The 60,948-nt window shown below is 42.6% G+C and overlaps 1 long non-coding RNA gene across 4 annotated transcripts; it reads right to left on the minus strand.

The window, feature by feature from the left end:
• Nucleotides 1-24,366: 24,366 nt before the first annotated feature.
• LOC128851665 (uncharacterized) lies at nucleotides 24,367-59,886 on the minus strand. 4 transcript variants are annotated; one of them, XR_008449083.1, is made up of 7 exons: nucleotides 59,784-59,886; nucleotides 56,978-57,109; nucleotides 41,353-41,426; nucleotides 40,088-40,241; nucleotides 38,712-38,777; nucleotides 30,733-30,893; nucleotides 24,367-30,426 (listed from the first exon to the last, which is right to left on the minus strand). It is a non-coding gene; the product is annotated as an uncharacterized LOC128851665 (long non-coding RNA). The 4 variants fall into 4 exon arrangements; XR_008449087.1 differs by lacking the exon at nucleotides 59,784-59,886 and adding an exon at nucleotides 59,255-59,559; XR_008449088.1 differs by lacking the exon at nucleotides 59,784-59,886 and adding an exon at nucleotides 57,772-59,246.
• Nucleotides 59,887-60,948: the final 1,062 nt, after the last annotated feature.

Genomic DNA, 60,948 nt, shown 5'->3' on the forward strand with positions numbered 1-60,948 from the left:
TTTTTGACACGAAAAGAAGCTGTTAAGGTCAAGCTCTCCATCAGTCAGCAGTGTGTACTTTGTGTTGTACCATGGGGTTGGGGTTTTCTGCCTATAAGGACTTGCACGCTGTTGAAAATTATATCCCACTGCTGCGTCTCAAGCTGACCCTGGCAATAGGCTGTGCACACAAGTTTTCTTCCACACCTCCACAAATCCAACCTGTGTCCCTCAAAGGTAAGCCTTGCAGGCGGTTCAGCTACCCCAGGACTTTTATGTTGTCTCTGCCATGTGGTCACCTACCCCCTGCTTCTACCTCAACCAGCACTTGCTGAGCTCATTTACATCCACTCTTATTTTCTAATGAATATATAACAGAAAGAAGAAAGTGTTCATAGATGGTCCTCTAGCTAAACTTTCATTATTGCTGCCATTCAGAAAAATCCAATTTACATCAGGAGTTCTTCATGGTTTGCTTTTGTGGGTTTTTTTGTATGCAAAATCATTAATCCAAGTCAATCCGTCCCTCTGTCCACAGGTAAAGCAGCAGACAGTGCTCCTGAGACTGCCACTCTCCACGGGGATTTTCTGTCTGAAAATGTGAGTCAAAAAAGTTTCAAATAAGAGATTGCTGCTAGGAAAGAACCAAGACAAAAAAAGGAGGACCAAAGGCAACTGGAAAGAATTACCTCAGCCTGTATCCTGCTCGTAATATCCCTCTCCACCCGTCACTCCTTGTTACAGTCTCTACACCAACCTTTTCCTCCTGCTGCCAGCACCAGTGACTGCCTCAGCCATACCATAGGCATGTAATCCACCTGCACTTAACCTTTACTTTCCACCCTGCAACCACAAACAAGGCTTTTCACTAAAAGCTGATGAGGACACAAGCTATTAGGCACATTTCTCAGCTCCCAGTGCCTTCCCAAGGCAACTACAAACACCAGCTGCCAGCTGCCCAGGTTCACAGTGACTGAAAGGATCAGAAGAGTCTAAAAGTGGTGAAGCAAGCTGGAAACCAATGAACTGGACCAGGGAGGTAAAAGATGACTCACTAGTCAAACTGGATATTACTTTCCTTGACTCAAAAAAAAAGACTAGTGGAAGTGCTGTCACGCTGACAGCCAGTCTTGAAGAAGGGCAAACATGCATTACATCAGCCATGAGATTACTTTGCTTTCAGTATCACCACCAAAAGAAGAAATAAACACACGCAATAAGGCTGTTGCAGAGAAATCATCCTCTATAAAAAGCCTATTTCATAATAGGCGACTGTGTATTATCTTTCCTGCCTTTGGGAGATGATGAAAAGGGACCCCATCACCAGCCACGCTATCTCCAGCATGACAGGCCAACATGCAGGTGATATTTCACTCTACTTATGAGCAAGCTTGGCAATTCATAATTCTATCTAACATAGGAGGACATGAAAGCACCTTCGAAAAAGTTCATGGGATGCTGGGCAAACATATCATTGCCCCAAGGGAGGGCCATTTTAAAGACTAAAAAAACCAGAGTGCTGCACTTTAAATAGGGCAAACCTTCAACATCAGATGAAGGACAAGTACAATTATGTGTGTGTGCATGTACATATGTATGTACACACATAGACTTGATGGAACAAGTATGTGAATAGCTTAATATAGTTAAGCTGTAGCACTGCATTTCTTCCAGCTTCCACTAAGATCATTTAAAGAAACAACAAATTAGCATATCATGATACCTAGTAAGCTTCGCAGGAGCAGTTTAATATGTGGCTTCATTAAATCTTTACATGTCAGGCTGTTGTATCTCTACCAACAAGCAACATTCTGCCACCGAAAAGGGCTGTCTGCATGAGACAACGCAGCAGAGCACACACAGTGTGTGGGGCAGATGCTTAAGCAGGGCTAGGACTGACCCACTGCCCATAAAAGCAGAAAATGAAAATCATAGGAAAGAAGATCACTACCTAGATGTGTCCGAGCTGTGGTGCTCACATGTTTTGTCTGAGGTGGCAAGTAGTGACACCAAACCCTTCTACTTACCTTCCCGAAGAAAGCACAGCCCACATTAGAGATCAACAGAAACAAGCTCCTGCCAGAGCCCCTCTGTGTCTGCCAAACAAGCAGAAGGCAAAGCATTACTTTAAACCAAGAGCAGCGAGGAACAGGCTGTTGTATAATAGGGCAGTTCTACCTGCAAGGAGGCTCCTCGCACCTTCACCCTCTTTCTCTCTGAGTAGGCTTCTTCTCGGGAAGAGACAAAGGGTAAGAGTCTGCCCTTTCAGAAGGTAAACACTGAAATCTGAGGTTTCTACACTGTGCAGTGGGTGCCCAGAAATTGATATATCTCTACAGAATGGTGTACTTGTTTGTCTTAGATGTGACTTCGGCAATGAGCTGAAAGCCAAAGCTTGGGCAGGTGAACCCTACCCAAGGTCCTGAGCACCAGAAGACAATCAGCAATCTTCCTTGCTTCCACAGCTTGGAAGTTCTTGTTCTTGGTCCCAAGGATGGTCCTTCTTCCTTGCCTTCTGAACACAGGGGCATCTCATTTGTGCAGGCCCATGGTTAGAAGGAAGTGTACAACCCATAACCACTGTGCCCCATTTTCGAAGGTCCAAAGGACATTTTAAGGAAGATAATGGTTGTCATACACATTAGGAAATGGTTCTTTCTAGTGTATTAGTCACAGAAAACGGTGCCATCCAATGGAGATGAGCCAGACACTAAAAAGCATCAGACCTGAACTCCATAATTAGTTTACTAAATATCAAATATCTCAATTCTACAGCCCAGTTTCTTTGTTTATAAACTGTGAATTATGACTTCAAGTGTTTAAAACGCTTTGAATACTGTTAATGAAAGGTGATGTAAGGGAAGTACTTGCCGTTCTTACATGTGAATCAATATGGGTTTTTTCCCCTGAACAGTTCTTTCAAATTAACATATTTGCTGGACTTCATTCAGTAACACTCTAGCGTGGGTTACTAAGAGAACTCATCATGAAAACTTCAATGAGAAGAAGGCAGAGAACACACTCCAATAAAACACAGCAGGAAAAAGAGGGTGCATTGGGCTTTTCTGAGTCAGTTGCTTATGAAAGAGCATGGAGTAGTTACATTCTGTCTCTTTGCGAGAGCTCTGAGGACAGAAAAAAGCCATCATGAAACAGTAATACTCTTTCTGAATAGTAGCACTATGGCACTTCATTTATTCAAAGTTGTGGGCAAATACAAATTCTGAAGAAACAGGAACCACAGAGAGCTGGTTTGGTTTTGGAAATTGTACAACTGTTGCTTGAAAATAGCTTTTTTTTTTTATTATTTGGGGTTTTTCTTTTTGGCATAAACCTGGTCTCATATTCAGTGCCACGATGGAATTAATTGCTGAAGGTTCTCAATTCCAACTCCCTGGGTTTTACACGCCTAACACCAAAGTGAGGACCTATGTACTGTGCCAAATGCCTTGTGCATGCCAGCTGACTTAGAAAGAGTGACTTGGAATTTTTCACGTTCAGTCTTTTTGTTCTTTTAGCAGTTCTCTGTTCTCATCTCCTCTCCCTCAGCGCATTTCCTGTTTCCTCATCCTGTAATAGTTATGTACACTTAAACAGTGGATCAAGCACCTTTTGAGCTGTTGTTGTCAAGTTTTATTAACATTTCTCACATCATTTCCTGTTTTCATACTGATACTCCAGCAAAGGTCTGCATGAATGAGCAATGCAGCAGGTCAATATCCACCCTGAACTGCTGGCAGATCATTATTTTCATAAAGTATCAACCATCCCAAAAGATATTAAAATGATGTTGCTGCAGCCATAAAATTAGTAGACATTACAAGAATCATTTCACTCACCGATAGAGTTCAGCCAGCTTTGAGGGAGATGCAATAAGCTTTCAATATAGCAAGTGTGGACAAGGGCCTAGGTCAGGGAGTAGCAAAGGATGTTGCACATGCCTCAAAATGCAGGGGACGTGTAGAGTCTTCTGACAGAGTCTTTTATTAGCTTGGTGTAGGTACAATGCCTCACAAAGAAATGGTAAAAAAATGCCATTTCGTTCCTGCAAGCTGCAGCACATCAATAACAAGTCCCATTCCTGATGTTACACTTCCAACAGTGCAGTGTCCCCAAGTGCACTGAAGACAGGCACTAATACATTTAGATGAAAAAAATGAAGTTTCCATCAACTTTAAAGTAGTAACTGCGTGAATAAGCCTTCTGCTTGCAAGTGTAAAGGTCTGCTAACATAATTTTTAGCATGCAAATTGCCCAGTCTATAAGTATATAATGCCATAAGAAAACTTATTGACTAAGTCAGCTCCAAGCAGTGAATTTCTGGAGGCTGCTACTTCACTTGTGCATGCAATCTCCCTGCAAAATACAGCAACATTTCTCTAAGGAAATACAAATTATGTGTCAGTAGGAGGGAACAAATTGAGTTCTTTGTGTTAGCCGGCAATATTAAAAGCAGCGGACACATCAAGGCACATTCAGAATATGTCAGACAGTGACTGAAAGCAGTAGGAAAAAAGCCTACGTTCTCCCACATCAAGCTTCAACAGAGTTTGAGGGAGAGCAGTGGAGCTTTAAATGGTTTGAGGCTTAAAAAGAAGCCAAGTCACAAGAGAAAGCGATTTCAGATCCAGTATGTCTGTGTTTCTAACCAAAAGTCTGTGTAAAAAGGGAACAGAGAAGCGTGTTTTTCACAATTTTCTCTTGTGGTGTTTTGGTAAGGCTGTTACTTCACAGGATGTTCTATTGTCTTCACTACCACGATGTGCAGAAATACCTTGCAAGGCACTGTGGGCTTTGAAACAATGCACAGCAACATGAAAGGTGTGGTTTTTGCTTTCAAGACCAACAGACTGAAAATCAATACCTGAGAGCTTTGCCACCCACACCTGGCAGGCAACCTCCCCGGTTCAATGAGAAGAAGAAAAACCATTAAGCCTGCTGCATCCAAGCAGGTGTTTGGACTCCTAAAGTCCCCCTTTTCAGATTTCAAGATGAATTTTGAGCTAGACTAGCCAGTGGAAATGAAAATTCAGCCCCAGCAATTCTCTCAATTTCTTCTCCTGTCTCAAAGATCTTAATACTCCCTCCTACTGCAGACCTCCTAACTTTGCTAGGCATGCAATCTGCCCTGAATTTAGAGTAATGCCATTCACAATCATTCAAAATTCAGAAATCAGTTCCCTAAATTTTAAGTTTTGGCTAAAGAAATCCCAAGATACAACCATAATGGTGGTCTTTCTTTGTTCTCAAGGTGCTTTCTATGAGCCTAGGGGGATGGAAGGACTGACTTACCAAGGCAACCTATTTTTCCAAAAATATCTACAGCTAGGATTGCTGTGTAGTCAAGGGCTAAGACTACAAGAGAAAGCAGCAAAACCTTTTTGAGTAAGTCATCAGCACAGACCTATGACTCCACAAAGATCAGCAGCAATCACATCTTTGCTCTGGTGGCCTGAAATGAAGATCCAGCACTAGAGAGCAGGAAGCCCAGACCTCGTACCACAGAAAACAAGATCCCTTTGTGCTTCTTAACCTGATGGGGACCTAGATTTCCCTGTTCCCCAAGATGCAAAGCCCTGAAACAGGGCTATACTGCAAGAGGAGGAACATACCTAGGGCTACACTTACCTCCATCAAGACCAATGGCCACCATCCCTCTGTATACCCATAGCAAGTACCAGCTTAGGTTAGAGTGGGAATTTCCACCTGGTTGACTTTGGGCAGGTAAGAGCAGCAAGCCCCGCTCATGATGCTATCTTTGGCTGCACCTGGGCAGCCCAGGAGGAAGTCCAGGGTCCCCCTGGGCTCCACGGAGACCTCCAGCACACAGATGACACAAGGTGAGGGGCTTCTGGGAATCCCTGGTCTGAGAGCTAGCTCAGACCTCTGCATTAGCAACAGTGCCAGCATACCTCAGCTCCACTGTGGAGAGGAGCCAGCCCACCAAGAGAAGCAAATGCTGGAGAAGGTCATCCATCACTGTCTAGACTCATCCATCACCATTATCCAAAACACATTTCTACTGATGCAAATCTATTCTGCAGTGTGCTGCTCTCACGAGCATCTCCACCAGTCTGATGACCTTTATTTCCACATCTCTGAGAACTGGGGCTTTCTCAGCTCAGGAAGACCTTCTTTGCCAGGTCTTTTCCCAGAAGCCACCTGGCTCAGCAGGTTCGTGCAGCCAAGGAGCCATCCCTCACAGGGGGCAGATCCCATGGCAGAATGTGGTTGGCAGAGGTCTCCCTCCCCAGCATCTGAAACTGGGGCAGGGTTTGCCTCAGTTCTCAAACATCTGCAATGTCAAGTGTTCTGCAGATAACTAGTGGTGGACATCCAGATGAGCTGTTGAGTTTGTGTGCTCACCCCTCTCACTGGTTGTGCTTATGTGTGCTACAGCCTGCTCCATTTCAGGACACTAAAGGTACAACAAAAACCTCAAAGAGGGGCATGACAAGACAAAGTGCTAAAATAACATCTCGATGTGCGTGAACCAGCATTTGGTTTTAATGCAGCTATCTTCTGCAAAGTGGGGGTTAAAGGTATGGAGGGAGGTTAGTCTGTGTTATAAAATGTCAGTGAGGTTTTTAAACAACCACCAGAAAAAGTCTTTTTGGGTTTTTTTTACACCTACAGAATCTTATACGTTGTCTTTTGAACGCCCTGAAAATTCCCCTTAGTACTTTTATCATACAACATCACTCCAGAGTTTAGTCAGCTAAACCATACTCTTTTCCAGTGTTAGATAAATTGCATCTTAAAAACAGCACAGACACTAATATCACATCGTCCTAGAGCAGAGCCTCATGTGAAATCTCTATCCTGTTTTTCTACAGAGATGAGTAAGATTTTCCTGTGTAATTAATATATAATCTTTTGGTGTATTTGTGTAAATATATAGCGTAAAGATACCAACATAAAGATAACAATTTGCCAAAGTGCTTTTTGCCTTCTTTCAAATGTGGTTGTTTTACTTGCAGTTTGCTGCATTTCAGTCATGTTTTGACATTTGAAGAATTTTCACTGAAAATAGACCTTGTACTAATAACAGATCCAGACATCAAACTCATAGTAGTAAGGAGTAGCAGTAAACAGCAGACTTACTATTTATCGTGCATTATCAATGTAATCGAGTATTTAAGTAAAATGGAAATAATTACAGAATTTATTTAACGAGGTTAAAAGATATAATTTACTTGCACATATTTAACAGTAATAGTAATTATCATTGCTATGTATTTTCTGATGGATTTTGCCACTTTCAGGCATCTCACCCACAACAGACCTGTTTCTATTAATATGTCCTGTATATTACGAGGAATGCTGCAACTCCTCTAATAACACAGAGATTAAGAATAATTTACAAAGACGTAAGAAGACAAAGTCCTGATTGAAAGAAGCTTATGTTCCTAAGTGTTTAGAGCCTATTTTCTATTGTCCGCTAGACCATTGTTGCTGAGAGCTGCAAAGAACTGGGAATTCTGCCAGTCTTAGATTCAGTCCTTATTTAATAATCCAATAATTAACTTAAAATAATCAAGCAGACCTAAATATTCCATTTATCCAAAGGTTTTACAGAATAAGAGTTGTCTCATGACAAGCTTAGATGTAGGATCTCATGGGACAGCATGATCTTGATGAACAGCGAGATAAAATTGTCACTGGTTTATGAGCAGCAAACAAGGGACATAGAAAGACCAGAATATGGAGAAATATGGACAACCGTATTGTTGATTTTTGACAGGAGGCACTTCTCCAGATGCATTCATTTATAGTAGGATGCTTTTTCATGTTACTTTTCTTTGGGCTTTCCTGGAAGTGTGGTACTTCCAATCTTTTGCAGTGATAGCAATTTTTTAAAGCAAGATCTGAAGCGCTGCAGCAGGGAAGGTCACGAGGAGGCTACTTGGCTTGACACAGCCAAGCCATGCTCAGCTGGTGAGATGCTCACTCAGCTCCACTGCTTTGAGCATGTTTAGCATGGGCCTTCCTCCTCTTCCTTCCCCCTTTTAGCCAGCCCTTGCGCCTCCCAGCTTGAAGTTTTTGTATTCAAAATAAGGCTGCTTGTCATTGCAGCTGCAGCCGCAGACACCATGACACTGTTCCCAGCAGTGCCGGCCCTTTGCTTTCTGCCTTTTGGGTGGCCTTCTGCAAAGCCTCACAGCCCACTTGTGCCCCTCAGTTCCTATTGCCACTCCTTGCTAATTATGGGACACATTGAGATAGTTCAACTCATTAAGTGCAGCTTTCTATTTGTTTTGATACTCTGCACAGCAACATGAAAGGTGTTTTTGCTTTCAAGACCAACAGAGTGAAAATCAATGCCTGAGAGCTTTGCCACCCACACCTGGCAGGCAACCTCCCTGGTTCAATGAGAAGAAGAAAAACCACTAAGCCTGTAGGCTTAGAATTAAATTCATTTAATTCTTCATTAACAAACACAGGCACAAAACAGTCACCACGTCCCATGAAACGCTCTGGCCCAGAGCACTCCACCAACGGCAGGTTCAGTCATGGAGCCAACTGGATCTGCTGGAAGAGTGTGATGTGGAAAAGAAAAATGGAAGTGCATCTCCTAGGAAAGGTCTGGGAGTCTGAATTTTTGCAGCTTTACTTCGAATAATGAGCACCATCAGTAGGGAGTTGTCTGGTTACACCCACTGAGGTTTTCTCCACACCTGTCAGCAGCATCCAAGATCACGATGCAAAATGCTACCTTTCCACACCTGGCATGGAGCTGCAGCCCTTCCATGATGCCAGACCCTACCCAGGGCTGGGCAAAAGCACAAGACACCCCAGGCAGGGCAGAGGGCAGAGGTTGGCCAGGGCACAGGCAGACCTGCAGCGTACCCACCATCCTCCTCCCACTCAAGCCTGTTGTAGTGCATGGCACACTTTGCCTGTACAAAAAGGTCAGAAACCTGGCCGTTAGCAAAAAAAAAAAAAAAAAAAAGGCCATTATTTCAGGAAGGCAGATTTAAATGTTCTTTTCCCCTTCGGCCCCACCTTGACACAGCCCCACCCTCAGAGCAAGGGTGAAGGGAGGGGTCTCGTACAGTGGGAGATGCTTCAAGAAGCACGGGCACAACACAAATGTCTTCTCAATGAACACCATCTGCCCTACTTGAACCGCACCAACACACAGTCAGATGTGTCTGTGTCATATGGAAACTAGGTTAAATGAAAGGGGTGTAGTTCTGTGAACCTTCATTTCAGCATTGTTTTGTACCTTCTGTGTCAAGACTTGAAGGTTTTGGTCAGTTCTGATCCAGGCAGGACTAGGTCCATAGGAGAGTTGTCTGAGTAAGAGCTAAGGCAAGAATATAGGATTCAGGCTGCTGTGAGGGAGAAAGGCATCATCCCAGAAAATAGGCATTATCAGCCTAAAAATGCTAGTTGTCACATGACGTATCAGGTTTTTAACTGCTACAGCAAAGCCAGCTTTCCCAAAACATGTGTCAGAGCCTTAAGCCATGAAAGCTACCAACACCCTACCTTTCCAGCCATTCTGAGTCTCCATTTCACAAAAGTAAATATTTCAAACAGAGCCCAAGTTAGTACATTGTGCTGGGAACAGATGATTCCCCCCATCAGTGTGGGCACGGTCACGCCCTTTGCCCCCCAGCAGCAGAGGCTCTCATATCCCCTTTCTGCCCAGTGTCTGGAACTACCTTCCCAAAAGCCACCATCAGTAAGTCCCAGGCACATGATGCACTCCAATGTTAAGAATATGGTTGTATTAAAACATGTGGGAGAGCTGTGATCAACCTGAACGGTAACTCTGGGCAGTTTATTCATGACTAACTCCTACACGGGCCAGATCTTACTCAGCAAACATGAGTCTGGGGCCAAGGCTGCACTTTCACAAGCAGTTCAGCCCAGCAAGGGTGAGAAAGGGAGCTTTATTCCTTGTGGCAATGAAACAGTAAGCAGCTTTCTCTGGTGATATCGTACCCACCGTGCTTTCAGTAATCGCCATTTACACCAGGAAAGCAGGGAGAGGGGGTTCATGCAGCTCTGGGTTTGTCTTTAAAGGGAATATTGCCCTGCAAAAAGGTCATCTAAAGTTTAACTAAACGGAATTTAATCTAAAGAAACCTTGCAGCATTCAAAGCCAGTTTGTAATTACTAACAATCGTTATCAGGATTGGTTTTGCTCTTCAGACCATCAGGAGATACTCTCCCAATGACTTTCAGGTGGTGGCTATGAGCTAGGTTAGTAAGTCGGTTTTCACTGTTTGTAAACTCAGGTTTTATTGCAGGTGAGATATTTAAATGCTCCTTGCTTATGCTGAGTGACATTGCATTGCAGTATTTGTTTTTCCATATGTATCTGCAGTGTGGCCATCAGCACTGATTTTGGTTTTCACGGTCTAGGTTACAGCTTTGCTTTGCTTTCCCCCTCCAAACTGCACTTACTGGTACTATTAGCTATTTAAAAACAAGCCCAGCAGCAGATTCTGGATATTCTCTCACCTCTGAGCCCTTCTCTTCCTTCCCAAAAGCCTGCTGCTAAAATGCTACTCTCAATACATCTGGAGAACAGGAGAAAATGTACATTGTCCATCCACATTTGAAGCTAAATACCAACCAAAAAGATTCCGCAATATTAAAAATTATGTTTACAATGTGATAACAGCATTTTCCCGGTGTGAATGGTAATAGTAATCATAAAAGCAAACACCTTAGGCCATCTCTATTGAGCACAGCTTACAGTATTGGTCCCAGGGGAGTGTGACTCCTCCAGCGCTCAGCGGAGGAGCTCTGGTATAACATATCCACTGACCTGCACTTGAACCTACCACTTGCTGTTTTCCTCTTATAATCTAAATCTGGAAATGTGCTGTCTGGTCAGTAGCGTACTACCAAATCCTTTCACTGAAATGCTCTAGATGCCATAAAAGCGTGCCTGTGCTTGCAGCGCCATAGAAAATGAACTTGTAAAATATAGCCTGAGCGTGGTTCACAGCCACCGGTATCGCAGCCGGCCCATGTGCTGCTGTAGAGGCACCTCTGTAATGCAGCCAGGCAACAGCTGTGTGCATTGCAGACATTGTGGGTGGGTGGCTGTCTGTGCGCTCAACAGCTGTCCCCGCCACTGTGACGAGCCAGCGCCCGGCCATCCCAGAGAGCACCCTGTTTTGCTCAGCCAGAGCCAATTTCAGAGCACCCCGTGAGAGCAGTGCTGCTGCTCACACCCGACCTTCTCAGTGGGGTTTTGTGGGATGTGGATGCCACTGCTAGCCTGAGTCAGAGGGAGGGCATGGACAGCCTGCGTGCAGCGTTCATCTCTGGGTAACTTGATCAGCTGCCACGGTCGGCTTTGCGAAAAATGACTGCAGACACCACTAATTTTGTGGACATACTTCTGTTAAAAAATACCAGGCAGTAAACTGCAGCCTTGGAATTTTGCCCTTTTTATTCTCCAGCCCTGAAGTTTAGTCGAATTCATCCACTTTGCCGTGCCCACATTTGCTGCCCTTCAGCAAATCCTGTGTGTTGACCTTAGTTGCACTGAAGTCATGCATATTTACAACTTCATCATTTGTAAAGCTTACCATAAACCTTCTTACCTTACGCCATTGGCTAAGAAAAACAGCCTTTATTTTTTGTTACAAAAAAAAAAGTCAAAAGCCTCCATTTCAAGGTCTACTTGGTCAGCCATCAGTGGAGGGATCGTTTTGGCCACATTTGTAGAAGCCCCCAGCTCGCAATATGAGGGGGCTGGGGTGGGCCACTGTCTAAGAAACATGAACTCTCAGAACTGCATCTTCTCAGAATTCAGAAACTGCTATAGAGGCCACCAAAGGCTTTGACAGCAGTGAACAGTGAGGACACTGGCAATCAGAGGGAGCAAAGTCCGTGACATCACCTAAAACCGCCTGAAATCACTTTACATCTTTCTATTGACTTCAGCGATCTTTGCCTCATTCCCCAAATGAGTAACAAGGATCCCCACAGATTAGGCAAGTAAGATGCATGCACGGACAGCTGTAACAGTTATAAAAGCGCTTACTTGGGTGTAGGTACTTTTAACTTTCTAGAAGAGCTTGATATTCTACATGAGTCGTCACGGGTTTGCTTTCTGAGGTGTTTTCCAGTCTTACAGGAGAATCCCCATCAGCCATTTCAATCTTATTTTTCAATGTGAAGTGTTTTTTTCTGGCTGTGTATTGCATCGACTCTTGAATAACATTAAGCAAAACGTTGACTCTTTCTAAGCTATTATGTGCCATTTAGAAAGTTTTTAAGCTGGACCATACAGTTTCCTCATTCTGGTTAAAATACTGGATTTTTTAAAGGTGCACAGTATGCAGAAAAGCACCAACTGCTAAAGTCAAACGTTCTCTTTCCTTCCTTCAGTAACTGGATGAGCTCTACTGAATTTTCCATTCTGGTGCTGTGGCCTGGCTGCAGAGGCAGGGCTGTGACTCTTTTGGGCACAGGGGGTGGCAGGGCTGGGCAGACAGAGATCCGAATCTTCAGCAGTATTTTGGAAGTATGCAAAACATGAATGGAGAGCCTGATTTTTAAAATAGCATCTTCTTTACAACTGTCAACACCGAAACTCCAGCTCAAGATACAAGGGTTGCAAGGAAGTGCAATGAAGTGAAGGTTAAGCAGCTCCAGGACGGACTAGAAAAGCATAGCTCTACACTATTCAGCAACATCTGACTAAAAAGAGAACAGGACTTCTTACTGGCTTAATATCATACTTAAGGAGATTTTTCTAGGCTTGGAAGAGCAAGGGAAGATGGAAAAATGAAGAGCATCTCCGAAAATCCTTGTTTGATGTTTGGGGTATTTTTTCACTTCACCTGTGGGAACAAATTTGCCCTTTTTCTTTCCTTCCATCTGGCTAAGCAGCTTGCGTCAGAAGTCCCAAAGAGAGACAGGCATGGGTTAGGTATCAGGGTCAGTCGCTCAAGCCCTCCTCATCACCTGGCTGATGTCTTTTCTCAGCTGTGAGGACACTCTAACTTATGTAGAAATGCCTTTCAAAAGCAAATTGAAAAGGGGGAAGGAAAACTGAGTTACATGAGGGATTTCTATCCCAATTGCTCCCTTTGACCAGAGAGAAGAGATAGGTAAAAGAGGAAACAAGTCTCGGAGGAACTTCTGCAGATGTTTCTGCTGTCTCAAAACCCCCTTGGTATTTCCTGGTGCACTGGAGATATCTCAGAGTTCATCTCCACTGGCAGCACAAACACCATGTGTCTCAGTGAGCCTGACACCCATCCACAGTTCTGTGATATTGGAGTTGCTCCATTTAGACAACAGAGAACAAGCAGCAACAGTCCCCATGCTTCTCAGCAGGCCTTCAAGGCTTGGTATGGGGGACACGGGATCTCTTTGAGAACCTCTTTATTCTTTGAAGAAACCAACTAAGAAGCCAAAGGTGATAGGTGGAGCTGCTGTTTCCAGTGAGTCTGTGGGCCAATGCTAGAAGTAAATCTAAATGATAAATTACATACTGTACAAAATTATTAAATCCTACACTGTATGAAGAGGTGTCCAGAAACAGCTATTTTCATTACCCACTGAGGACCATCTATCTAGTAACTGATAGACTTTGGAAGTCGTTTCATCAGCACTTGCCAGACACCCACTTTTCTTATCAGACCTTTGCTCCTAGGGAGCGCAGAGCTGGGAGACCACTCCTATGCTCATGACTTCTTCTTGGATCACAATGAATTCTTTATATTTACAAAATCTTTACTAGTCTCTGGAGGCCCCAGATAAAGACAAAAGACCATAAAAACATCCATAGGAGGTCAGACCAAAGGTCCCTCTAGCTCAATATCCCATCTCTAATGCTGGCAATAGCAGACACTTAGGGAAGAGTACAAGACCAGAGCAAGCCAATAATAAAACTACCATGATATACTCCATCAACCTCCAGTGATTTGGAGGTCAGAGACCTCCTGACCCAGATAAAGTATGTTTGTGTTTGAAGGCAGAGAAGGATTTAAATCTCTATTCCAAGCATTTGAATGCTTAACCCAGCTGGTGAGAGAAATAAATGTTCACTATAAATACAAAACTGGTGGAACCAGACCAAAAGTGCATTTCCAAGCCCAAAAAATTACCTCTAAGAAACTACTCAGCTTTCTGAGGCCAAGAAGCATCTTTTAGCCTGAGAGGCTCCAGCTGCTTGGCATTCCCAGAGCAGTGCTCACCCACACCCCTTCTTCCTTCTAGTTGATCACCCAAGACAAAACATCCACACGATGAAGAGCTCTCAACAATATGTAGGATCAGGGCACTCAAAGTCTTCCCACTCATTAATTCAAACAGAAGCTAAAGGTTCTTCTCAGAAGAAACAGCAGGTTGGGTAGGTGTTTCCTTCAGGTGTCAGACCGAAACGGTATCTCATACTGGAACATGGTGGGCAAGAAAGTTGTTCACTGGCCAGAGCAGAGCTAGGCCAGCTGTAGTAAATGCAACAGAGTAGTTCTGATGTTGAAGTCAAAGGGTTATCACGGTGGCCCGAATGCAGGCCAGATCACTGGGCAAGCATGTGCCAATAGTGCCCTGGGGCCACGCAGCCCCAGCAAGATGCTGCTTCACTCCAGGTCACAAGGACAGCCACAAGAATGTCTTTGTAGTGGCAACACCAAAAACAAGCACAGGTCCCCCTGCCACATGAAAAACTGCGTGAACATTCATTCCCTTGCAAAATTTCTGCACAGCCCTCACATGAAAAAACAACTGCACTTTAGACCTACTCCAATTTTCTCTGTCAGCCACAACATCCCCTATTGAAACCATTTCCTGTTTTATTTTTAAGATTACTGCTGTCATAAACTGTTGCTGGGGTGGGGGGTGGGGATGGGAAGGTGGTGTCTGCCCAGCAAGCACAACAGCCAGATGGATGAGGGCTCGAGTTGGAGGCTGCTCCATGAGATGGAGTGGCAGCAGAGACAAAACTCTAAGGAGCAAGGGAAGGGTGATGTTCATTGCTTAGTAGCATCCCTCCTGGGAAACAGAGGAAAACAGGCTTGATATGGTACAGAGAAAGAGTCTCATCCAATGTTTTGACTACAGAGCTGATGTTTCAAATATTTGTGGTGCAAAAGAAAAAAAAAGCTGCAAGGGTACCTGTTTGAGGATAAGTCTCTAAGCAGAACAGAGATACAAGATACAAATTCAAATTCTAGCAGCAAGAGTCATAGCCAGCATAGCTGTCTTCTCTCCTTAAGGTAGGCATAGCAGAAAAAGCCAAAAAAGGGAACCTCAAGCTGAAAATGGTGCTAAATTATACAGTTTATCTCCAACAGCTGCATTAATGCTATTACTACCTTTGCCTCTGGGCCTCAAGTTCATGGTGACTTTACCTTGGGACAAATCTGTTGGGCCATCATACCCTGTTATGTTTTTTTTTTCATTTGCCTTAAAAATATACAAAGTGAGTGTCATAGTTGGGCTGAGGTGAGGGTCAGATAGGAAGGCAGAACTGAAATTAGTAACAGCCCAGCTGCTGCAAATTATTTCACAGACTCTGGAACAAACTGCCCTGTTTCACTAGGGGCCACTGTGCAGCACAGGATAGTGCCTTTCCACAGGGCTGGTGAGAAGGACCAGTGTTACATCATGGGCACAACTGGGGAGGAGGGAGATATCTTTTGGTGCAACAAATTGATTTGGGAAAAGCCAAGATTTTTGCTCAAAGGAACTTTTAAAAAATTCACCAGCGATCCCTTTCTGAAGCCAGATTAACTGCAAAATTCAGGTTTGGTTTTGTTTTTATTTTATGCCAGAACTCATGTAATTTTCATGGCTGTGAATCAGAACATCTCCATTCTTGTGGCATGTTTTTCACTTTTATGAACACTAATTTCACTACATTTTCAGAGTGGTGACTTTAGCCACAGCGTGGCTGCTGCTAAGTTCCCACGGCTACCAGTAGGACTTTTATGTGGGAAATCTGTGGGCAGCAGGGAGCCTCCCTGTTTGTATCAATATGAACTTCCCAAGCACATCACACTGACATTTTCTCAGCCTGAGAGTTGGAGCACACATGCTCTCACTTAAAGCTCTCTTTTGCTAAGCTGAAGGACATGTGTGATCATTTTAGTTTCGACAGTTGTCTAGTAGGCCTTTTGCACACAGAGAAATCCTGGGCAAATGAGGTTTTTTTCTCTCCAGTCAGCAGAAGCCCAATCCTACAAACTGCTGAGTGCCATTTATAAGGCGCTAAGGGTCTCAAGCAAACATCAGGAGATGTAGAGAGCATCCTTCCAGCTTGTGTGCTACTATGCATATCACAGACCCTCAGCAGAGAGGAATCCGGCTTTCCTCTCCATCATCAGAGCTTGGGCTGCTGGTGTGGGCAGGTCAGCATTGGTAAAACCGTGCTGTGAGAGTTTCCCAGCCTTTCACTCAGTCACTACACATTCCAGAGATGACCAGACACATAAAACACATCTCCTGTACTTGCATCCTGAAGCACTTTCTGCAGCTGGCTAATGAGTCGAAGAGCACATTAAAAGCATTTATATTTTCTCTCTCACTTGAAAAAAAGAAAGGCGATTTTTTGTTCTCAGAACACAGAAATGCAGTGGGAGGGCAATGGGTGAATTGTATGGCTTCAGCTTTACTGGAGGTAATGTATTGCAGGGGAAAGTCAGCTGTGGTGGGACACTGTGTTTAGTCAATACTTGAACACCACACAACCCACAGACACGACAGGACCACGCTCAGTGATCATATCTCATTATCACTTCCTATTGGCAACCACAGTAATTGTGGAAAGGTTTCAGGTCCACAGTCACTAACAATTGACATCCACACTCAGGAACACAAGGCACTGGGAAGCAGGGAAGCAGAAACTCTCAATCATTTGTAAATTCAGCTAAAAAAGGCTGATTTCTTCATCGGTGAGTGATGCTCCAGCTTTTCATGAAACTGAAGCCAAAAGAAATCTTTAAGCCCTGATCCTTCAAAATGCTCACAGCTCCCCAGTTTCAATCCAGTGTTCAACTCCTTTATGAACCCATCCTTTGACAACTGCTCTTGTTTTCAGTCCTCACACTTGGCTCCAGGTGAAGTCAACATTACACTCCTCAGGGCATACAATCATAGAATCATAGAATAGTTAGGGTTGGAAGGGACCTTAAAGATCATCTAGTTCCAACCCCCCTGCCATATTCCTCAATGTTGTGCCATGTGTCCCACGTGAAGACAGGAATATCGTGAGATATACTGCTTTTCAGCTAGCAGTGAGAATGTCAACATATAATTTAGAGTGCCTGAAATGGAAAAGAAAATAAGAAGCTGAAGGTACTTTTACTGTTGTTGCAGCCAGGATAGTCTAGTGCTGTAAGTGCAGTGAGGTTCGTGGAAAAAGGTAATATCAACAGCAGATATATTTGGAGGAAAAATAAGATAACCTTCCTCCAGCTCAAAATTATCACTGCTAATCTTTGAAGTTCTCAGGTCAGACAGCTAAAACCTGGAAACTATTTCCCCAAGAAGGATAAGAGCACAACACCCTGACAGTTGAGCTCATCACAGGCTTGCAGCAGAAAAGGGAGCACGTGCTCAACTGCTGAGCAAAGCAGGGGCCGCGCTCCCCCTTTGTGATCAGAGGGAGCCCTGAGCATGTTGAATGCCCTCAACCTGGGGTGGCAGTGGGGAGAGGTACAGCCCCCGCAGCCACTGACTAAATGGTGACTTCAGATATGCTATGTTTTGGCAGTGCTTTATTTAAAAGGCCCAGGCAAATAAGATTTTTTTTTAGGAGCAAAAGCATTGGAGAGTGTGCAGCAAAATTCAGAAGCTGTGAGGTGCACCAGGAAGATTTATCATAGAGAGTTTTGTGTACTTCTCTGACATCAGGATAATTTTTTTTTTTAATATATCTGTTAAAAGATGTATTGAACCATTTGCAACCTCCCTTATTCTCATAATTTCAGGTAGTGAGACCAGCAGCACACCCCCAGGCCTGTTCCAGTCATCTTTCAGTGTAAGTCAGAAAACGAAGCATAAGAGACATCATAGCTGGGACAAAATTCCCAGTGAAAATCCCCAGCAATGGCTAATGTAGCCAATAGTGCCAGAACATCAGAAAGATTTCTCTGTTGTCTATAACTTAGCCCTGTCCTGTAAGGCAGTTCCAGTGTCTGTGTGTGCACATCTCTACCTTTGAAAAGCAGATGAACTCCTTATCCAAAGGATATAAATGCGAAAAGATCTCAAAGTTACTAGCATTTATAAAAGCCACACAATAATAGTTGGCCAAATAGAAGAGAGGAGACCCATGTACCTCTACAAGCACTCGGAATTAAAGTGGGGCTGTGGTTTGAACGTCTATGTTATTATGTCCCCTGGCACCCACTTTAGGGGGAAGAAGCTGTAACACCTCAACAGGGAGAGAACACCAGTTTCTGCTCACTCATTATACAAATCCACTGGGCTTCAGTAGTCACAGTGTTCCAGTGATTCCTTACTGACATTAAGAGCATGCTCATTTTCAGGGTATGGGGATGGAGATGGGGTTTTGTTGGGGACCTCAAGGCATCACCCCATTGAGTCAGTCGCCACCTAACCACTCCCTTCTGACTCCCTAGCCTCAAATGACATCAATCCTACCAGTTATCTGCAGGCGGTAGGCATGTGTGGAGGTGATCCAAGTGTCAGCCTGGTGACAAGGGCCAAAAAATGAGAAATGTGCAGAAGAAAAAGCAGGAAGAAAAAAAAAAAAAACCAGCAAAAACAGGGTAGAAGAGAAGATGGAGGTACACAGGAGGTCAGTGCTTTTGTCTCGCTCTCCAAGACATTTTGGTGTCAAGTCATATGACGGGAAAGTGGGTAGCTCTAGAGACTCAGTAAAAATGAGATTAACTCACCTACCAAATTCTCAGTCATCCTCCTTTTATAACCACTGCCAGGAAGTATGAATAACTAATCTAAATTTAAACAGAATGAAAAAGAAAATACTATAGAGTGTGACTAGTCCATGAAGAAACCATGATTTTGCTTTTTTAATAATTAAAATTGACCCAGCAAGTTTTCCAGAGCAATCATCTCTTGTTCATGGAATAAAAGGCTATCTTCACTGCCCACGTATGCAGTGTGCTGCATTATCTGCCCAGATAATTCCATTATTTTGCTCATTTGGATGAAATGGCTTTTTGTGAGAGTGACAAAGTAATTCCTCAAATGCCAGTTATTTTTCTGCTTAAAGAATACCATGCAAAATTATTCCATTCATGGAAGAATCAAAATGCTTTAATTACCTACTTGCTCATATTTTGTAAATTATGGAAGAAGAAACCGCTCATTGCCACTGCCAGCATGAGACGAATATTTCACTGCATATGAGCAGGGCTGACAAAATTTTTACCCCAAGCCCATTTGAGTTCAGCTTGGGACATGCCTCATAGACTTGTGTTTTTCCTTTTTGCTGTGCAGAACCAGTACACTGCCAGAGCTCAGCTACTGCTGTTTGTGCTTCGACCTTCAAATCCAGATTTCTAGATATCTTCACCCTTGCATATTTTTAAGGCATTTACTTCACTGACTATGAGAAATATCATCAATATCTGTGTCTCAAGAGTTCGCTGCCAAATAATGTTTGAAATGTAGCTCTCTAGGAGCTATTTGGAGAAAGACTTCACCACTCTTAATCCCTTGCAGTACTGCTTCTTCACGCAAGTCAGTGAGAGTAAATGCTATGCAAAATGAATAAAAGTGGCAGGAGTGAGTCTGTAGGCAAAAAACTTCCATGAGTCAAACTCTCCCCCAGCTACCACATTAAATCGTGCTGATAGAGGTGGGATGGCGAGAATGCCATGAAGAGGGCTTTGGCTCATTAACATCTGAGAGAGTTTTTCTCAGACATGAGTGTGGTCTCAGATCTGAAGTCCATTAAATCTTTTCAGTAACTTTGGATTTGGCTTTAAGAAAGAAGGGCAGTTTCTGATGTTTGAGTTAGACTGTGTGTATTGAAGCAGCCCTCATCGTTGAAATGTCAGCACGGCTCTGATGGAAACGAAGAAGGAAGCAGAGCTGGAGAGATTTCTGAGAAATATCTGTTGTGGTTTCTGGGATTCTGGGCTAAATTGTGACAATGTCGCAAACCAGTTAATCAGACAGGAATTGAACAAACTATCAAGTCATATGGAAAGAGGCTGGTTCCTAGAGATATGCCATGTATAGCCATTTGGTTCGTGCAGCATCTTTCAGTGCTCCAGTAATCAGATCCATACATAAGGATTATGCTATCAGACAAGAAAAAAATATATCCTTTAAGAATGCCCATAAATGAAAGGCATAATTTAAATAAAAAATTGCTGCTTTTTTTGTTACTGTACCACTATACACAACAGCTGTCGACTAAAAATGAATAATGTATTGCTTACTATGCCTATATATACCTAATCTTAACAAGTCTAATTTCATGTTAAAATCACTGGCCTTCGCCTTTCATCAGATAGAGAAAAGCGAAATTAGCACTCTCTTTTTCGTGTTTCAGAACAAAACTATAGGCTTTGAATTTCTGTATTTGTGAAAGAAACCATCGTGACCTGTTAAAACAAGCTTTTGGTACTGAAAAGGTTAACTAATTTGGTTTTCCTGATAAGTTTATCTATGATCAGAACTGAGTCATACAGAAAATACTCCTACAAGATTTGACCTTTTACTTGTATCCCACACTGAGATAATATTATACTTAAAATGGATATCAATAAGAACTTTGTTTTAAAAGTATATTTAAAATAAATTACTTTTAAATAACAGAAACTGTTTTCAATTAGCCCTGTTAAAGGAAATCAACTAGAAAGTTATGTATGCTTTTTTATTTTCTTTATATAAATTATACCCAGGAGTCCTATGATAGCAGCACTGTACAAACTATGCACTACCTTTATATTTATTTCTTATCAAAATAAACTTAACAAATTAGATTTGTTTTTACAGCACTTTATATCCAATAATGACAATGTTGTATTGGTCCCAGGATAAAAACAATGAAAGTAGCAGCTGAATGGTATTTTTATTAAGAGTTAACAAAAATGTCTTGTGAAAACAGAGTATATAAAGAAAATTAATTCCATAATTCCTCATGATGAAGGTGTCTTTCTCTTTTTTTCTCACAATATCAATCTCATTTGGAAAGATCATTTTAAGGGGAAAAGCTTTAAGTTTTAGCATGACTTACTCAGCAAAATGCTATGGCTGAACTTAAACATTGCTGACTGCTAGGATTTAATATTAGGACCTGGCAAATGTTTTGATAACTTAATACTTTTTAAAAGAAAACTTGTTTGTTACTGAAGATTTTGGAAGTCCAGGAGAAATATAATCTAAAAAAAATAACAGAGCTAAAGATCTGAAGAAATGTTTCTTCTTTTTCCCGTTTTTCCATTTCCTCTACCTTGAAATGGTTCCTCAATGCAAGCATTTTAGAGGCCTTTTTATTGGTGACAGATTCAAATATCTCCGAGATATTCACCGTACAACTCAGCAAGGGTCCACGTTTTCTTCCAGCAGTGGAAAAATGGCAGAGCTAAAAGTCTGGGGTGTGTTACTAAAAATGAGTCCTTATACCAAAAAAAAAAAAAAACATTAAAACCTTGTTTAGAACATGTGGTTTGCTGCTGTTAAGTTAACAGTGGAAAATCTCATTACTTTTAAAGTTAATTTTATTTTGTGGTGGGATTGTTCTCTAGGCTGAAGCAGATTTTCTCTTAAGTAGAGCCTCTAAACCTACCTTACAGTCTTCTGTTCAGCGAGTCACTCTTTGCATTGTTTGGTGAGATGCATGTTTTAAGTCAAAGTGCTGAATCAGAAAGAAAAAAATAAGAAAAAGAACTTTTTCTCACACGTGCGTCTGGGACTTCTAGCAGGCACTCGCGTGCCATCTTCTCCAGCTCATGCTCTGACTAGAGGAGTTTTCCAATAAAGATGTTGGGTTAAAGGTGCTCTTTGAGCACTGCTGACAAAGTTTCTGCCTCTAACGAAAGGTTAGATGCTGCTGAGTGCTCTGATGGGGTAAATTAGAGGTTGGAAAAATTCTGATGCCACCGCCACGCAGAAAGCGCCATGGAGAAGCAGAGGTGTAAGAAAGGTGTAACATGGTTTGATGGACCAATGGTTCAAAGTGGCCAAACAGAGAAGAAATTAGAACACTGTAAAGGTTTCTAGTTCTTTTCAAATTTTGGAACCATCAAATCTGACTTCTGACTTTTCATTCAGGCTATAATGACTTACAATAACAGAGAACCAAATATGCAATTTGAGGGGAAAATAACCCCAAGGCAGAATCCCTGCTTACAGCTTGTGTGCTACATATGCATATATATCCTACTTATAAATCACTATGACTCAGATCTGAAACTCTCATGATTTAAAATACCAAGTGAGATTCAGAGTCACATAATATTTGCATTTCTCCAACAGCCTGATGGGGTTTTTTTCAGTAACATCTGCTCACGCTAGATAAAACTCACTCTTGTGCAGAGGTGAGCCATTATATTGTAAATTCCACTCACAGTAATCCTCATGTAACTCAGCCTGTGAGCTATAGTTCAAGATACCTTTGAATCTTTGAAGTCAGCCATTCCCCCTTGCACTCTGCACTTTCCTAGGTACTGGTTCACCACGATAATTTGACATGTGAACAAGCAAAATATGTGCAGGCAAGACCACCGATTATCTGATTGGGGTTTTTGTCTGAACTTCGCTTTAGCTCTTCTCAACAAAGTTGCCGAAGTCCGAGATCTACACCTAGAAGCTGACTCACTTATCCCCTGAGGTCTTGGTTCTCCGTCAGTGATAATTTTGGAAGCTCAGGTGTTCAGCCTTTCAATATTTATTTTGAAAGAAAACAGATCCCAGCAAAGAAAAGAGCGTTGACCAGTCTGAACTCATAGACACATGGAAATGCTCTGCTAAAAGTATCTCTGTCTCAGTGCAGTTCGTCAGTTTGTTTCAATCCAGTTGCACCAAAATTTTACAAAGAGCAGAATCAGAGCAGAGGAGTGATTGTGATTTCACTGTAAATAAAAGTAACTTGGGAGGAGGGGTCTGGTCAGCACAAGATCATGCAGCTTCCCTACCAGCTGGGAAGACCAGCAGGTGCTCAGCATCTATGAAAGACCAGGCTTTGAACTCAAAACAGATGAATTCTTAGATGACCTCCCAGAGGTGACGTGAGAGCAGTGATAGGATGAGAGGTAATAATTTTAAGCTGAAAGAGGATAGATTTAGATTAGATATTAGGAAGAAATTTTTTACTGTTAGGGTGATGAGGCACTGGAACAGGTTGCCCAGAGAAGTCGTGGATGCCTCATCTCTGGAGGTGTTCTAGGCCAGGTTGGACAAGGCTATGGGCAACCTGATCTAGTGGAAGGTGTCCCTGCTTATCACAGGGTGTTTGCAACTATATGATCTTTAAGTTCCCTTCACCTGAACCATTCTATGATTCTAAGTGCCTCCTGCCATTCTGGGACTGGGTGCCATTTAGAGCATTACCAGAGATTTAGGAAATGAGTTCAGAGCTGGATACAACTATAAAAAACATACAGATTGGGATATATGTCTTACCCCAAGTCCCTTGCTTTACAGATGAACAAAAGCTAAAGGTAACTAGTCTAGGACTGAGAAAATTTTGTCTCTTGGCAGATGTTTGAAGTATCAGCTGAGACAGAAAGCGAGACCTCGCTGTGACAGAGGGTGCTGCTTCAGAGCTGTGGTGTTCATCTGTGCAATGGGGTAGTGAAACCAACTCATTTTTGACATCTCACAGATGTGCGACTGAAAAGTGAACTTGCAGAAAGGAGCGGAGTGAAACTGACTTGTTCAGTTTGCAGAGTTTTTGTGTTAACTTTCTTATGTTTTGCTTCATACAGTTCTATACTCCAGGAGTTTTGCTTTGAGTTTTAGCTTCAAACATAGCAAAACTGATTGTAAACCACTGTATTTTGACTTTTCGTGTTGAAACTATATCTTGCCCTGAAAGTTTCAAAAGCCAAAGCACAGAGTCCTGGCAGCGTGGGGTTTAGCTCAGCCTGTGTTCAAGCTGTCAGAGACAAGTTTTCCCTGCATGCAGGGATGTTGGAACATGTTTTTTTCTGTGCAGTCCCACGTCTGCATGAAACTACTCAAAACCACACATTTTTATGTAATTTCTTCCAGGAATAATAGGCGAAGCCATACCAGAGTTGTCAGATTAAACTAATATTAAGTAGTGGCAAATTAGTAATTGTTGTTTTTAATAGATTTGTTTCTAGCTAGGTCCAATAAAATTATTATAAAGGTTTGCTTAAACAGAAATCCAGAGGTACAGATAGCACTATTTACTGCTAAATGAATGCTGCTTGCTTACCTTTATCTTAACAGACATGATTTGACAAAAGAAGTATGGTAGCATTCAGAAACACCTACTTAAACATAGATTTTTCTTTTATTATATCCTCTTGCCACATTTACTTTCTTAGTAGCCCTTCAGCCCAGTAGTTAACACATTGGATTATCATTCTTAATGGCCACAGAAAATAATTTCTAATTTACAACAGCACTTATTATCATAGTCTCATAGTCATAATTTAACTTTCCACTATATTAATAACCAAGACAGATTTCACCTAGCAAGCGACCTAAACCCTCTAACTTGACAAAAATATTGCATGCTTATTTCTCTTTCTAACCATCAGAAAAAGTCACTACGATGACTCTGGGTATCAGCATTTTTCCTATATGATTCATTTACACCAAGCAAAACCTCTAGACCCAAATTCTTCCTTTTTTGAATTTCTGCTTAACCAATAGGATCAACAGGTCCCCTTCTCTGTGGGTGGTGATAATGTCAGTACACCACTGCCCAAAAAAACCTTTCTCTATAGGGAAATACTAACATTTAATTCTTCAAATTTAAACCACATGTATTTTGGTCTCATAACTGCACTCTGTATTAACTGCCTTTTGTTATTAATTTGTATCACTAAAAATCTTAATGAAAACAGCTATTTAAATTGGAAATGTTAAGGGCAGTAGACATCTAAAATTTGTGTATGAGCCATAATGCATCAAAATATTTAAATAGTAACTAAATATTTTACCTAACCGTTGTAAACACATTTTCAGAATTAATAATGACACAGTTCCGTGTATGTTCAGTGTAAAGCTGTGTGTCAGAAGAGCTGGTCTTTTTAGCCTGTTTCAGGGAACATAAGCAATGTCTTTCTTATCCCTAAACAAAAACTATCATTTAAGTGCTGTCTAGGTGAGACCAAGAGGAGCAAGTTATGTGTGGGTTGACGGCATCCAGTTTTCCTCCTGGTGCTCTCTGGAAGAGAGTATACACTGCCACTGTATACATTCTTCACACACATTGCCATGGGGTGACCACAAATACACAGCTGCCACTGGGGTAAAAATATTGGTATTTGGGATAAATACTCAAGGACTTCTTGTTTAAACAACATGAACCGCAGTTGGGAGAAAGTTTAACAGTTTCCACAAACTAAACTGCTCCTCAGTAAAATTTAACACAACGGCAAATATTAAAAAATGAATAGACAAATTAGCTCTAAAACTACAATTATAATAGAAATGGGGGGATGGGGATGACTATATAAAATTTTAAAGTGTTTTCTGTAGCCTCTACAAATGAACCAGTTTATTTACTGTTTACGCATGTGATTTAGGTAATATTTACATATTTATTACTTTTAGTCATTATTTTAGTTATGTATTTCACATTTCATCATATAGATATGTTACTTAATATATATAAAATGGTAAACTTTTATGCTGCAGATAACAGAGTTTAGATATAAGCACATTATCTTTTAAACAGCGTTTTTTAAAACATGTACCACCTCCCAGGTACAAATTCTTGCTGCCTTTTTTTTTTAAATCTGAATTCTGTAGCTAATTCCATAAACTGAATGTTTCACCACCCAGAATACACTTCAGTACCCTGGACTAACATTAATGAATGTCCTTTCCCGGTCTGGCTCAGGGAGCTTAGTGGGGCTGGTAAATTGTATCAAAAAAAACCCCAGTCATTTGAGATGGTTCCAATAACTCAAGAGATATTCTGCGGCCTTGGTAGCAAATGTCAGGGTGCTTAGGTTGTAGCTCTCCAAGGCTTCTCTTAATGTGCATTCTTTCCCATTTCACAGTCTTTCAACTTATTCACAAGCCATAAAGTTTTATCACATGCCCCAGTATTTGGTAGAAACATTAAAAATGCCATTATACCCTTCCGAAGGGAAAAGCCATTCCCCATTCTCTGTTGGAGTCTTCCTACGCCTTCATTCAGGCTCACATTCCCAGTGATCAGTGAAATGAATGACAACAAGAGGGCATCTCTTTCTCGTTTCAAACAACCATCACAGCCATGCCTTGGGAGTTCATCCCGAAAAAGATTGATAAAGACTTTAAAACAGATGAGTATACAAAAACGGTTCACCTGCTTTATTTGCAAATTATAAAATTTAAATTGTACACTACTATAACATATTTTATGATAGTTTTGAGTCACCCTATATCATAGCTTTTTCTGTAACAACTTGATTTTTCAGACTACCACAAAAATAGTCCAAATTCCTATCAATCATAATGCTAGTGACTAATTAATAAATAAAGCTCATGGGAAAGTGTTCTCTGTCTATACAAACCTAATTAATGCCTGTGGTGAATTTTATCCAGGATTTCCTACCTTCCAATAGCTTTAGATTTATTTTAAGATGAGTTATACATATACAATATATAATTTTTCTTATAATATATACATGACAAATTGTTCTTGTTATAAAAGAACTATTTGGTAATACTGAACTCCACACTGAACATTTCATATATAACTACACCAACTAATATATTCAAGCTTTTTAACTTCCCTCCTATTCAGTAGACCATCAAAAATGGACCTGATTAACATAGGTTTCTAATTGCCTATGTAATTAATGCAAGTATTTCTTGAATTCCCTCTAGCTGAATGCCCTGGTACCTGAAATTACTGCTTTCGTCAGCGAAATTAGTTTGCTGCATCAGGCCCCAAACTGAGGAATTAAGCTTACTTTTGCCAGACTCCCAACAGTTTTGAACATCAGACTGCTACATTCCTGATGCAAAGCCCCAGATTTCTGGCCAGGGCCTTTCGTGGTGCATACCCTCGGCAACAGCAGCTCCCAACTCACGCTCAGGTTCAGCTCAGCCACCATAATTCAAAACAGACTCCTGATGGCATCCCCTTAAACACAATAACTCTCCTCTTGTTAGATACAAAATTACTTTCCTGCCTCTATGTCTTGTTAAACTTAAATAAAACACCTTAGATGGAATTACCTTCGCAGCTGTGCTATCTTTATTTTTAAAACATTTAAATTTTAAAAAGTTAAACGTTTGTAGACCCATGTTATCTTTTACAGCATTTAACTAACAGAGAAATTCATATGCCTAAAAGAAGGCACTTAATGCCTGCTGAAATCCAGGCTATCTGTGCAGGGCTGGCAGATATGTAGGACCTACAGAAGAACCGCACATTTGAACTGTCAGTGAGATGCAAGGTGGCATCCCCCAAGGGCTCTAAATTGACATAGGAGGTCTATGTTTAGGTACATTAATTTCTTCTAAAAATAATAAAACACTAAAATTAAAAAAAAAATAAATAAAATTTTATCTTATTTCACTTAGCCAGAAAATGAAAAAAACCTGTCAAAACTCCAAAGAAGTAGTTTTGTCTAAATCTTGTCATTTACTGTATAAAATTTTGTCTAAATCTCCTACTTTACTGTACAAAACCTGTTGGAGATCATCACTGCTGTTTATCGAGGTCCTATGAAAACAAAGAGCATAATGAATTGGTGACATTCACAATTCTCCTATACTTCTTCTCATCTATTTTTAGACTGTCACTACATTTTCAAAGTTGATTACTGAAAAGTCAGAAAACAGTCATACAGGCTTCATGCAAAAGCAAGACTACAACTTTTAGCTATTTTAGCATGAAGTTTTCAATTCTAATTTTTTTCTGATTCAGCAACCAAGTGCTTGATATCATTCACAAGAAAAGCATTGTCAAGTCTGCAGTTAAATACCTTGTGGAAAAAGACATGGCTGCCTACAGTACAATTATTTTACATCACTTTGTTGTAATTGCAAATTCTAAAAATGTGAAATTTTTAGAAGTTGCTTCTCGCAGCCAAGCCTTGGAGCTTGTTCTCATGTCTTTCCACAAGCAAATTTCCCTTTGATTCCAGGAAGAGTTTAGGTGGAGTATCGTATCACAATAGCTAACAGTCCTTTGTAGAAGCACTTCTAGTGCTGAGGAGAAGATAAACCCAGTCAACTGGAAGATGACTGCGATGAAGACATTGGAAAGGCAGACACAGCACTAAGACATATCAGATGAAGTATTTCTAGTAGGATGTGGAAGCTGTTGCATTAGTGTTGCATGCAAGGCAGTAACGAAGGATGCACACTCCTACTTGCCTTTGTTTAAAAAAAGATCAATTTAACTTAAAGTAACTTGAGGATGAAAAACTAAGCTTCTGAAAGAAAACTGTAAATTTTATTAATTTCATCTAAGATGCGTGGGCCCAAACTTCCCAGCTGATGGAAATGGTAAGAAAAGGGATGACATGGCCTCCCACAACACCCCACCTCAGCCCGCAGCCTGCTCCCATGGAAAGTAAACGTTGGATGAGAGAAGCCATCATGTAAGATTTTGCATGGCATGTTGACCTACAGTCTAGGACCTCTGGCTTACTAAAATTGGGCCCGAAAGGGAGTTTCACGGATTTTCCTAAATACATCAGCTTGGAGAAAACCACCATAGAGGGGAAAAAACCTGTTTAATGTAAAAGGACCATATAGACACCAGGGCTCTGAATAAATTTAGGCTAAAAGATAGAGCTGTGATGGGTTAGAACAACCTTCCAGTAGGGTAGGCAAGACACCTTCTGCATGGCTTTCATGGTAAGTTTGTAATCAACAGCCAGCAGACTAGACTCAGTAGACCAGAAGTCCTCAGCAATGAACAAGGAGGGTCTTGGTTCTTTATAACTCAGCTTTCTGTGATCATGAGAAATCAAAAATAATCTCTTCATATTAAAGGAGGCTGCAGCTAATAACCAGATGAACACTTAAAGGCAAACATAAATATTATAATAGACATTTAAATTATTATGTGAATATTTTCTGTTTGAGGTTCACTTACAGAGTAGAAAGTGAAATACTACTTTTGGTTACTGCACACTAAATCCCAAGCAATTCTCTGATTTCAGTTGCTTCAATGAGATTACCTCAAGTTTTCTTTGAAATAAATGAGATCTGAATTCAACATCTTCATTCTGTGTGTCCTTTGGGGGAAACCAAAGCTCATCATAAAGATTCGTGAATATCATTGATTTTATAGTCATGGGGGGTGAGTCAGCAGTGGTAAAGATACCACAGAGAAGAGTGAAAGGCAGAAGACAGCTTTAGCTGGACATTGGTTTCCCTTACCAACCTTCTGCCCTTTGTTGGTTGTATGTCATGATTGCACGGTGCACAGAGATTATTAGAAAATATTCATAGACTGTTTCATGCAGACCAGTCAGCTGTGGCTTGGTTTTTCATCAGAATAAAGTATCCTTCAAAAGCTATATTTTAAGCAAACATCTTTTCTTCTTATTTCTTGCAGCCAAATTCTCCAGTTCAGGGATTTACAATATTTTCCTTTTTCCAGAATGACACCTGCTGGTGGGAGAAGCATGGATGAATTGCAGATACTTTATAGGATGGATTGCAGCTAATCTGACACATTCTTTGAGCATGCTCACCACCTGTGTTCAGGCAAACTGCTGAAAATCGAGATTTGGAAACTGTAAAGGTGCATAAGGAAAACATTGTCGAAAAAATACAGTTTTCCAATCAGATTTAATATTGCTCCTAATAAATCACCAAGCACCTACTACTAAGACAATGCTTCAATGGTGTTTCAGCATTGGACAGTAGTGCTATTCTGGGAAGCCCAAGGCACGGCTATGTCAAATTGAGGTGAAAGCCAAAAGGAAACCCTCCCTATCCCATGCAAAAAGCTGCTGCTCTGCTTCAAAACTTCAAGTGCAAGTAAAACCAGCTGCTACTGTAACTATTGGTGCTTAGTACCCCAAAAGTTTAAAGTGAGTGTTGTGTCCCTACCTGGTATAGGAGGACATAGCCAGGGGAGACAGAAAGCAAGTTGTACCTTTGCCAAAACTGACAGATAGTCCTTCTTACACCAGGCAGCATTAGACTCTGTAACAGGCTTCCATGTTCGCAGCACCTGAATCTATTGGCATAGCCTCCTCTCCAGCTAAACTGGAGCCAGAGCTGAGCTTTTGGTGCTTCCAAGACATTCAGACCTATATTTCTAGAAGTGATTTCCAACACTCAGAACATCCTCATTGGGAACACACAATCCACCATCCTCTATAAAGACAAACCAAAGTATAGGTGCTCGGGTCCCTGAAAGTGGACACAAAAATATCTAGAAATATGAATTATTGAAGCTATTCTGGGATATTTTTGGACATGATCTTGTAGCAATTTTAAGAAATCAGATTTTGAGAACTGTTACATTTTAAACACGACTCACAAAGAAATATTTGTGGAAAAAAATGTCCAGGTAAACAGAAAACTATTAGAAATTCAATTCAGAATTAGAATTCAAAGAATTCTTTTGAATTATTTACAAAAGCATAAGTAAGCATACACATCCAAACGTGTTCCCCTTGGATAAATTATTAATATATAGGCATTGCTATGGCATACCTCATCGTAACATCAGAAGGCAAACTTTCTTGTTGATTATAGTATTAGACTGTGTTGGGCAGCAACTTAGGACACTTGGCTTCTGTTCCTGGATTTGTCACTGCCCTCCTGAATGGTTTTGAGCAGATAACTTCACATCTCTGTTCCTTCAGTTCTCCCGTCTGTGAAAAGAAGGTGACATTGCTTTATTATGATAGTTAAATGAGTGATTTCCAAACGCTGTTTTTGTTTGGGTAAATACAAACACGTGAAAAGGGGTGCCTTGCTGTAAACTCACTGGTAAATGTAAGACATGCGAGATAGTTTCAACAGATAGTTGAGATCTGGGGAGTATTTTTAAATGTATTTCTTACAAAGCTGATGAAAACTGTAGTCCTACTTATGTTTGTACATACTTCTGTTTATAGAGTCCTTGTTTGTCATACATATGATTGTGACTGTCGAGAGCTGGAACCTTATCATGACTTCACTTTATTGTCCTTAACCTCCTTAACAAAGCAATGACTTCATGAAGAGCCTGGCTACATCCACTGCCTTCAGAGTGGGACCTCAGCCCAGGGTAAGCACTTTCCTGAGAACAGCAGCAGGCTGAACGCAGAAATACTGTCATAATCCTCAAACCTATGAGAGGCTGGCCATCCCCACAGGGTCTGAACTAGCTGAAAAACAGAGAGGAAATTGCTGAAAAGGTGCTTTTGCAAATGTATCTCTACTTTTTACTGTCGGAGCCTGAGGAGCTATACTGAATCAGGTTTTCTAGCTGCTTCCACTTAGCTCAAGGAGTGTCTCGTTGAGCACATCATTATCAACGATTGACCGTGACCATCTCAGTTCTGTGCTAGAATCCAGTAAAAAGACACTTCTCGTCCCAAAGAGATAGCAGTTTTTATAGTCAGATTAGAGGTCAGCTTGAGTTTTGAGCTCAGTTTACTGCTGACCCTTGAGCAGTCTTCCCAGTTTTTAATGCTACAAATGGAGAATGAAACAGCTTGGGATTCAAATAAGGCCCTGCACAAGGATGAGAGCTCCAAATTTGGCCAAATTAGAGTGTGAAGAGCTGTCCCTGAAGAACAGCCAAAAACAGGTTAAATACTTATGGGTGAGAATAAAAGACCAAGGCAACAAAAGGAACTTTCTGGTTGGTGTATACTACAGGCCACCTGATCAAGGGGAGCCTACAGATGAAGCCTTCTTCCTCCACCTACAGGAGGCTTCAAGCTCTGGTCCTACTGGGGGACTTCAACCACCCTGACATCTGCTGGAAAAGTAGCATGGCAAGCTGTAGGCAATCCAAGAGACTCCTAGAGTGCATCGAAGACAATTTCTTAACGCAGGTAATAGACATCTCTACCCAAGGAGATGCAATACTGGGCCTGATGGTCACCAGTGCAAGTGAGCTCATCAGTGACGTCAAGATCAAGCCCAGGCAGCCTGGGCTGCAGCAATCATGGACTGGTGGAGTTCAAGGTCCTGAGGGATATAGGACAGGCGAGAAATATAGTCAGGACCCTAAATTTCAGGAAAGCAAACTTCTAGCTCTTCAAGGAGTTACTCAGTAGGATCCCCTGGGATATGGTCCTCGGGGACAAGGGAGCAGAACAGAGCTGGCAAATATTTAAGGATGCTTTCCATGAAACACAAGAGTGCCGAGTCCCCAGATGTAGGAAATTGAGCAAGGAAAGGAAGAGACCAGCGTGGTTGAGTTGAGACCTGCTGGTTAAACTGAAGAGCAAGAGGGAACTGCACAGGTAGTGCAAGCAGGGACAGGGAACCTGGGGAGAGTACAGGGACACTGCCCAGTTATGTAGGGATGAGGTCAGGAAGGCCAAGGCACAGCTGGAGCTGAACTTGGCAAGGGAATCAAAGAATAACAAGAATGGCTTCTACCGGTACATCAACCAGAAAAGGAAGGTTAAAGAAAGTATACCCCAACTGATGGATGAAAATGGTGACCTCGTATCAACAGATGAAGAGAAGGCTGAGGTACTCACCAATTTTTTTGCCTCAGTCTTCACTGGCAACTGCTCTCCTCATCACTCCTGAGTCAATGGACAGCACGATGGAGACCAGGGGGATAAGGCCCTTCCCAGTGTAGGGGAAGATCACATTCGTGACCACCTGAGGAACCTGAACACACATAAGTCTATGGGACTTGATGAGATGCATCCCAGAGTCCTGAGGGAATGGGCAGATGTGGCTGCCAAGCCACTCTCCATGATATTTGAAAAGTCATGGCAGTCAGGAGAAGTCCCTGGTGACTGGAAGAAGGATAACATTGTGCCTATTTTTAAAAAGGGCAGAAAAGATGACCCTGGGAACTACAGACATGTCAGCCTCATCTCTGTGCCTGGGAAGATCATGGGACAGATCCTCCTAGAAGCTATGCTAAAGTATGTGGAGGACGAGGAGGTGATTAAAGGCAGCCAGAATGGCTTCATGAGGGGCAAGCCCTGTATGACCAACCATGTGGATTTCTATGATGGGGTAACCGCAGCAGTGGACATGGGAAAACCAATAGATGTGGTCTGTCTGGACTTGTGTAAAGCCTTTGACATGGTCCCCCATAACATCCTTCTCCCTAAACTGGAGAGATATGTATTTGATGGGAGGACTGCTCAGTGGATAATAAACTGGTTGGATGGTCGCATTCAGAGAGTAGTGGTCAACAGCTCAATGTTCAGATGGAGATCCGTGACAAGCGATGTCCCTCAGGGGTCTGAACTTGGAACAGTGCTGTTTAATATTTTCATTGATGATATTGACAGTGATATCAAGTAGACCCTCAGCCAGTTTGCAGATGACACCAAGCTGAGTGGTGCAGTTGTCACATCACAAGGACAGGATGTCATCCAGAGGGACCTGGACAAGCTGGAGAAGTGGGCCTGTATGAACCTCATGATGTTCAACAAGTCCAAGTGCAAGGTCCTACACCTGGGTCAAGGCAATCCGTGGTTTCAATACAGGATGGGGGATGACGTGATCAAGAGCAGTCCCATAGAGAAGGACTTGGGGATGCTGACTGGTGAGAAGCTTGACGTGAATCAGCAATGTGTGCCAGCAGCCCAGAAGGCCAACTGTATCCCGGGCTGCATCAAAAGAAACGTGGCCAGCAGGGCGAGGGAGGTGATTCACCCTCTCTACTCCGCTCTCACAAGACCCCACTTGTAGTATTGTGTCCAGTTGTGGAATCCCCAACATAAGAAGGATATGGAGCTGTTGGAATGCATCCAGAGGAGGGCTACAAGGGTGATCAAAGGGCTGGAGCACCTCCCATACAAGGACAGGCTGAGAGAGTTGGGCTTGTTCAGTCTGGAGAAGAGAAGGCTCTGGGGAGAACTTAGAGCAGCCTTACAGTACCTGAAGAGGGCCTACAAGAAAGCTGGGGAGGGACTTTTTACAAGGGCATGTAGTGATAAGATGAGGAGGAATGGCTATAAATTGGAAGGGGAAAGATTTAGATTAGGCATTAGGAAGAAACTCTTCACAATGAGGGTGATTAGACACTGGCACAGGTTGCCCAGTGAAGTTGTGGATGCCCCATCCCTGGAAGTGTTCAAGGCCAGGTTGGATGGGGCCTTGAACTGCCTGGTCTGGTGGGAGGTGTCCCTGCCCATGGGACAGGTGATCTTTAAGGTCCCTTCCAACCCAAACTATTCTATGATCCTATGATCCTAAATTTTTCTGCTCTCCCAGATCTACTTATTGAACTCACATTGCACTGGGATTACTTTTACATCCCATTCTTTTTATTTCACCTAGGACTTTTTTAACTTCAACTTTTTAAGCTTTACTCACTGAATTATGACATCTGCATGATTGCCATAGACCCAGACCACTTCTCACTAGGCAGCTACAATGTTTTTAAGTACTCTCATCACTTCTGGTAATGTTCCTGTAGAAGTCGTCCCATCCCTTCCCCCACCAAACAGTATATGCCCTACGTTGAGTCCCAGCTCATCCAAAGTCCTTTAGCGGCTAAACCACAATATGTCCAAAAAGCTGCTCCTCAAAGGCATTCTGGCTTCAGCTGATCTCCTCAGGGACAGCCACAGGCTCTGCAGAAGTGATCTCCAACATCAAAGTTAAGCATTACTTTAAAATTATCCACACAGAACAAGAAATAACCATACATCAAGCCATGGTTTAATTTTCCTACTAGTTTTGCGTGTGTAGCTTTTCCTCTGCATGACGAACATGCTTTTCTTCCTCCTGTAAGCAGCTTCCTCTAGCTTTGGTTGATTCTGTACATCAAAGAATACTTTCTTCCCCTCAAAAAATATATCCTTACCTTTCTCTCATTTGTCTAAAGCTTTCTTTTTTTTGTCTTGCCTACATAATTTCTGTATTTGTAAGGGACTTTATCAGCATGTACCTTTCTGTTGCCTCTCTCAGAGAAATTCCTCTCCTTCCAACCGCAGTCCTTCACAGACAGGTCAGAGGGAACTGCTTATCTCTAGTCACTTCTTTGGCCTGCGCAGACACCATGTAGCCACTTCTTACTGATCAAGTATTTGTCCTTCATGGATGAATACAAGGCAACTTATATTTTCTGAATGTCATTTATCCTATATCAGTTGACCCAAAGAGGTCTGGAAGGCCCAGGTTTACCACCAGGGAAATGTGCTTATTTCTTCAGAGCCTGAAGGGCCGATGAGCATTGGAAGTCCCCGGTGTGCAAGGGGAGCACATGCAGGGCCAACACTGAGAAGTGAAACACTGTGTAGGGAACCAGAGCTCCCAGAAACCTGAACCAACCCATCTGTCTATACTTCTGCTTGTAGGACGTGACCTGAACACAGCCACAACTACATGCTACCCTCACCACCCTTGAGGAAATCTCATTTGGCTCTTTCCTGGGCAAGTCTTCCTGCCCAGGCCACAGGGCAGCAGAGAGGTGTACAGGGCTCCTTCTTTCCCTTTAGGTACAGGTACTGACATACAGGAGTTTGACCCCAAAATGAGATAGAGATCCAGAACCACAACAGTGAGAAGGTTGCCGAGTGGTGCTTATTTTTGCATTTCTACTTTTTGCATTGTCTTTTTTTCCCTCCTACATTGTTTCCCTTTCTCAGAGTTGTTCGTCATTTTAGAACCTTACCCTGAACACCAGAACAATAGTTGTGGTTTTACATCTATTATAAAAATATATACTTTCAGCCAAAATGTCATATATTTAAAACTCTGGAGACAGCAAAACAAGAGAGAAACCACACCACGTGTGCCTTCCGTTTCTGCACAGGACTAAGCACTGCAGACTGCACTGTTGTAATGTCAGTCCATGGAGGAAAAAAGTGTTGACTACCTCACCCAAACTAGCAGGTAAACTTGATTAGAGAACTCCTACTTCACTCCCCTTCTCCTCCTCACATCTTCCCTACTTTCCCAGTTGTCCCCTTCTCAGAGGAGATTTCCTGAGGACATACCAAACACAGTGCTGCACCTTAGCAGATTCTTCACTGAGATCCAGAAATGTTTGGTTTTACAAGATGTCACTTTTCCAGCAAATCAAAGTACCAGATTTGCATGCCACATTCAAGGGATTGTTTTTAATTCATTATTTATTTTTTTCTATTTACTATATAGAAATTCCTTTCCTTCAAGATCTGTTTTAAAGCTTTTCATCCCTAAGATCAGATCAATAGGCCTGCTCTTGTCCACATGACTCCGTCTTCCCTTCTTACACAAATAAACTGTGTTCTTGTCATATGGTGCCCCTTTTCCTTAGAAGACATTCACACATAGGGTTTCATACACCTGTTCTGCCTGAATTCTGGAACAACAGTTATCTCACCCCCCTGACTGAAGCCCATTAGTTCTCCTAAGTTTTGTTCCCCCATTGGCTGGTTAATTGTCATTTCCATACCCTCAGTACACCTCCAGACTCTGCCCTGTTGTTAGATCATCATCAGTTTAACCAACACAGCGTATAGTTTGCCTTCAGGACAGGAGCCTTTCTCTCCCACATATTTTCTAGATGAAGAACGTTCTGCTGTTTCTCTCAAGCTCCTTTCATTTATTTTTGCTTTATTCCTACTTATTCTGCCTTCTGAGACACACCTTTCTTTGTTGATCCCTCTTTTTCCTCTGTCCTTGCATTACCTACCAACATCTTTTCTGTCATTATTACCCATCAAATTAGATGCAATGCCTTTCCTGACTACTTTTTCCTTTTGTTTGGGATATAAGCTCTAGGTAGGTTTCACATTTGTAACTTTAAAATCTCTACACCTCCTCCACATTTCAACGCCTTAGCTTCTCAATCCAGAATTTTTCAGTCATTAATTCATGTAGTTTATCAAAATTTCCCTCTTCGATACCAGGAATGTTAACTACAGTCCTGCTTCTATTTATTCTTCTATTTAGTGTAAACACAGTAGATTTGTGAGTACTTGTTTCAAAGTTTCTCTTATTTTTATTCTTCCATAGAAGCCATGGTGATCATCCAAACAAAATTTAAAATAGGATTGCTTGAGAAGCCATTTGGTGAGGAAGTATTTCATCTACCATGTTTAGAGGTGTCCTGAGAAATAGGTCCCTACTTCTGCACACCTTCCTCCAACCTATATCTAGGAAGTCTAAGTCTTCCATAAATACACCATTTCCAGTTATTATATATTTGTCTAATTATACTACAGAGATCTCTGTTCTTGTATAGATGATAAAGACCAACTAAAGGCTATAGCAGCCATCTGGAATGATCTCTACAGGTTCTCTTAACTAACATTTCCCAAAGTAATTTCAACATAGATCCATTTTGTATTAGGCCAGCAATAAATACTAACAATCACTTTTTTGCTGAGGGAGAATTTATGAGACATTGTTTTTTGAGAAAGGCAGTATAAAATATTTCTAGCTCACTCCCAAAGCAATTGCATCACTGAGCAGCACAAACCCTAGGGCTGCTGGGCTCCTGGCTGCCCTAACACTGGGATACCTCAAAAGATCAGCTGCCTGTCAATCAGGAAGCCTTGGGTCTGGGTAGCCTTAAGGGGCAGCAACCTGAGGACTCAGGAGGCTTAGGGAGACCAGAAAGGTCCTTCACCAGCGTGGCAGGAGGTGAGGGGAGGCCGCCTACTACACGGGCAAGGCAGGAGCTGGCTCTGCTGGGGCGAGGGAAAACCTAGGGGCAAGGGAAACCAGAATTTACTCCTTTCTAATTTTGGTGGTGTTGCTTTTGTCCACCTTAAAAAGTGGCTTTACCCACTTCATTATTTACTGTCACACTGGTGGTCTGATTGGCCCAGTGGAGACCCAAGGGGTGGCTGGTGGGGGCAGCGGGGATAGGGTAGCAGTCGCCCTAGCTCGGCTGTCTCTGGAGCTTCGGTGGAGTTGATGCACCACAGGGACAGTAACTTCACCCTGCACAAGTGCCATTTTCCAACTGAGCATGGTCCCATCTGAAAACTTTTGACGAGCTCTTCTGCAGTGGACTACCAGCTCCTGTTACCAACAAAATATTTCAATCTTTCACAAGCATTAAAAATGTGAAGCAAAACCAGCATTTGAGCCACCAAATGAGTAATACCTCTGAAGCAGACTCAACAAGAAGCTTGTGGGAATTTTTGTCTATCATTATTTACTACTACAAATTGCTTACCAGATCTCGCCTGCTCAGACTGCTGTGCTTGTTGCGTTAGAAGAGAAAAAAGAAATAGCTGAATTCTGTGAGGTTTTTTCAGTTGTGGTGTACTTTCACTCACTTTCACTAACATGATGTGAAAATGATGCCTGGGATTACAATAGCATGATGGAAACTTTCTACTACACTTCAGAAAACCCTAAGGGAAAACATGTACAAATGTGCTACAGATATTATGTGCATTTCCAAGAATGCTTACATGAAAAAAAAAAAAACAAGACAATTAGGAAGAAAACTGCTTCATCAACTTCTTCCATTACTCATACCACAGGGCAGATGCAAGATCAAAACCAAAAGCGTAATTTCAAAAACCTTTTGAAAATTTGGCTGGATTTCCTACCTTGTCACCTCTGTGAGCCACACAGAAAATGAGCAGTCCATGATCTTTTGAAGAGCAAAACACCACCTAAAATTGCAACGTAGTTCAGGATCAGTTCCAAACACTGAATTGTTTAATTCAAGAACAAACCACATTGTACTTTGCTTAGGCAGCTGCAAACAGAATAGGATATGATGAAACAGAAAACTCTCCTTGTGGTTTTGTGTATATCATCCTTGCCACTTTCATAATTAGAGGACATAGGCTACCATTAAAGTCAATTGCAAAGTTCCTATTGACTTCAGTAGATGTAAACCAGGCATTAATATTATGCTTTTCAGTTTTCTTGAGGTTTAAACACCTCATAAAATAAATTTACAGATGAACTAGTAAATGTACACTTACAAAGAAACCTCCTAAGGAGCCCCCGAAGCCATATTTTTAAATGCTGCTATTCATTCAGTTTGTATCGGACAGACTAAGGGACTGGCAAACAAGGGTGCACAGACCAAGAACAGCAATAAGAAATGCTGAAAAAATACTCCAGAAATATAATTGCAAAAGTATCATTTGACATATTGGACAAAAGCAGACTTAGAAGAGGTTTTTATATTATGCGACATATTTCACAAGCTCAGAAATCCCTATCTATTTATTTATCTGCCTGTCCATCTCAGTTATCTATAAATGAAAACATGTACAATATATGCAGTAAGGTTTTTTTTTTCCAGGAACCCTTTCAAAACCACTCACATAAAAATGCAAGCAAAGCTAATTGAGAAAGAGAGAAAAAGTGAAGGGGGAGAGAGAGTCTAACCAATGAGAAGTCAGAATACTACCATCCAGAGCTGACATTTTCTTCTATAGAGCTATGTGCCCATTGGGTATAATTTTTGATTTCACAGACTTTCCACATGTAAAATTCCAATTGACTTCAGCGCAAATGAATGAACTGCAGGATCTAATTAAGCCTGCTGAGGTTTGAAAAACAATCTCATATGCTGCCTGAACATTTCCATGAATTTCAGAGATTTTTGAGATAGTTTGCCTAATTCATTGCCAAATAATCATTTATAAATCATTATAATTACAATGTGTAAATATAAATAGAAAGTGAACGTTAGATGATAAACCGATATAAGGAAATACTAATTACCCAACCTGACTTGATGAAAGCTTTATTAAATGGAACGTCATACACGGCATTACAAAATAAAGAGTTGTGATTGATAGATGACATTTGCACATTCATCTTGTTCCAGATATTGCTGGCACAAGCAGAAAGGCACTTTTAGCAATTAATAACCACTCCAGAAATGTTTGCCCACTACCACACGGGAATGCAATAGAAGAGGGGTATTGTCCAGAGCAGAATTCTACTACTTTAACCCAGAGACCTTGTTTTCTTTCTCTTCCGCGACCTGCTTCATTCAGAAAATACCTTCCACCTTCTCAACAAGCGAGCTGGAGTTCTGCAGTTACCATCCACCAGTTCTCCTCAATGCTGCATCATCTCCAGAGTAGATTCGTGCCAGGTACAGGCATGAAGCCCTATGAGAAAAAAACAGTGCAATCACAAATCTAGAGTCAGTGTTCCAATGTAAATATTTTAGAAGCATACTGAGGCTGCAGAGATCATTCTGTTGTTCATAATTTTAGGATATTTGTCCATGTAGCTTGAATATTATAAATGGTTTCAAGATGAAAGAAGGTACATTTAGATTAGATATTAGGAAGACATTTTTTACTGTTAGGGTGCTGAGGCACTGGAACAGGTTGTCCAGAGAAGTCATGGATGCCCTATCCCTGGAGATGTTCAAGGCCAGGCTCGATGAGTATTCTTGTGGAAGGTGTCCCTGACCATGTCAGGAGGGTTGGAACTACATGATCTTAACATCTCTTCCAACCCAAACCTTACTATGATTCTATGATTCTGTGATTCTATGATTCTGTGATTCTGTGAAGATTATCTTAAAGAGGTGTTTTTAAAAACAAACTAACAAAGACTACTCCCATGAGATGCATCATACTCACAGAGACCCACTACTGAGAAGGTGCCTTCAGGCCCACACAGACTAATAGAGGAACAGACAGCAAAAAATCACAGAACTGTGGACCACATTGGGTTGGGAAGGACTTCAGAAGGTCATGTGGTCTCACCCCCCACTCAAAGCAGGACTAATTTCAGCATTAGATGTCATTTCTCAGGGCCTTGTTGAGCTTGTCCAACTTTCTCTGTGAATTCAGGCAAGTGGCAAAGAGAAACTATGCTGGAGGTTTGCCAACAGCACATGAACGATAAAACTGGGGAGCCCTGAGTTGCATTCCAGCTTAGGAGGGACATACTCCCTTCTCTCAGTTCCGCTCCGTAGCATTGCTGCAGCTCAAAGGAACGCCCAGGGACAACACTACAGGGGTTGCCTCTGTTTTGGCCTCTGGTGCACCCAGCTAGTGACTGCTCAGTCATTCTGTGAGGACGGTGTATGGAAAGTCTGATCACGGGAAGGAGCTGTGCAAGGCGGAGAAGATGAAATCTCTGGAAATATTTGCTGTTAGGCTTTAGTAAATCTCTACGGAATATTTGGTAACTGTGTTTTTTTCCACATTTTGAAACAGTTGACCAGATTGGAAAGGCTTTGTGAGGATGGCAAAAGGCACATACCTGATTCAAAGGCAGGGAAAGGTCTGTCTTTGCTCCAAAACCTTTTGAAATACAGGGGTCAGATATTTTTTCACCTAAGCAGAAAAACATACGTATCACTAGCCACCTTCTTCTAAATATTTCAATCACTTTCCAACTCAAAAATTTAAAATAAAAAACAAACCTAGAGACTGACATTGGATGAAAATAAATTTAGCCTAAATGCATTGTTTGGTGAAGCTCTGAAAGGAAAAAAAAAAAAAAAAAGAGATTCTTATAACAGGAAGTGTTAGGAAACCTTCATCATGGGCAGAGCTGCCTGTTCTGCCTGTAATATTGTTTGTTAAGCACTTTGGAATCCTTAGAAGTGAACAGAACCACATAACTAAAGTTGCTGGACTGCATTTCTCTGCTCCTCGTTTCTGCTGCAGTATCTTACTGTTAATTATCGTTACAAACCACAGCTGGCTGGTGGGAGCACCCATCAAGTACGTTTTCCACTGGAACTAAATTCCAGGAAAAGAAAAAATCCTGAATATGCATTGCATCAGGATTAAAGACAAATTTTGAAGTTTGCTTCCAGAGAAAATGCTGGTGCCTTCAAACCCTATTAATGTACAGGGGAGGGAGTGCCAAAGGACAAGAGCACTCCACAAATACAGCTGCAATTCCATGAAGTCAGAGCAAGCAGTTCCTTGCCCACAAGATGAGGTAAGTAAGGGACATAGTGTAGCAGCCCACATAACACAAACGGATCTTGCAGCTCTAACCATCTGGGCCATTAGATCTCAAAATGAACACTATTAAACATACCATATGCATAGCTTCTGTATTCAGGATGGATTTTATTTGTGGATTCTACTTGACAGTTCTAAATCCTGATTTTTTCAAAGTAATCTCTCTACAATCGATATTATTAAAGGTTTGCTTTTTTCTGAGCTTCCAGTATGCAACATCCCTAGCTGGTGAGGGATCATTGATGAACTCTCCATCCTGTTGTCCTCAGGAGAACGTTTGCTACTGATTTCAGAGAAGCAAGATTTCCACCCCACAGGAAATCAAGGTAAGTGGGAAATAATACTCATTTCATCCAATTAAATAGTAAAGCTCACACGTTTTCAGGATCTCAGTCCACAGACATTTCCTTTTTCTGTCAGAAAAATACAGTTGGGAGGATATGTAACATAAAGTACAAAAAAGGTGCTGTAACACAGAGTGAGACAAGGGGGCCAAAGCTGTAAATTCCTTCCATCGACATGGTAATCTGTATTTGTAAAAGGCCAATATTGAGCAGGCAGTGAAAACAGAAACGCATAACCACATCACATCATTCCACTGCCAGAAACATTCATACTAATTTCCACCATCAAACACATGGTATGATTACTTAAAGGTTTTTTTAACCAATCCTACTTGTAAAAACAAAATCCTCAAGATGGTATAACTTCACATTTTCATATTCTGTAACATGAATATACATCAAATTGGCAACAATCTGTACCTTGTGTACAAGCCTCCATCAGGGTCATTAACACAGAATCAACTCCTTGCAGTAAGTAAACACTTCTTTTTCTTGGTTTTTATGTTAAAAACAAAAATTAATCTTGCAAGTCATTTCAAACCAGCAAAACAGAGTTGACAAAGCAAGTACTGTAGTCTGATATCTTTTATTAGGCCAACTTAGAGTTCAAAAATATGCAAGCCTCCTTGACCACACACAAGTTCATGTATGCAGAACTCCAGGCTGGATCCATAAAATGTATTAAACTACTTGCTTTGTCACTACATATAAAGAGAGAGTATATATATATATAATGCATATGCATACACATTTAAAAGCCTTAAGAATAAACTGTTCATTGATACAGGTTTAAAATAACAGCTCTGAAGGACTTCTGTGGGTTGGCATGTAATCTTGCTATACATCACTGGGCTTAATAAAGAAAATTTAGCAGCACACAAAACAAACCCTGCTTCTGATTTCTAATGAGGTCAAATTCCTGACAAAAAACTCATGACTATTAGTAACAGCGTTAGCAACCATAGGCTCTTCGGTGCTAATAATAATAACAATGGGAACACACAGCAAAGATATAGCACTCTGTTTCACATCGAGTGTTTTACAGGGAACAACACAGAGGGTTGTTCACCTTGCAATAGCTATGAAACTTGGAGATGCTCTATGAAAGTAAAGCCCACTCTAAATTAATGTGTCTCTTCTGCATAGGAATTCAAGTGTTTGTAATGTTAATGTGTCCACAACACATTACGTGTGCATAACCTGCTCGCTTGTGCTTTTCCTCCCGCAAGCATGCAAACAGATCACCACCAGTTCTTCAGTGGCTCTCAGTCAACACAACAAGCGTTCCACCAAGGGAACAGAGGGGCTGGTTGTGGGAGCTACATATAAAGAACATATCAAAGAATTACAGTGATGAAAGCAATCACTTTTCTTCCTTCAAGTTCTGGCACCTGTGAAACTCTTTCTGAGTGTTTCATCAGGAGTGCAGTCACACCAGTAAATGCAAGCTATTCACTGGAAAAAAGACTCAAGAATTAGTGTCCTTCAAGCCTGTGTGCTACCAGCATGAGGAAGCTACTTCGTAATGTGAGTATCGGTGATCATGTGGTGTCCCTACAGCACTCAGCTACTGGAACTCTGCCAGCACATGCTGTGGCGGTACCCTGTGCTTTAGTCATATATGCCTTGAGATGGGTTGGTGGATCTAATTTGATAACATCAAATCTGGCTCTGATAAAGTCTACTAACTCATTTTGAATGAGTTTAAAAGTTGATGCTATATCATTTTAGATTTGATCCTGAACAGCAATGGCTGTTTGAGACTGAAGAGCATCACAGATTTGCAGGGTTAAGGCAGTTGTTCAAGAAAGATCAACGTTTTGATCCTTCTACCGGTGAGGTAGGTCATGGGAAAAAATATTGGTAAGTGGATATACTGATTAATTAGAAATATGAAACCACCTTTAGAATAAATTTAAGATGTGGCCTCAGTGTTACCCTATCCACCTGAAAATAATATGGAGGATTAGACATAAAAGCTAGAACTTTATTTATCCCTGAGCTGAGGTAATGGCTACTAAAAATGTGGATTTCATTGACAGATGATTTAGTGAACATGATGACAGACACTCGAACATTGCTCCATTAAAGATAAAAGCAACATGCTTAAATCTCATGAGGAGGGATTTTTTCTTATTGGTAGAGAATGTATGTCAAGACCTTTCGAAACCTAGGAACCGCATAATGAGAAAATAACAAAGAATCAGCACTCTCAACTGTCTGGTTGAAGTTCCCACTAAATGGGCTTTGATAGATCATTTTTTCCTGACAACAAAGACACCAGAAGGACTGGCTGGATTGTAGCTCCTCGCTGCAATCTGTGATGAAAAATATTTCCTGTAGCCAAATGGAAAGCCAGGGAAAGGACGTTCTCCCTAGAAATACGGGGAGTTTGTACTCCTAGAGTGAACCTACTCTGGAGATATCATCTGAGGACATCAACACCAACTGGGGCAGAAAAAGATGTGGCATCAGACAAAAATACTGAGACACTATGTTTCATGAAGATAACTTCTTTCAGTGACTGGGAAGACAGTGAAGACCTAAAACCTAAAATTAATTATGCTTTTTCTTCTGAGAGTTCAACCACCACTGCCTGTTACAATGCCAGCTGCAATGCACTGGCTCCGTCAGCCTCAGTATTTTGTGCCCTTTACTTGTTTGGTATCAGTGAGAGTGACTGAAAGGCTAGTGAAGAGATGTCCTCTGTGGGCCTCGGTGACAGCTGACTGCTGCAGTAGCACTGGTCTTCTGGAAACGGGGGTCTTGGGGGCAGCCTATGACAGTGGGTAGCCTCAGCCCTCTCATTGACAGGACACTAGAGGAGAGAAACAGACAATTCTAATGTGATTCTTCTCATCACAAAGGAAATATAAAAAATCCCAGCCTTCCACATTACAAAGACTTAACACTTTTGACTCCTAAATCTTCCCTGGGCATTCACCATGAACGACAAACTGCACAGTTTGAAGGAATCTGGCCTTTTTCTCAAGAGTAGAACATAGATTATGGCCACCATGTCACAGTTCCTTCCTATTTGGCTTAAAGCCTGGGAATTTCATAAAGCTGACCATTAAAAGAAATTGCACATATACTAACTACTGGGGTTTTTTTGTCAACAAATACAGAGAAATGCCTACTATAATAAAATATATAGCAACAATAAAATAAAGTAGTAACAAACTATCCCTAATTAATATATCCAAGCAAACACTATGGCTGATGTACTGCTTTGCTGAGGAACCAGAGGCAGAGATTTGCACAGTTCGGTTCACCCTTGGATGGAGTCCTATGCAGAGAAAGTATATGTTCTGTGGTTTAACAGACTCATAGAAAAACAAGCTTTTTATCATGCTTTGTAATGAGATTCCTCCATAATATTTTCATAATTAAAAACTAGGGTAGGCAGGTGAGAGGCAGAGCTGTTCCGTGTGAACAAAGAGATGAGAAAGGAAGGCATAATTGGGGCTCCTACTTCCAGTTCCTACTGCACAAGCTATAAAATTGCTATAATGTCTTTCTGAGAGAGCTTCATGATGTTATTTTCATACTGTTTTCCAAGCAAGAATAGGCCTACAGACCTCTTCTGACATGTTTACACTGAATTAACAATAACTACTGGTGAAGGGTACGATGACTGATCTGTTGAGCTGACCAAATGTCTCCATAAGAGTGAGATGAATTGTCTCTAAGCAACATTGATTGTACTGACTGGTCTGACTACAAAGGGCATTTAGACACCCAAATCACATGCAGACACCTATGTTTACCTCAAAGGTAAGCATCTAAAATCTCTCCCAGGCCTCACAACTCTCACTAGCAAACAGAGAAATATTCCAGATTAGCTTAGTAATGAACTAAATGATCTTAACAAAATGGAGGAATAGTCTGAAAACAATATGAGGCAATTCTACTGAGACAAGAATAAAGTTCTGCACTTAGGCAGCATGTGAAGGATGGGGGATGTTAGGCTAAGGAGCAGTTCTGAGAAAAACAGCCTAGGATTATAGCTGAATAAATTCAGGATTAACCAAGTGCCATTTGGTTACAAAAAAAAGCAGTCATAATATGATAAGATGTACACCTGACAAATCATATGAAGGAATCCTTCCATTCTGTTTGGCATAGGTCACATCACATCAAGTACTGGGCACTGCACATCAGGAAAAACAGAAAATAAAAGTAAAGCTGCAAGAATGGGTGGAGGTCAAGAATAATAAATTATTCTCAAGCCATTTCAAGTTCCAGAAGAGGTAGAAATGGACTTAACTTGCAACAAAAGAGAATTACAGATCAGGCTTGTGTCTATAACTTCCATGTGTCAAAAAAGAACAGTTTTCTGGAATGATTAAACACTGGCATGATCCACCTTGAGAGGTCCTGAAATCTCCATTCTTGGAGGTCTTTGAAAGCAGCTTTGTTAAATATCTGCTAAGGACAACTAGGTATATGCAGTTCTGCCCTTATCAGAAGGAAGGAATAGATAACCTTAGATCTGCTCTAGCATTGCTTTCTAAAATGCTGTAATAACAACATTTTAGAGATACAGAAGTAAAAATGTGACTTGCCTTTGACCAGAGCAGTGTGCCATATCCAGAATTAGGATATGCTGACTTACCTCATTCTTTTAAATAACACCAGCCAGTAATATTTACCTATTCCTAAGATGAAATCACTCTCCTTTAAATAGACAGATTTTTTAAATAGATCATAAAATCATAGAACAGTTGAGTTGGAAAGGACCTTTAAAGATCATCTATTCCAACTCCTCTGCCATGGGCAGGGACACCTCCCTCTAGATCAGGTTGCTCAGAGCCCTGTCCAACCTGGCCTTGGACACCTCCAGTGATGGGGCATCCACAACTTCTCTGGCCAACCTCTTCCTGTGTGTAACTACCCTCATCATAAAAAACATCTTTCTTATGTCCAATCTAAACCTACTCTCGTTCAGTTTAAAACAATTACCCATTCTCCTGTCGCTATAGGCCTTGGTTAAAAGTCTCCCTCCATCTTTCTTACAGGCCTCTTTATATACCAAAAGGCCACAAGAAGGTCTCCATGGAGCCTTCTCTTCTCCAGATTGAACAACCCCAGCTGTCTTAGCCTTCCTTCGTAGGAGAGGTGTTCCAGCTCTCTGACCATTTTTGTGGCCCTCCTCTGGACTGACACCAATAAATCAGTTGGCTTTCTAGGATGCCAGTGCATACTGCTGACTCATGTCCAGTTTTTCTCCCTCCAATATCTTGAAGTCCTTCTCGGCAGGGCTGCTCTCAATCAATTAATCCTTCATTCTGTATTAATATTGGAAATTTCCCCAATCCAGGTGCAGAAGCTTGCACCTGGCCTTGTTGAACCTCATTAGATGCGCAGGGGCCCACTCCTCAAGTCTGTCAAGGTTCCCTATGGACAGCCTCCCTTTCCTCTAGCAAATCAACTGCACTGCTCAGCTTGGTGCCATCTGCAAACTTTCTGAGGTTCACTCGATCTCCATCAAACCCACATCTCTCCAAATTAGAGGTAAAAATGTTGTAGGGAATTATATCAAAGGACTTACAAAAGTCCAGGGAGATAAAATTTGTATTCCATCCTTTGTCCACTGATGCAGTCACTCCATTGAACAAGGCCTCTAAAGTAGTCAAGCACAATTTGCCCTTGGTGAAGCCATGTCATTTCCCTCTAATCACCCTCCTGTCTTCCATATGTTTTAACATATCGTCCAGGAGGACCCGCTCCATGATCTTACTGAGCATGGACGTGAGGGTGAATGGTCAGTAGTTCCCTAGGTCTTCCTTTTTACCCCCTTTAAATAGAGCTATGATGTTTCCTTTTTTTTCCAGTCATAAGAGAGCTTTGCTGGATTGCCGTGATTTTTCATATATGATAGAGTGGCTTGGTAAACACATCAGCCAATATATGTTTAGGTTCCTCAGGAGGAGTCAAACATGAAGTTGTGGATGCCCTATCCCTGGAGGTGTTCAAGGCCAGGTTGGATAGGGCCTTGGGCAGCCTGATCTAGTGGGAAGTGTCCCTGCCCATGGCAGGGGGGTTGGAACTGGATGGTCTTTAAGGCCCCTTCCAACCGAAACCATTCTGATTCGAGGATTCTATGATTCTACGACCATCACTTACAATGGAAGGAACTTCATCCCCTCAGTCCCTGCCTTAAAGTTCAGGAGCTTAAGAGAAGGGGAAAGAGAGATTACTTTTGAAAACTGAGGAAAATGTTGTTGAGTACCTCAGTCTTCTCCATGTCAGCTGTCACTAGTTCTCTTGTCTTATTTTTTGGAGGAGAAGAGTGGTACCACTTGCAAATTTAAAAAAGTGCATAACTACATTATTGTTGAATCTGTAAATACAAACTGAGGAATTTATTCATTTTAATGTATAAAAAGTAGTCTTGCATTTACAGACATGCTAATTACTTGGTATAGTAAATATACGCATATTAGGTAGCGAAGAGTAATACGAAACTGTGCATGCAATTTCATGCGGTATTCTTGTATCTTTTTAAGTTGCCTGTGAATTCCCTGAAATAAAGATACCGAAGAAAACTTGAAAGAATGCAGCAGCATCGTCTCTGTCATATGTGAAGATGACTTTAATTTTCTTCAGTGACTTCCCCGCAGAATAATGTTAACACAGACACAGAAGTATGATCTCATGCTTTGACCTTTTCAAAACAGATCATTTGGGGGTTCACCATGAAAACTGCATCTTTATAAGATCTTCTAGCATGGTTCAGAAATGATGCCAATCGTTTGCTCTGAATTAAGGCAATTTTCTGGTATTATATCTCAATGATCTTGTGCCCAGGGTCAAAAAAATACCTTGTAATTTGTTCTAGATGGCCCAAGCATGCACCCACCACTTGCATGAGGTCCCACAGAGCCTTCCAGCAAAGCAATGTTTGGGAGAAGGAGAAATATAAACAAGGCAATTAACATTTTAAAGCCAAGTATTCTTTTACATCTGTGAGGGCTTCACCTGCCTATGGGTCTTCTTTTCTGCAATGTTGTTACTGTTATCTATTTCTTATCTATTAACAGTCTTGTTACTGTTATCTATTTCTTAGGAGTTTTTGCCAAGTTTTAGAATTCAATTGAATTTCCAAATTCAGTTTCAGGATAGACAGTCTTATCTGCATCATAGAACTCTGGGGGAAAATCTACTGTCAATGGAGTGTCCCATGCTCTGTATATTGCTATAGTTGGATACTTACAGTGGCTCTTCTTGGTACTCAGGAAAACTCCCTTGAAAACTATTCAGCACAGAAAAAGAGTCACACATGCCACCAGACTTTACAGATGAACGAGGTCATCAGATTATCATAGCACAATAAAATCCCCACGCTGGCTTTGGCTTCTATAACTCCTCAAGCAGCAACATAGAAGCCAGTGGCTCCAGGTCAGGCACTGTCTTCTGGAAATCCATTTGTGACACTCACCATCTAGATCCACAGATATTGTAGCACAGACAGTTTTCCTCCGTTATAAAGTTAAAGAAATGTTCAGGATTTGTCTACACAAGGCACTTCAAGAAAACTAATCTGGATCAACCAAGTGAATTAAACTGTATAGGATTTAAACTTGGAACAAGTATCTTCACAGGGGCTTAATACTACATAATAAATCTGCATTAGAAATCGGTTGAAATTAACTTGCATGTCTCACAGATAGGAGGTTTTGATGCCAAAAATTCTGACAGTGGCAGTTTCTTCATAGGAACTCCCTAACGTGAGTCATAAAGCCTTCCTTCTTCAGGGCTAGGAAATACTCTATCCAAACTTTTAATCTTTAGCTAGGCAACTAAACGAATGATGGTAGTCATGAGACAAGTGATATATCCAGCAGATAAAAACATCATGATTATATATGGGATTATAATGGAGAGGCATTTGGATATTTGTACATTTAAACAGTCCCCCGCTGGTATCGAGCTTTCCTAAAATTCAAATCAACAAGGCATTCCCAGTGTGGAGATTTTGCATCTCTTTTCATAACAAATAATAGAGACAAGAAGCTATTCATCGTGCACCTGATACAAAAAGCAAAAAAAATGCATAACTTAACATTGCACATCTAAAATACAGATGTCTACCTCTGACCTGTCAGACCATGCTTTACATAAATGGTCTTTCTGGGTGCAACTCCTCTCTAAAACAGATTAGACAACTGCTATATTCTAAGTTCATACTTCTGGCTTCTGAATATGAAGAAATGTGATGTGATGTACACCTCTAAAGATAAATTAACTGAGTATGTGTCAAGTTTTCAGTCAGCCTAACATTTGTTTCACTTTGGCATGCCCTACTAAGGATGATCAAGCTAATGACCGCAGGTTTCAAATCTCTGGCTGCATGTTGTATTTCCCCTGTCCCTGTAAAGGACACCTTCTGTGCCTTTTTATTACATATCTGAACAGAAGCTATATTTTAGTGGTTTCTTTTTCTCCAGAGATCCAACTGTTTTCTTTTTTCTTTTGCTACAAACAACACCTGAATGTCACTTGGCTCCAACACTTGTGTCTCACAACATAATACTCGTAGAAAAGCTGGATAGAAAAAGGCTCTAGGGCAGTGTCTCACATCAGATTGCTCTAGCAGCCCCACTGCCCAGACTGTGACACCACATTAATGCTGCCAGATGTATTCCAGCTTGTGAGCCCAACTTGTCCAGTTGATTTGATTTCAGTCAGGATGGTGCCACCCTTCACATGCAGTGCCTTCACCTGAGGTCATGCCTTGGGAAATGCAGCTCCAGGCCTCATAAAAGCTTGAGTTATGTGTATATAGCCTTTTTTGGATAAGACTAGGTGGTGACATACTAATCTAGTTTCCTTCTGCAACAGGGTAACAGATGGGAGAAGCAGGAGGTGTCATATCTTGACTGGTTTTGATACTGACACGTATTATTCTTCTACTAAAGACAGAGAAACACAGTTTAGAGGAAACTACTATAGAATGAGTACAAACTGTCTGGGAAGTCATTCACTAGAAGCGTTTATCAATGGTTAGTTAGTGAAATGGAAGAATGTATAGACTGACATTCCCCAGGAACCTATGTTAAATTTTGGGCTTCTCAATCTTTCCATTAACAACCTGAATAACAGGAGATAAAATAAACTTATTTATTTCAGATGATCCCACGCTAACAGAGGCTGCCAGCTCACTGGAAGGTAGGACTGAATTTCAGATTAACTTGATAAATGGGACAAATAATAGTCTTAAAAACAGGTGGCAAATCAACAAGGACATATGCAAAATCCTGCACTTTCACACTGCACAAATACAGATGAGGCAGGAATTGCTAAGACAGCAGCCAGGTACAAAAGTGCTAGGGGAGCACAGCCAGGATATAGTATATCATCAACTGCACCACCGCAATTGAAAAAAAAAAGCAAACCCCATAGTGGGATACAAAAGAGGTGACACAGCCTTTAGGACATTTGAGATGTCTTCCTTCTCAGCAGCAGCAAGGTCTTAACTGGAATACTGCGTCTAGTTTGAGACATGGTAAAAGAGAAATCTGACCAAGTTCAGAAAAAAAGACATAAGGATTGTCAGAGGTCAGAAAAAATATGAACCGCATGAAGAAAAACCTGAAGAACTGCATGGTTTAGCCTTATAGGTGACAACAGAAATCAAGTTGGACTCAACGATCCAGTGGGTCCTTTCCAACCTAGTGATTCTGATTCTATGTCAAGGAAAGACTTACAGGAAGGATGGTTAAAAATGGGCATAGACTGTACAGGAAAAGTCAAATATGCATCCCTGGATGTCTTAAGGAACAGGCTAGACAAATGGAAAAGACAGAGGGACAGTGGGTGATCGTGGCACAGGGAGAGGTTCAATGATCTCTGAGGTCCCTTCTCACACTATTTTCTAGGAAACACTAATTCTGCATCTTCTAGACTTTTAGTTGTGAGTAGTTGTGTTTCAAGCAATTGTACAAAGACCAGCATTTCTCATTCAGCATCCTTGGAGTTGAATGAAACTGAGCTTTTTACTTGTTATAAACTCTGCAAGTCCGCTAGTTCTCAGAGTTCACTGCACTAAAGCTAAGGCAGTTAGACAGCCTGCTTTTATAACGCTTTCACTGAATAAATTTGCAAAGCTGCTACCTAGAGTCTACATTATTGCTCAGCACCACTTTGTTAATTTGGAATCCAGATCTGGTGACTGATTTAGGAAAACAGTTCAGCTAATCCCTAGTGAATAGAAATCCTCAGCTGAAGATTGTATGGCTCACCAGATTCCCACATGTGCAAATGCAGCAGCTGCCTTGCAAAGGGAAGTTAAAATATCAAGTCCAAAGTTAAGGGGGTTTTCACATGATGTGCTTCTTTTCCTTCCTCAGAGATCTAGGGCTCCAAAAGGAAGGAGGAACCTTCCTAGTACTCAACTTTTGCAGAAAGGTGGCAAGTGCACATATGTATTACATAAAATTCTTTGAGGGCAGCAGTTCTGTCATGACAACGTTCAGAGCTGCTGTTAAAAAACATAATTCTGCTAATCAACCTTGTCTCGTTTGCTCAATCAGCCAGTAAAATTAGCATGCATACCCATGTGATATCAATAACCTATATATCTTCAACTATTTCCACATAATTGCCTACTGCATGATAAAACACATTCAGGCAGACTATGAATTATAATTCCTCAGTAAGAGCTCCTGGGAAGGTTGTGATGGTAAAGCCCCTGTGCAGTTTTCTTCCTGCCTGACAGGTAGCCCTTGATTGTCCCACAATCTGCTGAGCTTTGGGAAACCACATAAGGCCCATTTCTTCATTCAAACTTGGCAGTAGGTGGTCAAGCAAATGATTTTCCTGAGATGTTGAGAAAGACTAGTTGGTCAGACATATGTTACGTACTGTACGTGTTCCTGCAGTAGCCATCCAAATTCAGGAATAAATGAATAAATATAATGAAAATAACTATTTTAAAAATGACAACAATGAAAAGTCCTCAAAATTATTATAAACACATGAGAGCTCCTCTCAGGTATGCCCTTCTGAGAGGCACTGCACCACTGAATCGGTTTAGTGCAGCTGAAACTGAAGTAGTTTATACTGATGACAAGAACAAAACTTCCACCTACCCACACACATGAGAATATTGCTCAGCTACGATTCTTTCTGTTGACATATTAAGTACAACGTGAGTTTTGAGAGCATTGTGTAAGTTGCCCAGTTATATATGGATTTATGTATGACCCTGGATATCTCAGACGCCTCTTCTCATTCTTACTGTGCCCCCCCACCCCATTTTCTTCCACTTCCCCCCCCTCCATATCTTCTTCCACTGTTTCCAAGATTTCTTCTTTTTCCTTCCAAATGAAGTTGTATGGGACCAACCTTGGAGGCTCTAAGTGCCTTTTCAACAGACTGATGCTTCTCTCCTGGAGCTAAGCGTTACTTAGCTAAGCGCAAGTGTAAGGCCAGGGGTATGAAGCTTCTGAAACCTTATTTATGCCTAGATTTTGCATACTTTGAAGCAACAGCGCAAAACCAGTTTGAATCTAGGTTGGAACCTAACAAGGCCAAGTGTAAGGTCCTACACCTGCATCGGGGCAATCCCCAATTTCAATACAGGGTGGGGGATGATGTGATTGAGAGCAGCCCTGCAGAGAAGGGCATGGGGGTGCTGGTCAATGAGAAGCTCAACATGAGCTGGCAATGTGTACTCACAGCCCAGAAGGCAAATCGTATCCTGGGCTGCATCAAAAGAAGCGTGGCCAGCAGGTCGAGGGATGTGATTCTGCCTCTCCACTCCGCTTTTTGTGAGGCCTCATCTGGAGTATTGTGTCCAGTTCTGGAATCCTCAACATAAGAAGGATATGGAACTGTTAGACTGGGTCCAGAGGAGCGCTACAAGGATGATCAGAGGGCTGGAAGACAGGCTGAGAGAGTTGGGGTTGTTCAGCCTGGAGAAGAGAAGGCTCCGAGGAGACCTTACAGCGACCTTCCAGTACCTGAAGGGGCTACAAGAAAGCTGGAGAGGGACTGTTTACAAAAGCCTGTAGTGATAGGACTGGGGGCAATGGGTATAAACTGGAGAGGGGCAGATTTAGTCGAGACATCAGGAGGAATTTCTTCATGATGAGAGTGGTGAGGCACTGGCACAGGTTGCTCAGGGAAGTTGTGGCTGCCCCATCCCTGGAGGTGTTCAAGGCCAGGTTGGATGGGGCCTTGGACAGCCTGACCTCGTGGGAGGTGTCCCTGCCCATGGCAGGGGGGTTGGAGCTGGATGGGCTTTAAGGTCCCTTCCAACCCAAACTATTCTAGGATTCTACGATTAACCTTAAGCACTGAGTGTTGCGAGCACAGTACTATTGCATTTACACATTGCAAGTCTCCTCAGCCACAAACGCATACATTTCATTACCCAAACTACTTTCATTTCTGTATATGCAGACATACATCACAGATATTGAACAAAGTTTCTCTGTACATGATTCCCTTAGTACTTTAATCATTTTGGTTACTTCTCCCTAAATTCCCCTAGAGCACTTATTAACTTATGACTGAGAAGTAATATTAATTAATCTATTAAAATGAGGACATATACATTCAGATGTATGCAGAAAATTTTTTTTCCTCTATTTACTCTTAATTTACATCTTGATGAGTCAAATCCCCACTGTTACATTGCCAAGTTAAATAAAATTTCACCGGTGATTAAAGTCGTCCTGCGGGATTGTGCAAAACACACATCTTTAATGAATTTGGTCCACTAAACAAACACGGCCAAGAACGAATTGAATTTTAGATCTCTAAGCAAAAGCAATGAAAAAAAACCAACTTTTCAGGGCCACCAGCATTTGAGAGCGCAAATAATTTTCTATTTCAATAGATGAATATTGACATTTTTGATACAACTCTGTATAATAAATCTAAATTATTCTCGTTGTCCCACACTCACAAACACATCAGGAACTCCAGCAGCCTTCAGCTTGCTTGGGAGCTCCAAGAAAACGCGGTTGAGATGCAAACATAACTCTACTTTTTAAAAGTATGTTTTCCTTAAGTTCACGGCAGGGTTTTTTAAATTGTTTTTGCGTTTTTCCCCGCAGTTTCCAGCTAACGGGCCGGATCCTGCCCCAGAAAGGCACGGGCAGGACGAGCTCTGTTCGCAGGAGCCTTTCGGGCGCTGCCGAGGGGAGATCCGGGAGGACATCCCGGTGCGTGGGATGCAGCCGTGAGCCGCCGCCCCTCCGAGCCCGGTGCTTTTTGGCATGGAAGGGATGGGGACGCGGCCGCTGCTTGAACAGCGCAGCGCGGCACCGGGGGGAGGCGGCACCGGGAGCGGCGGGCGAGGAACGGGACGGGGAACGGGACGAGGAAGGGGAAGGAGCAAGGGATGAGGAAGGGGACGAGGAAGGGGACGAGGAAGGGGACGAGGAAGGGGACGAGGAAGGGGCAGGGGTCGGGGCTGGAGTCGGGGAAGGAGCAGGGCACGAGGAAGGGGCAGGGGACGAGGAAAGGGCAAGGGATGAGTAAGGGGACGAGGAAGGGACAAGGGACGAAGACGAGGAAAGGGGATGGAGGAAAGGGGATGAGGAAGGGGGAAAGGGATGAGGAAGGGGACGAGGAAAGGGCAGGAGACGAGGAACAGGCAGGGGACGAGGAAGGGGGTGTCCCCGCTGCGCTCCCCAGTAGGAGCGCGGGGTGCCGAGGCTCCCCCCATCCCTGCCTCCCCCTCGCTTCTCCTGTCGCTGCCCTCTCCCAGCCCACCCAGCACTGTCCCAGCTGCCCAGCCACCGCCCCGGCATTCTCCAGGCACGATCCGAACTGTCCCAGGACAGACACAAACTGTCCCAGCACGTTCCGAACTGTCCCAGGAGTCCCAGACTGTCCCAAACTGTGCCAGGGCAGTCCCAACCTGCCCCAGCTTTGTCCCGGCACGGTCCCAGGATGTCCCAGCACTATCCTAACTGTTGGGCTGTTCAACGCTGTCCCAGATTGTGCGAGGGCAGCCTCAACCGATCCCGGCTTTGTCCTACCATAGTCCCAGCATCGTCCAGGGATGTCCCAGCACTATCCTACCTGTTCAAGGACAGTCACAGACTGTCCTAGCCCCGTCCCAGACCTTCCCAGAACAGTCCTAGCCTGTCCCAGCACTGCCACAGCTCCTCCACGGGTTGCCTTAGGGCAAGAAAAGGAGGGATTCGGCGTGTTCTCCCTTCGGTGACAATCCCAGGGCCACGGGAAGGGTTAATCGTGCCCCGGGACACCTCACAGCCACTGCCTTATAGCCACGGGAGGGAAAAGGAGCCACGAGCTCTGCCGATAGGGACCCACACGACGCTTTGCAGCTCAGCAGTGAAGTCTGCAGAGCGGTCATGCACAGGGAAAAGCCAACAACACTTCGGCTCTTGGAAAGTCCGAGCACGGACAAATCCGCAGCTCGGTGTCAAACTTGCAGAAAATGGCTGAACACAAATTTCTTTTGCATTTGCTTTCCAGAAAAAAAAAAAGAAAAGAAAAAGAAAAAAAAAAAACAAAAAAACCACCAAAAATAATAAGCTGAACCCGAAGAGAAATGACTGTCTGGTGGTAAATACTGACCAGCAGCATCTGGAGACGAATCGCCACCCTGCCAGCATTTGAACCGCGGCGTTCGGAGGAGATGGGGGAGAACAGCGAGACCTCCAGGCTCCTCGCTGCCTGCCCGCCCGCTGGTTTCACTTGGCTTCAGATCTGCGAGGAAAAAAAAAAGATAAGAGGCTGGTGCAAAGAAACAATTAAAAACCGCAAACAACTGAAAAGCGCTAATGACTTGAAAGCGGTTGCAAGCCTGTAAAAGCTGCTGGTCCCGGAGCGCAGCGCAGGTGGCAGCGCCCCGCGGTCCCCGTCCCCTCCGGGAGGCTCAGCGCGGCCGAGGGGACCCGGGGACAGCGGGGAAGAACGAATCCCGGGCGCAGGGAGCCCGTGCTACCCCGCCGGGAACCTGTGGGCGCTGGAGACCCCGGCCCGATGTGCCATGGGGCACGGGACAGGCGGGGATTAAAGGGGGGCGATCGAAAAGAGGAGGCTGAAATTCCCTCAAACGCACACGGATGGGTTTCAGCGGAGCGGGATGGGAATGACTGTCATCAGCTACCCGGTCCTCAAAGGTTTTCTTGCTTTTCAGGGAGTCAGAAGTTACTTTTCGCGCAGCGGTGTCGTCACCGGTTCTGTCTTTACGTATTTCCAATACACCGGAAAGTTTCCACCGGAGCAATCCGAACATTTTACACTGACTCCTCATTCTCTCGTAAACCAAAACCAGGCTGGGAAGCAGCTCTGCGGCGGCTGCCAGCGCTCCCCACCCCGCCTCGCCTGCCGGGAGCTGAGCCCGGGGCTCCACAGCCAGGACTCACCTCCGGCACCGGCATCCTCCCGGGATGCAGGATCCGGCCCCTCGGGAGGGCTGAGCAAACAACCCAGAAGAAGCAGCTCTCTCAAATCCAAAAAGCTCCTTATGCTTGAAAAACAACCAGTCGTTGCTGCTTTTTCACAGCGATATTCCAGCTTTTTTTCCGACTCTCTGAACCTTCGCTTAATTGCACTGCTTGACTTTCTGCTAAAAAGAGGGGATTCTTTGCTTCTTTCTATAAGTTAAATAACTCCTTTCGCGCCGGGGGAAGTAAAAGTACCAGCAGACATCCCAGGTGTCGAGTATTTTTATTTGGTGTTTTTAATGACGAGATTTTAAATCGTGTAATTATGCCAAATAGGAAAATAACGTAGAGTTCAAACTACCTGAATTTACTGCGCCAGATTTGACAAGAGGTGAAACTGGTAGCCCCCGTGCCACTGGGACGGGAGAGCGACGGGGAACACATAAAAATAGGGGCTTAGGAATAACTCCAAGGAAAATGGGATCCGAAAAGACGACGCTCCGAAACCTGACATCGAGGGGATGAGCTGTCTGCTCAGCCTCGCAGGCAAAGCAAGCCGTCACGCAGAGATTTAGTTATTAACAGCCAAATATTTGGACTACGGAACGAAAAGAGAAGAGAAATTTAACATCTGCGGCTGGAGAGAAGCGAGCCCCGAAGCAGGGGCGGACGGGGACCCACGGGGGCATTTCGGCCACGCCAGCCCCTGCCCTTGGCCACAGCTCTGAAATAATTAAAGTTAAAAAAAAAAATAAAAATCAGAAAGAGCAAAAGCTGGGGGGGAACCCCACAGGAAAAGACAAGTAATCGCTGGGACACCACCGCTTTCCAAACCCATGTCACTGCATTCCTTTCGCTCAGGTTTGTCATTATTTGCTGTGTATATCCTCCCGCCAGCCATTCGTGACGAACGCGTTTTAAAGCCTCCGCTTATTCACACAGAACAAAGACACTTTCCAGCTATGCTAGGAAAGAAAAAGAAAAAAAAAAAAAAAAAACCAACCAAACAACTAAACTCGGCTCAATTAAAAATAACGATTTTCTTCTTGGAGAGCTACCAGTTCTTTGCTCTTACCGTCCTGGGGCTTTCACTTAACCTCGGCAACACCCTGAAAGGCTACAATCATTTTGCATAGATTGCACCGAACCTTTTCAGTCCTGCAACCCAGCGCGGTCCCGTGCTGACCGCAGGCTGCTCAGACAGCTACTCTATTCGGTAAAAGCAACGTGATGAGGCGCACGGGGTTAATTAAATCTTGCAAAGATCCTGCTGGTATAAGCAAAAACCATCTAGTCTTTAACAACCTGGTCGCACACGCTGGATAGAGACAACGGCGTCTGAAAAAATAATTACGAAATGACGCAGCTCTAAATACACACACACGCACACACACAAAAGTTTCCAGACAGAAAAAAAAGTAAATAAATAAATAAAAAAGTCCAAAATCTCGGTAGAACTGACTGGTGTGAACTGCGGCTGCTGAGCCTTCAGCTTCGCTTTGACGCTCAGATCACGTCCATTCCCTCCACAGGTTTCCCAAAATCTCTCTTTGCGAGCCCATTCCGCGGGTCTGCCCGCACGGCAGCGCTTTGGGGGGACGGCGGGGGAACGCCCCCCCCCCGGGGCTGCCCGAGCCTCCGGGGGCGTCTGGGCAGGGGCAGGGCGGGTCTGAGCCCGCAGAGCCCCGAACGAAGGCAGCGCGATGCCGCGGTCGTTCGCGCTTCGCGGAAAGCGGAGACGCACTGGACACGGCCAAACCCCTTCTCACTTCACCTCCTCTTCCTCCACTCTCGCTATATCTGATATTTCATTTTCGCCGAGCACAGACGCCTTCTCCCCCCACCCCACCCCCACCTCCCGTTCCCCCCTCCCTTCCGCCTTTGACATTTGGGGCTTGCGAGCGAGGAGAGCTGCGAAGCGGCGGTAACCAATGCTCTTCTCCTCTCTTCCCGTGACACCAAGGGGAATTTCGGGGGCTCTCTGAACAAACCCAGGCAGGCGAAGGCGCTGACTTTGCTCGGCGGTGCTCGGCAGAGCTCGAGGTGGCTGCGCGACCGCGGCTCATTCCCACGGCTGCCAACCCATCCCGGAAAGGTGTCCCTTCCCCACCGAGAAACAACCCCTCCCCGACTCCCAGAATAACAACAGGCGTCGTCCCGCCGCTCCCTGGCTGCTTAGGGACACGGGGAGCTGTTTTCGAGTCCTATTTCCAAATGTCTCTGGTGCCTTAGGAAGGGAGAGTGAACCATCACCACTGTAGGAAACGCACAGCAGCGAGGAGTTGTTAGGAAAGAGCATCAAATCAACTCCTCACCACGGCTGCGAAAGGTTATTTTTCCAAAAAAAAAAAAAAAAAAAAAAAAAAGTAAAAGAAAGGAAATTGGATTTTTTTTCTCCGTCCCATTTTGGAATGGGGTGAGTTGGCGTATTTGGCCAATCAAATTCTAAAAGTTTGCAAAAAGATCTCAGGAATAATTATAATAACACCAAAAGCAGCGCTCGGAGCGGAGGGCAAAGCCGGTAAACTCCTGACCGGAAAACCCAGGCGTTTGGAGCCGAGTTTTGTCATTTCGGTTTGGCCGCTGATGTCAGCGGAGCCTCCAGAAATGCGGAGCGAGAACCGAGGCGGGACGGCGGGGGGCAAGGGAGAGGCGGCGAGCGCTGCTTCCCGAAAGGCGGAGTTCTTTTGAGGTCATTTCATCTCGACTCTTTCGTCATTTCGAAGACAAAAGCAAGCCGCCGGGCTGATTTTCCCAGTCCCTCGCCCGGCTCGGGTGAGGCGGTAACTTTGCGCACAGATTACTTCAACCGAGAGGTTAAAACATTCTTGGTTCTTCCCCTGGTGCTGACCATGAGTTTCATGAAAGGTCGGTGTAACTGTCCGAACTCGCTGCAAACTCGATTAAACGAGGAGTCTTGAGAACGTGGCCATTTGGAGCTGAATCGTTGCTACTTTTATATTTCATTACAGAAGGAATATGAAAGCTGTTCGGTAAGCTTTTGACAGGAACTTCAGTTCCCTCGTCTATCCTAAGCGTGCAACACGTAGTAACTTTTCCCTATAAGGCATCTCTTGATGAAACAATCCTTATCCCTTCGGAAAACAAAGTGTAGCTTTTAAAAACTTGGAAAAAAGAAAAAACCCTTGTCCTCCG

Source organism: Cuculus canorus, chromosome 1 (assembly GCF_017976375.1).
Source record: "Cuculus canorus isolate bCucCan1 chromosome 1, bCucCan1.pri, whole genome shotgun sequence".
Classification (NCBI taxonomy): Eukaryota; Metazoa; Chordata; class Aves; order Cuculiformes; family Cuculidae; genus Cuculus; species Cuculus canorus.